The following is a 60,312-nucleotide window of genomic DNA, read 5'->3' as shown; positions in this document are numbered from 1 at the left end:
GAAACCTCAATTGATAACTAGACTCACACTGCACGAAGACGAGACACAAAAACCACAGGACAGCACACCGTCTCTTGACTAATTATCAAGTTACAAAATGGCAGAACTCACTACTCTAAAAACTAACGTCACTTCTCTCGTAATAAGTTTGTAAAGGAATCATCACAACAACGCATGCAAAGGTTCTCACAAAGAATTTTTTACAGTGTTTTTTTCCTTTCATTATTAGTATTGATTATCTTAAATCTAAGAGTCTGACCTTTTATCGCCTCATGCTACATAGATTCCTTTTTTTATCGTTTATTTATCGTATATGCATGTTTGTTTGTTGTGTTTTTTTTTCTTTCTTATATGTGCTGGTATCCTTTACACTGCATGCAAATGATGTACAGCCACAAACATGCATGTAAGTTTTCACATTCTGTGTTTCCGTGCGAGAGGGAACGGACTGCATTTCTGTGTATGACATCGCCAGTGACGTCACAATGGCATTACATAGAACACCGACACTATCTATTCGTTATATAGCAGCAAAGCTTCTTCTATAGCTTGTGATTAAATTGCAAAAGTAGAGCAATAACAAGCCAGATTAATATTCTGAGGTATTGTCTTTTTCTCTTTTTTTGCCAGTGGAAAATGGAAAGTCTCAGTAATTAATTATTGAATCATTCCTATTCCTGCTAAGAGCACATTGGAGTGAAACATCAGGGGGAAATATTATTTTGTGTCTTTTTTTGTGTTATTTTCTATCTCTATATATATATTAAGCGGCAAACGTCTCGTTTTGAGGCCGCGCATTTTGCTACCTTTGGTTCGAGATCCAGGGCAGGCATCATAGATTACGTCGTCAAGGGTTTTCCAGAGACAATTGCGCACTTTGCCCACTAGGGGGGGATTTAGCAGCAGACGGACACACAGAACGAATGAACAGAACGGACAGGCTGCCCCCCAAGCGAAAAACATTCTCGATTCTACTCGTTAAATCTCACATATAAAAATAATTTGAAAAAACTACAAAAAAATCAATCTCTTTTTTTCGTAATCTCCTTTTTTTTAAAAAAACAAAAACACAAACGTACCACAAAAAAACTCTGTTCCGAGCCTGAGATGTACAGGGAGGGAGAAAGAAGTGGTTTGGTGAAATAAACTGAGGCTTGTAGTGTTTCTGGCTGCTACAAAAGATAAAGATATATTTATATATTTATATTCATATATATTCTCTATATCCTGTATACGGTTATGTACTCTATACTGACAGCTTGGGGCCAAACTAAGCTTCTTTTTCTCTATTGTTTTTTAAACCCGCAGCAGATAAGTTGTTTCTGCTTGGTCTTTAGTTCCAGCGGAAGTGGATCTGACGTGGTCGGTCGGCACCCTCTTTGACCAGCGGCTTGTGAAACTCGCGGCCGGCGCGGGAGTGGATGTTCGCCCAGCAGAACTCACAGTAATACTGCAGGCAGGTCACGTTGGCGCAAAAAAATGGCGCAAACTTTCCACCACAGCGCGCTCCCTGGCATTCGTCACACAGCTGATCGTCTAGCACGTACGGCTTGACCTCCACCTGCAACACAAACACGGTTACACCACTTCTGACTCTACTTCTATTTAGAGCAGTGGTTCCCAAAGTGGGGAAGTAATCTGTGAGCAGTGCGGTGTGGTGTGTTTACCCGTTTGTCAATGTCTCCGTGCTGCAGCTGGACGAATCGGGCGCTGATGGCAGCGATGTAGCTCTGCTGATTGGAGAAGGCCACACGCCCCGCCCCCTTTGGGTACTTCAGCTCCGGGTCGGTGTCAATCCCGGCATAACACACTCCACCATACAAGCGGTCCATGATCATGGCCAGCTCCACTGCACAACAGTAAACAAAGAGCGCAAACATTTTAGTGCTTGATGGAAAACTAAAACAGGATGAGGTTTATAAAATTAAAGAAGTTATATTGTCATGTTGGGCAGCACGGGGGCTCAGTGGTTAGCACTGTCACCTCACAGCAAGAAGGTCACTGGTTTGACTCCTGGCTGGGTCAGATGGCATTTCTGTGTTTTAGTTTGCATGTTCTCCCCATGTTGGCGTGGGTTTCCTCTGGGTGCTCCGGTTTCCCCCACAGTCCAAACACATGCGGTACAGGTGAATTGGGTAAGCTAAATTGTCCGTAGTGTATGTCTGTGAATTAGTGTGTGTGGGTGTTTTCCAGTGATGGGTTGCAACTGGAAGGGCATCAGTGGCGTAAAACATATGCTGATTAAGTTTGCGGTTCATTCCGCTGTGGTGACCCCTGATTAATAAAGGGACTAAGCTGAAAAGAAAATGAATGAATGAATGATATATGCTAAGGTAAGCTAAAAGTGCTACCGCCAGACCTGGAGATTGCCTGAATGGAATAAAAAAATTAGAAAACGTGTCTTACCAGCTCTCAGTGGACGCGGGACTCCTCCTACAAAGATGGTCTTACGAGGGTCCAGCGGCTGCGATCCGTCCATCACGAAATCGCTGTCACTCAGGTTCCACGGGCGAATTTGGACCTGAAACCACACACAGATCCACAACATGACGCTTTGTCCACAGACATTTAGATGTGTGATATCTGGTTTAGGGCATCACGATGGCACAGTGGGTAGCACGATCGCCTCACAACAAGAAGGTCACTGGTTCAAGCCCTGAATGGGCCACTTGCCTATTTCTGTATGGAGTTTGCATGTTCTCCCCGTGTTGGCGTAGGTGTCCGGTTTGCCCACAATCCAAACACATGCGCTTTAAACTAAATTGGCCGTAGTGTATAAGTGTGAGGGCAAGAGTGTATGGGTGTAGCTGGAAGAGCATCCGCTGCATAAAACATATGCTGGATAAGTTGGCGGTTCATTCCGCTGTGGTGACCCCTAATTAATAAAGGGACTAAGCCGAAAAGAAAACGGATGAATGAATAAAATCTGGTTTAAATAAATAGAAGTCCTTAAAAGGACAGTACACGCCCAAAAAATTAAATTCTGTCATCATTTTCTCATCTGTATCCTCTCTCTTCCCACGTCATGACCTTGCCAAGTATGATGTGATCCTGGATTAACATCTATGTTGACCCTGGACCATCATTTTTGTTGGAAAATGTTATCCATATCTACTACCTATCCCTTAACCCAACTATAACTGTACATTATACCCAAAATCTGAGAGGATTAATAGTTGGATAACATTTACACAACATGTAGAAGTGCATAAACCTAACCGTGAGCCTAACATTAACATAAACGGTAAACATATCCCTTAATTCTGATTGGCTGATTGGAATGTTGTTCCCAGATCAACATAGATGTTAGTCCAGGAACACGTCCTACTTGGTGAAATCCGGTTGGTGTTCTCTCTTCTGTTGAACACAAATGAAGAAATACTTAAGAATGCTGTAAAAAAACCGCCGTTGACTACCATAGTATATTTTGTTCCTACTTTGAATGCCAAATTGCTGCTTTCTTCAACATTCTTCAAAACATCTTCTGTGCATTCAACAGAAGAAAGACATTTATAAAAGTGTTCAACCACTTGAGTGTGCTTAAATGAAAATCCCTGTTGAAGGTATAAGATGTGCATATACAGTATGTGTGTGTGTAGACTCACAGGCTTGTCTTTGATGGTGGGACTGGACACACACAGGTAGAGTTTGCCGTCCTCCTCCAGACAGGCTTCGATCAAGGCCTGAACTGAAGTCTCCTCTTGGAACAGAAGAAAAGCATAACCTACACACAAACACACACAATCAGTATACTCTATATTCAAAGGAGTTGTAAGGAATGTTGAATGCAGACAGGACTGCTCACCAAGGCTGCATTTATTTCATCAGAAATACAGCACAAATTGTAAAATTATGAAATGTTATTGCACTATAAAATAACTGTTCAAAAGTAGTTTATCATGTAATTTAATCATCTACTCCAGTGTTTTAAAAGATTACTCCAGCTTTCAGAGTCACATAATCCTTCAGAAATCACTTAAATATTAATTATTAATATTATTATTGTTATTAATATTATTATTATTATTGGTAATAGTAATAAAAGCAACAATGACTGGAGTAAAAATTTTATTTGGAACAACATACAATAAAAAAGCAGTTATTTAAAATGTTAATACATATTTAACAATTTATTTACCTTTAATAAATGCAGAAAAACTGAATAATTTATATATATATATATATATATATATATATATATATATATATATATATATATATATATATATATATATATAGGGCTTTACATTAACTTTTTTTAATCACCAGCCACAGTGGCTAGTTTTCCAACGTTACTAGCCACTCTGCATTTTCACTAGCCACAATTAGTTGTTGGGAAAATATTCTTATATGCATAAATATGACTTCGACATGCTAAAATTACTTGATTTAGTTTTTGTGTTATGTCCACATGCCTCCTCATTAATTTCGCGTTTTGTGTGTCGTGTACGAGCAAATGGGTCATGGTTTCATTCACATGACAGAACTCAAAATTAAGAATTTTCCTAATTTATCTCTGACCACACCAAACAAAAATTATTTCTTAGCCACAAATTTTAAATGTGTCAAACAAGCTAAATATTGCCGTATACCATACTTTTTATTTAACAAACTTCTTTTATAAAACCAAAGAAAAGCAATTGACTTTTAAAAATAATTATTGTCGTGTATCAAAAATATGCACAGTAATCTGACCTCGCTAAAGGTCTCTCAGATCAGTTAACTACACCTAAATGAAGGGGTAATCTCATATTAAAGCAATGTTGTTGTAAAAAATGATAATTAAACCATATAAACAAAAATAACCGTAAGCAAAAGAAAGCAGGTGAAAAACACACTGTGTGATAATGGAAGGATGATCACACGGTTAAGGCCAATTAATAATCTGTTCAAAGCGAAAGCAACCGGTGCTGCTTACAAAAAGACATATTTGCAGCTCTTGAAAGCAGCGAGACTGTGTGTGCATTAGCATTACTTTTTTGCCTGACTATTTGAAAGAGATCCGATCACAGTTGCGTTCCAGGCATGCGTGCTTCAAGGAAGGAAACAGTCGCACGAGTGATTATCCTCTCATTCGGTATTCATCTGCTTTCTTCTGCTCGTGCGAATGCAATTATTTATTTTTTTTGTTAGTCGTGCTGTTTCTCCATTCTAAGATCACATTTGCAGGCATATTGGGTCATTTTTATAGTCGAACCCTGCTTTTAAGAAAACCACAATTTAAAAATGATTTTCAACCAGCCAAAGTGGCTAGTGGGAGTGACTGTCTTACCCGTCAAAGCTAAAGTCTACCCGCGTTTGGTGGGTTGGCGGGTGTTAATGTAAAGCCCTGTATATTATATTATTAATTAATATTAAATAAATATATAATTAAAAAATAAAAATAAAAAAAAACCTGACCCCAAACTTTTGACTGGTAGTGTAAATGTAAATGACTCATCTCCGCACCAGTCCTGTATTTCTGTCACACTGAAAAAAGTGTTGCATGCAGAACTGTTGCAAGCTATTTATTTGTGTTGAATTTAAACAAACAAATTAAATTGAGTAATGTTGAACTTAATTTGTTTGTTTAAATTCAACACAATTAAATTGTTTACAGCCACTTAACGTAAAAAAAAATTAGTAAATCCAAGGAATCATCTTCGAATTATTTTTTTCAGTGCAGCTGTAAATGTGCTGTTTTTCTAGTCGTACCTTTAGGGGGGAAGTAAGACTTGCTCTCTGCTTTGTGAGGCCAATCAACCACCAAGTGCCCGAAGCGCCGAAAACTGCTTGTGATTTCATCTGTGTGAAAGAAAAGAGAGAGGGAAATCAGACAAAGAGCAGAGAAACACACAGCTTTATCATGCTGTACCATCACACTGTGTCCTAAATACACGTGACACGTGATAAAAGCTATCTTTTCCATCTTAAAGGGAGTTTTTGTGCTATTTGAGCATCAGCGATGCGTGACATTTCTATAATAGAAACAGTTTCTATCTGTTAAAACTACAGCATAAACTACAGTGACCATGATCACCTCATTATGGGATTTATTCAGTGCTAAAATCATAAAAACACTATTTTAAATGACATTTATTGCTATACTACTGAAAGCAAATAGTTCATCTCAGATCTGGAAAGCAAAAATAACTAGCAGATGGTTTAAAACTCTAACAGTAGCCTATTAATAATGTTAAAGAGGTTTAATATGTATTAATTAAATTAAAAGCCTGTTCCATTTCGTTGCTAGTGCAGTGGCTGGCATTGAAATGTTTCTGTCAGGTCAGTCAGCAGGTGAAAAACACACTTCTTCAGCTTCAGTTTGGCCCTGGTCACTAAGCAAAGCCAGGGTTGGGAGTAACCCATTACAAAAGTAATGATTACAATAGTATATCACTTTTTACTGTAATGCGGTAATTTAAAGTCAGCATGAACTGGTAGCTGCAGCCAATTTTTATTCATATCATGACACAATTTTAAGAGAAAATGAATATTAAATGAGCAAAAAGTGGGTGTGGCTTGTTTTTTTCTACTGCAAGCTGATTGGATGTGGTAACATAGGCATTTCATTCGGAAAGATGGGAATGAATGTACTAACATTGTGAGACATTCACGCTGCACACACCAGAGAAAAAATCTTTAGGTAAAATAGTGTCTTTTTACTGTTGCTGGAGGTATTTTAGAAAGCTTGTCAGTAAAAGATGGGTCTGGATGCAGACCTGGTGCAGTGCAATCTGAGCTGCATCCAATGCTTTTTTAATGGGCTCACCTAACCCTACCCATCACAGTAACGTCACTACCTCCATTTGATTGCATTGTGTCTGACATTGCATGGCTGAGTGATGCAATCTCAGCTTGCATCATAAAGGCTGCATCCAGATACTATTGGTAAAATCTCTGTCAATACCAGCAATGAGGAGGTAAGATGCTTCATATAATATAGATAAAAAAGGTCCTGTGAAGTGCTTTGAGATGTGCATTTTTATTCATAGTTTGACCTAATCTCAACTGAAACATGAAGAGAGGGCGGGGCATAGGGTAGCTCCTCCCCTTTAAACAGCCAATAGTGTTTTGTTTTTCTCACAGCTCTGCCAGTAAGAGTGGTTGAGCTCAAGCGCATCAAATTAAAAGGAAAAAGGAGGCGGGGCATGTTGGATACTAGAGAACATCTGATTGGTCAAAAGATTTGATGAGAAACTGAAGTATGAGGTGATGTCAAAAAATTTGTTGATACATTTAGGCAAGAGAAAGTGACAAACTGCATGCTTTGGGTGTTTATATCAGTTTTATATTGTCTAAATGCAAATGTTGTCACTGTTCTGAAGTATCTAACATCTATTTTTTATTTTTTATTTTACGATACCTGTATGGAATAAATACAAATACAGTGTATTTATTGTGTTTATAATGTATTTGAGAACACTTGTGGTGCTTTTGAGTTGGGATAGAGGTGGGGTTATGGACAGGTTTGGTGGTGTGGGTAGGTTTAAGGGTGGGTTAAAGTGTAAGGGATGGTCAACAGTGTATTTACAAATGTAATTACAAAAGTTAATTACAGATGTAACTACAGGTATTTAATCAAGCATAAGTACACAGTAAATACATGTTTTTACACAATAAGTACATTGTAACAAACTATTAATTCCTGTGTAAGAACATATTAGTTAAGGTCACTTAATATAAAGTCGGACCAGTTGAGTTCATTCATTCAATTTTCTTTTCAGCTTAGTCCCTTTATTAATCCGGCGTCACCACAGCTGAATGAACAACCAACTTATCCAGCATATATTTTATGCAGCAAATGCCCTTCCAGCTGCAACCCATCTCTGGGAAACATACATTCACACCCCACACCAGGGCCAGACAGAATCGGACGTTTTTTGCTATTTCTGTGCAGAATTTTGCTAAAAATCTGTGGATTTATGCAGAATGATTTTGGGTAGAATCATAACTAGACCTAAATATATGAAATAAAAAGTAACACTCTGCTGGTCCTAGGAGGGAATCACTGAGTTTGTCTCTGTGACAGGCTTAGTCCATATTTTACCCAATTTGGGTTTAAATTGTATATTATATTATTATTGTTATTATAATTATGTGTTATTATTGTTATTGTGTTATTGTGTAGGGCTACAGTTTCACCTATATAAAAAGCTATATTTTTGGGGTGTATAATTATAATGCAAGTTTGTTAATCATATATTAAGATGTATTTCAAATGATTAAAATCGATAAAAAAGGTCCCACTTTATATTAAGTGTCCTTAACTACTATGTACTTAAATCAAAAATTAAATACAATGTACTTACTGTGTTTATAATGTGTTTGAGAACACTTGTGGTGCTTTTGAGTTGGGATAGAGGTGGGGTTATGGACAGGTTTGGTGGTATGGGTAGGTTTAAGGGTGGGTTAAGGTGTAAGGGATGGTCAACAGTGTATTTACAAATGTAATTACAAAAGTTAATTACAGATGTAATTACATACATGTATTTAATCAAGCATAAGTACACAGTAAATACATGTATTTACACAATAAGTACATTGTAGCAAACTATTAACTCCTATGTAAGTACATATTAGTTAAGGCCACTTAATATAAAGTGGAACCAAAAAAGAAAAACATTTACATTCATAATTTCAATCCCAAGACTAGAAGTGGCATCAGAAACAAACCTTCGTCGATGTCAGGAGGCAGGCCGCCCACAAAAACTTTTCGGGAAAACCTCTCAATGCGCTCGCCGTTCTGGTGCGGGTAACATTGAGGCGAGCCCAACACACCCGGGACGCCCTGATTCCCATGACCATCATCCAGTAAACCGTCATCAATGGGAAAGAGTGAAGAGCGTCCTGCAGGAAAAAACAGACCACATCTGATCAGAGAACAACCCTACAGTGAATAGTCCCTAGAGTGTGTGTGTGTGTGAAGTTTCAGCTCAAATTCCCACACAGATGTGTCTTTAATAACTCTTAAAAGTTTTAAGCTTTAATCCTAATTGTGGTGTTTTGGTGAATGTCGCTTTAAATTCAAATGAGATTGTGCTTTTTTTAGAAGAGGGCGGAGCTACAAATGCCTGTGTGTCAGCATAGTGGCAGATTCAAAAACAACGAGGGAGAGATGGTCACTAGTGGGCGGGGCTTTTCCCCTTCTGATGACACATACAAAGGGAGAATGTCAATCAAAGTGTTTCTGCAGACTGTTTTCATCAAGTCTGATAATAAAAGGTAGAATAAATGAATTTTGACCATTATCAGCTGGTTATATTTACACACTGCTGACACACAACTGTGTTTAAACCCCTTATAAAAGTGATTTCTGCATAATAGGTCCCTGTTAAATACAATGCTTAAAATTGATCGTTCTGTGGAAATCAATTTAAAACAAATCCACTACTTGTACTTTATTCTTTATACTAAATATTTATTACATTTATTAGTATTTATTAATACTTGATTCTGATTGGTCGTCACAACATTCCTAGGTATGCTCATTTTGGGATAAAGTACATTCAGGAGGTTGTTATCGCAGAATAAACCCTGACAGGCAGCACAAAAGTGGAGCACAGTTGTTTAACTGAAGGGCTTGCTAATGGTCAATGAATACCCAAAGAGCAGCTTGCACACATATACACAGTACACAAACACACAGAATGTGACCATGCGAACACAGAGAGCTCAAAGATCCGTATTTTACCTCGTCGTCTGCCATAGCTCCTGGCTGCATGTGAATAAAAACAACACAGAACACTGTGAAACACGCGGCTCCAGGCCAATGTCATGATTATGTAAATACAGGCACGCGTTTAGTCACGAAACATTCACTACAGAAGACTTTTGTCTAAGCCAGTGGTTCTCAAAAATCTTTCATTAAGTACCACCTCAGAAAAAAATTGTCACTCCAAGTACCACCCAAATGAGCAGTATTGAAATACAGTAGTGTGGTAGGCCCAGTAAAGCAGCTATAACTCTGCACAGTAAAAAAAACGTGGCAGATTACCTCACAAATATAGGCTATATGTCATATATGGCACATTATATACATAATTTTTGATACATTTTGAAATATATGTAGCATGTACATGACATATTTCATTCCTCCGCGTACCACTAGAAGGAAGCCCGCGTACCACTAGTGGTACACGTACCACAGTTTGAGAACCACTGGTCTAAGCAGAGTCAGACCTTACTGTCCTAATGAAATCCTTCAACATCAAGGCATGATCATATTTTAATTTGGTAAAATAAGTGTAATCTAGAGGCCTTTGCCTTTCATATAAGCCACTTCTGATACCAAATGATCAACTAGAAGTCAACTTATTATTTGTTGTTCCTAAATTTTGTATAGCCGACAAGACTTTAGTCAGGTGCCGTCTTGGCACAAGTTCAAATACATGTGCTACAGGGGAAGTGAGTAAGCTAAATTGCCCGTAGTGTATGAGAGTGTGTGTGTGTGTGTGTGTGGATGAGTGTGTATGGATGTTTCCCAGTGATGCGTTGCAGTTGGAAGGGCATCAGCTGCGTAAAACATATGCTGGATAAGTTGGCGGTTCATTCCGCTGTGGCGACCCCATATTAAAAAAGAAACTAAGCTGAAAAGAAAACTGTATGAATGAATGAATGAATGTTATTATTCCCATGCAAACAACGATTTACAAAACTTAACGCGAGAATGTGAGCTCCTGTATGTAAACTCTAAATAAACATATTTAACTTCAATATTGACTGATTTAAAACGCTTTAAATCATCATATAAGCCATAATCAATAATAAATAAAGTCTAATTTATTCTGCCATATGTTCACTTTCAGGAAAGTTTCTACACACATCTGATAAGTCAGACCCTTGTTGACTATAAAGCCTGGTTTATACTTCTGCGTCAAGTGACCGGCGTAACCCACGGCGCAGGTAACGCGCGTAGCTGTGCATTTATACTTCTGCGCGCTGTCTCTGTTGGTCTGTATTAACACTTTCGAAACGCTAGTGGGCAGTGAGGTGTAAATGTTCCTCTGTGTCGAGTTTCTTCGCTGCTGTTTTGCTTTTCCTGAACACTTCCTGGAAGTACAAGTGGCTCACACTCGCTCCTTTTGAGGAAGGAACCGGCGGAAGAGCAACAACTTAAACTATGAAGTAAACACAGAACAAAACTTTCCATCAGGAGCTCCTTCACGGGACTCCACACTTGTAAACAATCGCTCCATTGGGCTGGCGTCCAGCTCGCGCCATTCGCGCGGCTCTCGGCCCCGCCCAGACTCGTCAGCACTACCAAGCCGACCAATTACAGAGCTTGCGCTACGCGTCATTGCGACGTGTAGTTACAATTTTTGAGAGGTGCACGTCAGCGACGCCGACAGCACCATAGCATACGCCGACGTTTGACGCAGAAGTATAAATCAGCCTTTATACATCGCCTCCCTTAACAGATTGGGGACACAAATTCTTAGATCATTCCTGAAATGTGTAACTTTTCTCTAAATATGACTCGATCAATTTGCTCATCCCCCGGTGATGGTAGGGTTTAGGGTGGCGGGGTTGTGTGCCATGCCTCAGTTTTAAAATCAGACATTTTCATACGACTGAACTCGTACAAATTCATATGAATTAGCCACTAAACTGACTAAATGTAAAATAGTTTGTTTCCTCGTGGGATCAGGCTGGCATTACCGATGCTGGCCTCAGCAAGCGAAATGAAGTCTTTCTGCTAAAATGACAGTTATTTTTAGAGTATAATCTAAGATGATCCCATTATCCAAAAAAAGAAAGCAACAGCTGTTGCAGAAATACGCCATCGCAAGAGAGCAAAAGCACAATCCTGCGCAGCTTTAGAGACTGTGACCTAAACTGAGCAATGCTGATCTCAATACAGCCAAACACAACAAGAAGAGCTCAGTCACACGGGCTAAAAACAGATGAAGCCCTACTGTCTAAACCAGAGGTCACCAAACATGTTCCTGGAGGGCCGGTGTCCTCCAGATTTTAGCTCCAACTCTAATCAAACCAACCCAAGCTTATTCTGGAAACGTAGCCCCACGGACGTTTCTGGATTTACGTGGCTGGAGGTATGTAAGGCCACGTTTAGTTTTTCTCGAGCGAACGATGCGGGGCGGTGTGGTACCGCTCCGCTCCTCCTTTTCGCGCTTGCCGGCCGACGGCTGACCTCCAGGTGGAGGGCTTTCCCAATGCAACCAGTTTGTCCGCTTAGCTCGCAGCGTTACGTCGGCGGAAGCTTAGGCCCAGAGAAAGAGGAGCCGGCCGCCGGGACGACCGGGATCGGTCCGGGGAAGAGCGGTTCCAGAAATCAGGTAAGATGAAAAACAGAATCCAAAAAGTAAGGGCGAGATCGCGGCAGGATCCGAAAACGCTATCGAAATCAAATACGAGGACTTTTGCTTTTTTATTCTGGACGGCTTTTGCAAACCGTCGCTTGGGTTTAGGGAAGGAGGAGGAGGGCGGCCAGGTTGGCCGATCGGCCGGCCACCTGGTCGATTGTTTGGTTGTTCAACCAGCCAGTCGGACGGAGGGTCGCTCCACAGCGGCCTCCAGCGGCTTTTCATGCGAGAACAGTGCGGGCGCGAACGGCGCTGGAAGGGCATGTACTGTGTAAAACACATGCTGGAATAGTTGACAGTTCATTCCACTGTGGCTATCCCTGATAAATCAGGGACTAAGCCGAAGGAAAATTAATGAATAAAAAATGTATTATACAATGAATATATAATCAAATAATAAAATAATAATAATAATTTAAAGAACAAAACCTGGAGAGATTCTCAACAAATTCTTTTAAGGATTCAACAAATCACTCATTTAAACTGGGAGTTTGCAGCTAAGTCCAGCATAATCAAACCTATGCTCTCGAGCCCACATTAGCTGGACATTTCTCAAGATGGCCTCTGCTAATGTGATCACATTACAGACAGAACGAAGGCACAAAACTGAAGCTGACTGCCATATTTACCATTGAGCATGAGTAGGCCGTCAGCGCCTGGGTGTGGGCATCCCACATGGCCTGAACATGAGAGAAGAAACAGAGAGAGAGAGATAGAGAGCAGGATCAAACTTACAGCCACAAACCTACAGATCAACCCGTGTAGGGAGCATCTTTAGACACCTAACGCAAGCAAAACCAGAATGAGCTCAGAGAGAAAATAACAGCAAACAACTTTACTTAAATGTACAATTCACAAAATTAACAAATTAATAAGCATCTTTTAGACCACTCACTGCTTATTAATAGTTAGTAAGGTAGTAGTTGGGTTAGATTAGGGCTGTAAAATAAGATCATACCTCATAAGCACTAGTAAACCCTACTGAAAAAAACAGCTTAAACCAGCCTAAGCTGGTTGGCTGGTTTTAGCTGGTCGACCAGGCTGGTTTTAGAGGAGTTTTGGCCATTTCCAGGCTGGTTTCCAGCCATTCAGGCTGGGAGTCCAACCAAAACCAGCTATGTTCAGCTTAAACCAGGCTGGTCAAGCTGGTTTTAACTGAATTTAGCTGGTCATTTTCCAGCCTGACCAGCTAAGACCAGGCTGGAAACCACCCTGGAAATGGCCAAAACCCCTCTAAAACCATGCTTGTCAATCAGCTAAAACCAGCCTAGGCTGGTTTAAGCTGGATTTTTCAGCAGGGAACAGTTATAATCGTAATAATAGGCAGGTAATACGCGTCTAATTAATGATGTGAATTGTTAGTTAAACTAAAGTGTTGCCAACTTTTGTATTTTTGGACACTTTACAGTAAAGTTTCATGTTTTTACTAACATGAACTAAGAATGAACAATACTGTAAAGCATGTATTAATCATAGTTTAACATTTACTAAAGTATTATTAAAATCCAAATGCATAGTTAATATACTGTGATTTAACATGAGATAACAACTTTATTCAGTCATTTATAACTAATGTTAAATAAATAGTGTATTTAATGTGCTATCCATTGTTTGTTCATGCTAGCAAACAAATATTGAACAGTGACCAACATATCATTAGCTTAGCAACATGCTAAACAACACACAATCAGAGTAAGCACCCAATGAAAAAGAGTATTTTACCTGCTGATTTGATGCTAACAATCAGCTGTTAAAGCATCATACACACAACTCAAGGTAGATGCATTTATGACAGTAGTTTAGAGGGTTAGTTTTATGAAGAGAGACAAACAAAACACACTCCTGTCCAGCTGATGGCGCTAATGCACAAAGAAGATTATGACAGATGACAGGATGTTACACAAAATGGTTAGTAAAGGCTTAAAAATAAATTATTTATCATATAAAAACGCAAATATTCACTAAAGGAGACATTAATTCACCCCTTGAGGTTACATGAGGCACTTTTTATTATAAGTAGATGCGCTTTTGGACTGTTGATTAAAATCAGCCAACATTGCTATTGCAGAGCTGCAAAAGCCCCAGATATATTTTAAAATACCTCTGACTAAATTAGAAAGACAGAAAAAATCATATAAACCTATAGTATGCCTCAAGAATGAGTAAATGATGGCATAATTTTTGTTTTTGTGTGAACTAACCTTTTAATAGTCTTTCTAGATCTCTGCAGAGAAGAAAAATCCAGCTTAAACCAGCCTAGGAAGGTTGGCTGGTTTTAGCTGGTCGACCAGCCTGGTTTTAGAGGGGTTTTGGTATCTTCCAGGCTGGTTTCCAGCCCTTTCCAGCCTGGTCTTAGCTGGTCAGGCTGGGAGATGACCAGCTAAAACCAGCTTGACCAGCCTAGCCAAGCTGGGACCCCAGCAAAAACAAGCTATGTCCAGTATAAACCAGGAGGGTCAAACTGGTTTTAGATGGTTTTAGCTGGTCATTTTCCAGCCTGACCAGCTAATACCAGAAATGACTGGAAACCAGCCTGGAAGTGGCCAAAATCCCTCTAAAACCAGACTGGTCGACCAGCTACCAGCCAACCATCCTAGGTTGGTTTAAGCTGGATTTTTCAGCACGGTGAGAAGTAAAATCCACATCACAGCTATAACAATAAAGTCACAGAAAGCTAAATCATTGCAATCACTTTTAAAAAGTATCATATTTTTAGCCAATAAATAATTAAAACACAATCAAACTCCTTCTGGCTTTCCAGTGTGCAAGCATTTAAAGGGACAGTTCACTCCAAAATGTCAAATCTGTCATCATTTACGCAAACCACTTTGAGTTTCTTTCTTCTGTGAACACAAAAAAAAAAGATATTTGGAAGAATGTTGGAAACCTGTAACCATTGACTTCCTTAGTAAGACAACAGATTCTATGGAAGTCAATGGCTGTCGGTTTTAAATATCCTCTTTTTTGTGTTTAGAAAGAAGATCACGTGTTTGTTTACAAATGTTTATATCTGTATTGTAGTTTCATCTTCATTGTGGTAAACATTACATCCATAATTTCATAACCTTCAGGATTTTGGCTTAAAAGTCAGCGGACAGCAATAAATCTCAACAGGGTTTAAAACACAGTACTTTTCTCTTGCAGGGAAAGTTGCTAGCAAAGATGAATTAGCGTTGCTGTGTTAGTAGGTCACCCTTAAGTTAGACCCCGATCACATGACTGACGCAAACATGATCTGAAGCTCTGTCACATGACGCTCCACATGTGCACTTAAGACAAGGAGGAATTCACTTTCAATCATGTCAGAAACATGAGGGGGGTGTTTAAGACGATCCAGAGGCCCAGGCGGTGTTGCAGACGTAAACACTGGGTTTACTTTGGTGTGATCTACACTCATGCTGCTGGTTTGGCCACTTGATAATTTTAGCTGTCTAACAGGAAAGGTGTTGAAGGAAATCTCTGGTGGTATCTTAACCAGGGTGACAATTATGCATCAAAAAATCAAATGGTTTTGGCCATTTCCAGGCTGGTTTCCAGCCATTTACAGCCTGGTTAAGCTGGTCAGGCTGAAAATGACCAGCTAAAACCAGCTTAACCAGCCTGGTTTAAGCTGGACATAGCTGGTTTTGGTTGGGCTCCCAGCCTGGCTAGGCTGGTCAAGCTGGTTTTAGCTGGTCATCTCCCAGCCTGACCAGTTAAGACCAGACTGGAAATGGCTGGAAACCAGCCTGGAAGTGGCCAAAACCCCTCTAAAACCAGGCTGGTCAACCAGCTAAAACCAGCCAACCAGCCTAGGCTGGTTTAAGCTGTTTTTTTTCCAGTAGGGGAATTATTATTATATTATTATTATTATTATTATTATTATTATTATTATTATTATTATTATTATTATTATTATTATTATTATTATTATTAATATTACAGCTCTAATTCCATACATTCAGATTTAAGTACAATGTAAAAACATCTATACACAAGCAGAACCGGATAAAAGTATTTTCTACAGGGCTTAATTGTTTGCAATATACAATATCTCTTTCTTTTTCAATTCTCGGTCACACATAAGGCCTGAACATGCTGTCCTCAGATTTATCCATAATCTAGTCCGCCAGATTTATTAGAAAACATCCAGGTACACAGACAACCAAGTAATTCTTCCAAGTACTCTTAACACACACACACACACACACACACCCATCTGTTGTCATATAATAATTATATGCTCCTAGAGACACTAGAATGTTCCACAGCGCTCTCGTTGTTCATCCACAGTGATTCAAGCTACTGTTTCCTCTCCTCTGCTTTTTCATCATGTATAAAACAGCTCATGGGATAAACCAATACTGTGCAGTGGTCTGGCTTCTCTGCCAGGTGTTTAATATTTCAGCAGCAGTGTGTTGTTGTCAGCGCTTCAGCTGGTGTCAGCACATTCCCTGATGCGGGCTAGCACTCGTGACGACCCATTACCCGAGCCATCGTTTACCAAGCAGGTTCTGAGGAGTGTTTCGCTCAGCACATCTCTCACATTCAATTAAGAGCACAACAGCATGCTAGAAACGCTAAACTGCATCAAGCTCACTGGTAGCTTAGCTACAACACAACTAACAAGGATATATAACATAAATGAGTGGTTTTGAATTGTTAAACTCTTAAAGAGCGCTCAACAATCTGTAAACAGGCTCATTTCACAGCTCACCTGCAGTTATACAGCTGAGTATTCTTCAGCCAATCTCCGTCTGACAGAAGCACTTTTAGCTTAGCTTAGCATAGATCATTGAGTTGAATTAGACTGATTTAGACCATTCATTCATTCATTTTCTCTTGGCTTAGTCCCTTTATTAATCCGAAGTCACCACAGCGGAATGAACCGCCAACCTATCCAGCAGGTTTTTACGCAGCGGATGCTCTTCCAACCGCAACCCATCCCTGGGAAACACACACTCATACACTACACCCTGCTGAAAAATCCAGCTTAAACCAGCCTAGGATGGTTGGCTGGTTTTAGCTGGTCGACCAGCCAGGTTTTAGAGGGGTTTTGGCCATTTCCAGGCTGGTTTCCAGCCATTTCCAGCCTGGTCTTAGCTGGTTAGGCTGGGAGATGACCAGCTAAAACCAGCTTGACCAGCCTAGCCAGGCTGAGAGCCCAGCCAAAACCAGCTATGTCCAGCATAAACCAGGCTGGTCAAGTTGGTTTTAGCTGATTTTAGCTGGTCATTTTCCAGCCTGACCAGCTAAGACCAGGATAAAAATGGCTGGAAACCAGCCTGGAAATGGTCAAAACCCCTCTAAAACCAGACTGCCCTACTGAAAAAAACAGCTTAAACCAGCCTAGGCTGGTTGGCTGGTTTTAGCTGGTCGACCAGGCTGGTTTTAGAGGGGTTTTGGCCACTTCCAGGCTGGTTTCCAGCCATTTCCAGCCTGGTCTTAGCTGGTCAGGCTGGGAGATGACCAGCCTAGCCAGGCTGGGAGCCCAGCCAAAACCAGCTATGTCCAGCTTAAACCAGGCTTGTCAAGCTGGTTATAGCTGGATTTAGCTGGTCATTTTCCAGCCTGACCAGCTAAGACCAGGCTGGAAATGGCTGGAAACCAGCCTGGAAGTGGCCAGAACCCCTCTAAAACCAGCCTGGTCGACCAGCTAAAACCAGCCAACCAGCCTAGGCTGGTTTAAGCTGGATTATTCAGCAGGGCGGACAATTTAGCCCACCCAATTCACCTGTACCGCATGTCTTTGGACTGTGGGGGAAACCGGAGCACCCGGAGGAAACCCACGCCAACACGAAGAGAGCATGCAAACTCCACACAGAAACATCAACTGAACCAACCGGGACTCGAACCAGTAACCTTCTTGCAGTGAGGCCACAATGCACACCTCTCAGCCACAGTACCGCAGGGAATAACTAATAACAAACTTATTAAAAATAAATAAGTGGTTCTGATGTTTGGCCCACCACTGATATAAACAGGGGTGTCGAATTCTTACACATGGCTCATTTAGCTGAGCCAATATTCAGACTGCATTAGTAATCATCCAGCGTTACCCCAGCATGGAGATTAAAGTAACCAGCATCAATGAGGATTTCATGTTGACTTTAAACAAGGACCTGCGTAAACTGCAGAGACCCTCATTCACAATCCTGTCCTTTATCTGACACACACACACACACACACACACACACACACACACACACACACACACACACACACACACACACACACACACACACACACACACACAGAGACAGAGTGTGTCCTGTGGTAAATATAACCAGACCCACACCCTCCTCTCTCCCTCTCTCTGGGTGTCTGCAGTGAGTGCCGCCCTGTGTGTCTGGTCCATCTGCTTCAGCAGGTTGAGCAAGAAACAGAGAGAGAGAGAGAGAGACCCACCCTGATCCTCTCCTCCCACACCGGAGACCAGGGGCCGGTTGCACCAGCAGTGCGCAAGTTAAAACGAAGCCTAGTTGGGACTTAAAGGGACTCTAACTTACACATTAGTGAATATTTTTGTGTTGCACCACTGAACTTAGTTTAAACGTAACGCTCCGCTCCAACTAAATTAATATTTACATCAGCCTCCCCCCTAAAGGTAGAAGAGATAACGGAGAGATTAGTTTACCTCGAGGAGTTCGGGATGATAATGAAGGATGATCTCCCTCTTCTCACAGCCTTACTTTCCACCCAAATCTCACATTTTATTTCGGTCTGTGAAAGAAGAGTTTCATTTTCTTTCCAGGAGTGTTTTGTGTAAGCCCCGCCCTCCCTAGTTACTGTTGCTACACCTGTCAAGCTTTCGTGCCTGGCATCCCTACAGAAAAATCCAGCCTAGGCTGGTTGGCTGGTTTTAGCTGGTCGACCAGGCTGGTTTTAGAGGGGTTTCCAGCCATTTCCAGCCTGGTCTTAGCTGGTCAGGCTGGAAAATGACCAGCTAAATCCAGCTAAAACCCATCTCTGGGAAACATCCACACACACATTGACACGCACCCACTCATACAATACGGACAATTTAGCCTACCCAATTCACCTGTACCGCATGTCTTTGGACTGTGGGGGAAACCAGAGCACTCGGAGGAAACCCACGCGAACGCAGGGAAAACATGCAAACTCCACACAGAAACGCCAACTGAGCCGAGGCTCAAACCAGCGACCTTCTTGCTGTGAGGCAACAGCACTACCTACTGCGCCACTGCCTCGCCTGGGAATTTACATAAGTACATTTAAATTAATAATATCAATAGCAAAAGCATATTGGGGTGGCCACAAGAGTGGCCGGAGTTTACCCAGGGCTGGCCGTGGGGGCGCCCCAGACAGTTTCTATTCTAGTTCGCAGTTAAGTGAAAGAAATAAACACACTGAAATGCAAATCAAAGTATAAAGAGCAGAAGCAAACAAATAGATTTTCCCTACCAGCAAATATTAATCAGACACCACATATAAAAGCAGACACTAACCCGGTATAACATCGTCAGCAATGACTAAATCTCCAAAAGACCACCGAAAACATCAGTGAATTGTAGCTCTGACATGGCCATGAGTGATATAAATGACTGAAAAACAGCTGCGGGTGAAGTATATTGATCGCAAGTGCTCAGATTGTGATCTCATCTCGGTTTTATTCTGTTGATTTGTAGTTTCAAATATTCGTAGCTTGAAACAGATGGAGATATGACTGCTATTAATATGACTACTATGGCGAGAGCTTAAATGAAGTAGTGCTCATAATTTCGAGCGGAAAAGAAGAAAAAGACCGATGGAAACAGAACCTGCTTTGTATATTTGTAGGGAACACAGTTTAGATCTGTTTAGGGTAAGAGATGTGTGAGTTATTGCAGTCTATCACTGAATTTGTCAGGAATATTAAAACAAAACTAACTTAACTCCGCTACTTTAGCACCCCTCACAGAGCTTGATATACGTTGGCGTTTCTCCTCATGGGTTTTCAGTTTTGAAAAGGGGAAACATTCCACCACCCTGTCCAAACTTTAAGGATACCGGGTATCAGATTTACACAATCAGTGGCGTAGCAGACGTCGTTGTCACGATTTTCAATAATTGTAAATCCGGCAACCGCAACAATCAAACTCTTGGGAACAACTGTGGTCGGAACCAAAGTTCACAGGTCTGTGTTGTCTGAACACCTCTCAAGCGGTGGACTACTTTATTCTGATTGCTTCCCGCCGAACCGCGACATAGCTCATACTATAAAGTTAACTTGATTTCAACTCTCCTCGACGCTCACACCAGAGAAGACGCGCCGCGCTGTTTCTCGCCGCCGATTCTCATAGAAAATGAATGACTTCTGGCTACTTTGACGCTCTCGCCGCTTTCGGTTTGTGATTGCTCCTCAGTTTGTGAAGGCTTCCCCGCGTTGTCGCTCCACCCCGCCTCCCTTCCCCGCTCCTCAATTTGTGATCGCTTCCCCGTGTTGTCTTCCTTCATCAGGGGGCCCCGTCAGTGATCCCTGCAGGGGGGCTCCGCATTTTGCGCTACACCACTGTACACAATCCATATGCACAACGCTTAGGTTTTTTCCCCACGCTCGCAAGCTTGACAGAGCCCCTGCGCGTAGCTACGGTAGCTCAGCCACGATTGGTGGGTGGCGGTTTTTGGGTGTGGCTTAGCGAAGGGTCAATTTTATCCATCAATTAAAACGAGAATCTCTTCATGAGTTCTTCTCGCTGCTCTTTTCTCGTTCATGTGTAGAATATACAAGAGGCAAGTTTAATGTTTTGATGACTTCCCATGTATTTTCTGTGCGTTCACGGCTCGCAATGCAAATGTGAGCGTCGTCTATTATAGTGACTGGAGAGATATAACAAATAAAACTTTCTCCAGAAGAAATAAATATTATAGGAAACACTGAAAAATTACTGAATCTGTTAAAAATCATTTGGAAAAGGAAAAACATTCACAGCAGTGTAAATAATTCTGACTTCAACTGCGTAGATATACAGCATATCCACTTAATGTACAAGAGGTGACCTCACCCTTCAGCGGGTCCTGCTCTGCTCTCATGATGTCAATCAGGGAGCTTTCCAGTGAGTGCATGTTCAAGCTGTCGTACATCCTGGAGCGATCCTGAAAAGCAGAGAGCAACACGTCAGCATGAAGCAGGTCGTTTGCGTGGGAATTATGGGATTACCGTGAAGAAAGCAAACTCTTCTGTGCATTGGGTACACTTTTTTTTTTGTTTTTTAAATGTGTTTTTAAATGTGCATTTAAAGGTGCATTTTAGTAGTACTGATTAAAGTAAATGATCTAAATGTGTTTATCTGTAGTTTTATATTCTGTGTAAGGCGTAAAGACTGAACAATTTTCATCTAATTAAATATTGTCAGGCCGACATTTCCCATAATTCTGATAAGTAGCCCAACTTCTGTCAACATATGTAGATTTGTACATCTGCACACCTCTGTTCACGTAGATGTGTGCATGTGCGCTAGGCATGGGACAATATCCATTTTCAAGGTATAGACCATTGCAATGTGGTCATATCATTGGCCCATGAACATTTCCTGCTTGTTATCAAACTGTAGCAACAGGCAATTCAATCATAGCTTCATGTTAAAACAGCAGCCATACCATTATTTATCAATATGTTGCTCTTTTTGGATTCTCGGTAGCTATAGAAATTTAAAATGTGAAACAGGAAATACGTGAGGACCATTGTTTTGTTTACATCCCTCAAAATGGTCTATACCGCGGTTGGGAAAGTCAAGGTTTTAAAACCGTCAAATATTTCTAAAATACTGTTATAAAATACCATGTATGGTTTTTTATTTACGTTTTTTTTTTTTTTGTTTGTTTTTTGTTTTTTTTTAGGACTTTTTAGCCTGGCATGTTTACTGTTAAAAATATTTTAAGTGTTTCTCAAAATAAAATACACTGTCAAAAGAAAAAAAGATTTTTGTTTTTTACCCATTTCAAAAAGAATACATTTTAGAAAATATGATGTACTATTAAAGACCTGGGTGTCATATTAGACAGCAATTTAACTTAAAAACCGCTTTCTTTCATCTGAAAAATGCTGCTAAGTTGCGAAGTATGCTATCCATCTCAGATGCATAAAAGCTAGTCCATGCTTTTATGACTTCTAGGCTGGATTACTGTAATCCTCTGTTTGCTGGCTGCCCAGCATCCTCTATTAACAAACTTCAGATAGTACTAAATGCAGCAGCCAGAGTTCTTACCAGGTCTAGAAAATATGATCATATCACCCCAATTTTATCCTCCTTACACTGGCTGCCTGTTAAGCTTTGTATTGAATTTAAAATATTGCTTCTTACCTATAACGCTTTAAATGATCAAGCTCCTGTTTATCTAACCAACCTTCTGCCTCACTACAATCCAGCCCGCTCTTTAAGATCTCAAAACTCAGGTAGTGCCTAGAAAAGCAAAGTCTACTAAAGGAGGTCGAGCCTTCTTATTTATGGCTCCTAAACTTTGGATCTGATAATGTCTGAGGCTCAGACACACTCTCAATTCAAAACTAGATTAAAAACCTTTATCTAAACTCTTTTTAGCAAAGCGTACACTCAGTGCATCACTTAGCGGTACGATACATAAATGTGCTCCTTGCAGGTTTTTGCATCTGGTTTACACACTATGAACAGCAGCTAAGCTAATTATTCTCTTTATTCTCTATTTCCACCTGGGGATACTCATCCCGAGACCCTCAGACTATGCGGCGCCACTGATTCAATTCAAGACCAGCGATGAGATGATCCCAAGATTTCCACAATCTTGGACCAGGCCGTATCCTAAGCAGCTGCTGTGGTGGTCATGGATGAGTAGAGAGCATGAGACTGATTCCTGTGACGCTCTAGGGACAGACGAGTCTCGCTGAGACCCCTGAGCTTATAAGATCCTCGAGCCCTGGGCTCCCTCCCGTTGCAAGGCGAGAGGGGAGTTTGAGCTCAGGTAGATCTCGATGACTCCCCCTCTTGCTTGTTGTAGCTAAGTGTCAGATAGGGATGCTAAGAAGGTGTACTCAGAGTTTAGCTAAAGTATTTGGATTAATTGTTTAGAGTGCTTGTTTTTGAACTGTGGGAGGAAACCGGAGGACCCGGGGAAAACCCACGCGACCACGGGGAGAACGAGCAAACTCCGCACAGAAATGCCGTCTGGTTTGGAAAGGAATTAAACTAGGGGCGTTCTTGCTGTGAGGCAACAGCGCTAATCGCTGCCCACCGTGACGCCCGCGGTTGGGTGGGGGGGTTTCTTCAAGATGAAGATATTGAGATGAGAAAAGTCTGGTTATTTATAGTGAGTTAAGGATCGTCTGATAGGATAATCAGTCATTAGCTAAAGTTGGAACAGCTGTGAACAATCATAAGCACGTGATCCTCTCGAAATTTGTTTATAAATAAACTTCACTTATATTTAGTTTAACAAGAAAACATCAGTAAATAGCGCAATTCTAAGTCGCAGTCATCCGCTGGTTAGTGCTGGTTGCGCTCTACTATTGGAGCTCCAGACAGGCATGTTTCAGGCCAGCTGCTCGGAGCAGGAATAGTGTGTGTTTGTGTCGCCTCTGAATCCCTGGAAAACTGTGTCAGGCTGAATTCTGGGTCAGGCTCTCAATCCAAAGGCTCTGGAATGTTGTTTGGAGAAACTGTCCCGAGTGGAAATAACCCGGCAGGTTTGTTGTGTTTAGTGAGTTTTGGACAGGAAGTTCAGCCAAACTAGCATTGCTGCACGGCTGGTTTAGTCTGAATGAAACTGTGTGAGGAGTGTGAGTGACGTTTGTTTTTGTTGTTCATCCGCGATACGAGAATATCCCTCGCCCCTCCCGCGGATGCTTAATGGGGCATCCCGTCTGCCCATCACAACACCTGCCCAACAACATGCCACGCATATCTGCCGCATTACTACCAGGAGCAATGTGGACATACACACAGACATCCGTTACTAGATCTGTGTGTGCGCTCATCAGGGGAAACACACCCCACATTCACCACCAACACACACACATACACAAATGTACAAACGTACACCCACTCACATGCACAAACACACACACAAACACTCATGCGCAAACTTACACACACGTAGCCATGAAGTAAGTACTGGGAACCTCATTTGACCTCACTTATTGTACTCTCCAAATTTACACTCAGCGGCCACTTTATTAGGTACACCTCTCCAACTGCTCGTTAATGCAAATTTCTAATCAGCCAATCACAAGGGAGCAACTCAATGCACTTTGGCATGTAGACAAGGTCAAGACGATCTGCTGCAGTTCGAACTGAGCATCAGAATGGGGAAGAAAGGTGATTTAAGTGACTTTGAACATGGCATGGTTGTTGATGCCAGACGGGCAGATCTGAGTATTTCAGAAAGCTGCTAGGATTTTCACGCACAACCATCTCTAGGGTTTACAGAGAAAATATTTAGTGAGCGGCAGTTCTGTGGGAGCAAATGCCTTGTTGATGCCAGAGGTCAGAGGAGAATGGCCAGACTGGTTATCTGAGGAATATTTCTAGTACCTTGTTGAATCTCTGCCATGAAGGACTAAGGCAGTTCTGAAAGCAAAAGGGGGTCTATTAAACCGGTACTAGTAATGAAGTGGTCGGTGAGTATAAGCCAGTTTTAAATTGCCGCTAACGTTTTTAGATCATGTCTATCATGATGCCGCCATCTGAAGTGTGAATCTCCATCAAGCACGCATGCATTAACCAGCAGCAGCTGCTCTGTGGCCGGATAATACCAGATTACTGCTGTCCCATCATCCACTTTCAGTCCAGCTTTACACTCACTCTAATGGAAAACACACACAAAACACTCCCGACATGCTGGAAACCAATGCATCTACATTTGACCTTTCCAAAGTCATTGCTTTTGATACACACTTGTGGGTTTTAATAAACTTTGGGTATGGAATACAAGGGGAAAGCATTCATGGTAATAGTATGTGCATAATGTTGTGTTAATATGTGAAATAACCTTTACTTTATTAGGGACTAATGATGAGTTAATGCATGTGCTAATCATGAATTAACATGCTTTTTCTGCTCAGACTTGACATTTTATCACGTCTAGTGCCGAAAACCTATAACAAACGTAAATTTTTCGCCACTTCTGGGGCTTGTGCAAAGTTTCATGAGTTTTCAGGAATGTTTAGACCCTCAAAATCATGATTTACTCCGGAGAAGAAGAAGAGGAAATGGCAATACTATCTGGATGCAGCCTTTATGATGCAAGCTGAGATTGCATCACTTAGCGATGCAATGTCAGACGCAATGCACTCAAATGGAGCGAGCGACGTCACTGTGACGGGTAGGGTTAGGGGTGGGGTTAGGTGAGCCCATTAAAAAGCATTGGATGCAGCCCAGATTGCACTGCACCAGGTCTGCATCCAGACCCCTCTCGGAGCATTGGAGCAAATCCAACTGGGCATACACATCGATCCGGTGCTGGGTCTCTAATAAAGTAAAGTACTGTGGTTAAAACTGTGGGCAATAGCGGGACAGAATAGTAAAAACAGCTGAATCCAGGGAAAAACGTCAGGGTTGACAGGTGACACAACCACACACAGGAGTGAGTGTTGATGGCGTCACACACAGATGCTTTGACCTGTCACATCCATCTGCCTCCCGCAGGTACGGCAGCTTTTAAAAACAGAGCTTATATCATTCCTGTGCTGTTTTCAGCATTCAGTCTCTTCACAGCGCAGCTCACACACACACACACACACACACACACACACACACACACACACACACACACACACACACAGAGCGGAGCTGCTAAATATAGATTCAGCAACACCGCCAGAAATAGAGCCTGAAAAGCAGCTCAGTCCTCCAGTCGAGAGCGTGAGGCCGATCAAACGCACACATTATCATGCATCCTTTTAAAACCATTCACTCCAACCTGCATGAAGATCACCTCCCCTTCCCTCTCTGCAGCCTCCATCTCTCATCTCTGAACCGGCTTCTGCCAGGCCGACATTTTCAGTATTTTGTGATTGTTTTTTTTATTTTTCCCCAGTTTTTTCTGCTTTTCAATTGCATTATGGGATCTTGATCATCGCTGGTTCGAGCCTCGGCTGAGTCAGTTGGCATTTCTGTGTGGAGTTTGCATGTTCTCCCCGGGTTTCCTCAATTGCATAGGCTAAACTGGCCGTAGTGTGTGTGAATGGAGGAGTTGCATAGATGTTTCCCAGTGATGGGTTGCGGCTGGAAGATCATGCGCAAGACATATGCTGGAGAAGTTGGCGGTTCATTCCGCAGTGGTGACCCCTGATAAGTAAAGGGACTAAGCTGAAAAGAAAATGAATGATTATCAGCTTATAGTGTCATTACTGTTGTATTCCTGCTCTTTGCTCTTCCCTCTGTCTCTGTGTGTTTCTGTTTCCAGCACATGACATGTGTGTGTGATCATGTGAGCGCGGAGATGAGGACAGGAATCTAAAGAATCCCGAAACGGCGCCCTGTTTATAGAAATGAACAATGCAGCAGATACTAGTGAAGCCCAGTCCTGATGATCTGAAATGTGTTCTGTGTGAGGGCGGGAATTGGTCGACCAAACATCAAACCGTGCCGTCGTCATCCGCTGTTCCTCGGTTTGTGTAGTAATAACAACTCAAGTAATAGACTTTTGTCTAGGAATAAATTCGGCAACTTATTCGTGCCTTAAAATTTTATATCAGGGGTTACCAATCTCGTTCCTGGAGGTCCGGTGTCCCTGCAGGGTTTAGCTCCAACTTGCCTCAACACACCTGCCTGGGTGTTTCAAGTATACCTAGTAAGACCTTGATTAGCTTGATCAGGTGTGTTTGATTAGGGTTGGAGCTAAAATCTGCAGGACACCGGCCCTCCAGGAACAAGTTTGGTGACCCCTGTTTTATATTAAACTGACCAGCTCTCATAATCCATGGTAAAACTGTCACGTTACACAGCATGGAGCTAATTCATTTGTAGTGACCAGCAAACTCAACTTTACTAGTCATAATACACTCACCGGCCACTTTATTAGGTACACCTTAATGGTACGAGGTTGGACCTCCTTTTGCCTTCAGAACTGTCTTAACCCTTCGTGGCAGAGATTCAACAAGCTACTGCAAATATTCCTCAGAGATTTTGCTCCATATTGACATGATAGCATCACACAGTTGCTGCAGATTTGTCGGCTGCACATCCATGATGCCAATCTCCCGTTCCACCACATCCCAAAGCTGCTCTATTGGATTGAGATCTGGTGGATGTGGAGGACATTTGAGTACAGTGAACTCATTGTCATGTTCAAGAAACCAGTCTGAGATGATTGAGCTTTATGACATGGTGCGTTATCCTGCTAAAAGTAGCCATCAGAAGATGGAGACACTGTGCTCATAAAGGGATGGACATGGTCAGCAGCAATACTCAGGCAGGCTGTGGCGTTGACACGATGCTCAATTGATACTAATAGACCCAAAGTGTGCCAAGAAAATATCCCCCAGGACGAAACCACCAAAACCACCCTGATGAGGTCACTGTGAGTCACTGCTGTCCTCAGGTGCTCTACAACATCTACAAACACCCTCCTGAGCAGCAGTGAGCACACACACACTTACACATGTGCTCAAGCACACACATATGCATATGCGTGCATGCACATACACACAAACGCATGCACACTTGCTCGTACACACACATTCACGCACACACAAACACACGTATAATCTCATAAACACACACAAATGCAAATGTAACCCACACACACATGCACACAAACACTCATACATACACACTAACACATACACACAAAGGTCTACACACACACAAACACACATTCACAGGCAAACTTACAGGCACGCACGTACACACACAGTCAGAATGTAGATCGCATCAAAGCAGCTTAGCATGATCTTCCATTAGGAATGTGAATATCTTCGATGAGGAAACGCTCACAGGTACCTGCAGGGGCAGCAGTGTGTTGCTGTTGTTGTCGGTGCGAAACATGTTCTCCTCGATCCAGGATTTGGGTCCCAGGGAGCCAGCGGAGCGCGGGAACTTGGGCGGAGCGATGACGTTACTGGAAAAAGGCTTCTTCATGGGTGAGATCTGGTTGATGGAGCCTGGCACCCCCATGCCACCCCCGCGCCGATGGTCTCTGCCCCAGGACATGCCTCCAGAGTTCCAGCCGCTGCCCTGATGGCTGCCCCACGGAGACTGCTTCATCATGGGCTGCGGACAGACGGGACGGTCAGTTAGATAGAGTCAAAAAAACCTCCAGTAACAGCAAAAAAAGTCGCTAGAGTTGTTGCTAGTCGCTTTTTTGAAATTTTGTCACTAGAAGGGTCTGAAAAGTCGCTAAATATAGTGACAAAGTCGCTAAATTGCCAACACTGAAACAAATACATCACAAACAGTTTTCATCTTTGTCATGTCAGCTTGACATTACCAAGACTACAAAACTCGTCATAAATCTGTCATAAACATGATTGGCATTATAATTATGTCATGAATAATTTCCTGATCACGTTTTCAGTGGAACAAACTCTATTTATCATTAAAACACCTCATTAAAAGTGTCATTACTCTGTCAAATTATTTTTAATAGTGTCTTTAATATTTATTCATTCATTCATTTTCTTTTCGGCTTGGTCTCTTTATTAATCCGTGGTCGCCACAGCGGAATGAACCGCCAACTTATCCAGCACATGTTTTACGCAGTGGATGTCCTTCCAGCTGCAACCCATCTCTGGCAAACATCCACACACACTCATACACACACACACACTACAGACAATTTAGCCTACCAGATTCATCTGTACCGCATGTCTTTGGACTGTGGGGGAAACCGGAGCACCCAGAGGAAACCCACGCGAACACGGAGAGAACATGCAAACTCCACTCAGGAATGCCAACTGACCCAGCCCAGGCTCGAACCAGCGACCTTCTTGCTATGAGGTGACAGCACTACCTACTGCGCCACCGCATCGCCCTGTCATTAATATTGAATGACATTTAATGAAAAACTCAGGTTGGAGCACAGTAGATGAGGTCAACAAAATATTACTGACGCGGTTGTAAAATTTATGACATGTTTGTAATGACTACATGATGATCATGTTTATGACAGATTTATGACAAGTTTTGCCTGACAGTGGAAATGGGCCACCTAATGGGCCAACTTTGACCCGCAGGCCCTCCTTTGGGCATCTCTGGTTTAGAACGCAGTCATATAATGGCTGAGTAGTACATTTAAATTCACATGCAGTACCTACTGAGCAGTAGGTGATTTCGGACACAGCCCAAGTCTGGCTTCCAGACAATAGCCAAACATGGGCAACATCTGGGCCAAGTTAATATCCAATAACTGGGCCTGAACTGGGCCAGATATGTCTGAAAGGTAATACACCGTGCCATGCGGGCCAAGCAAAAGCTGATTTGTGTGGGGCAGAGCTGGGTTACAGAAATGTACCTGTGTGGGTTGAGTATGAGTAAATGGTGATTTATTGAATTGTTCTGGAAGGGGTGAACTATCCTTTTAATGTGAATGAGAGTGTCTGGCGTAATCGCCCATGTGTGTGTGTGTGTGTGTGTGTAACTTTGAGCATGTCCGGGCTTTGCCTTGCTCTACAAGTAAGAAGATTTAAAGCTTTACATCTAACACTCCACATCTCATGGACACAGAGGCAACAACACACAAGAATATAAGCCAAACACACACACACACACACACACACACACACACACACACACACACACACACACACACACACAAATTGCTAAACAATGACAAACTAATTTTGATTATCGGTCATGCTGTCGTTGCATTGTGTGCAAAAATGAGCGTCACACCCATCTCCGTAATGTCTTTAAGTGTAATTGGGTAATGGCCTGACTGTGTGTGTGTCAGTGTGAGAGAGAGACTGTGTGCTCATACAATCTGGCTGAGTGTTTAAGGGATAGTGAGAGATAATTACCGCTGATGGCGTCTAGACTCTGGAAAGACTCTGTTTTCAAGAATAAACCACAAGCTAACACCTACACTGGAGGTTTAATGTATATACTGGGCAAACCTGTGGAGATATTTCGTCACCTTTTTTAAAACACAGAAAGCCAAGTGTAAAGATCCTGAATCAACTCACACAGGGCATTCGTCAAGTTGTCAGAGGTCAGCAAACACCACTGAATCTTGCTGACATAAACTGTCTCTCTTCACAGGTAACATCAGTGTGCGAAAGACCCTCATTCATTCATTCATTCATTCATTTTCTTTTCCGCTTATTCCTTTTATTAATTTGGGATCGCCACAGCGGAATGAACTGACAACTTATGCAGCACATGTTTAATGCAGCGAATGTTGGGACTTCTATATAGATAACGCAACCCGGGCTCATTGTGGAAACGTAGCCCCGCGGGCGTTTCTGCGGACCGCGATTTACGTCCCGGGAGTTACGTATTCGAGCGTTTTTTTGTTTTCGCAGATTCGCGAGAGGCCGCTGTGCTCGCTTTTTCGCGTCTCGGGCAAGCGCCTCTCGGGAGCCGTTCTCGCGCGAATAGCCGCCGGATCGAAAAAAAAAAAAAAAAAAAAAAAGCAAAAGCCCTCGTCTTCAATTTCGACCGCGTTTTCGGATCCCGCCACGTTCTCGCCCTTATTTTCCGGATTCCGTTTTTCGTCTTACCTGATTTCCGGAACCTGCCGTTCCCCGGACTCGATCCCGGTCATCGTCCACCGCGGCCGGCTCTGGCTCGTCCTCCTCCTCCGGGGCCTCCGCTCCGCCGACGCAACGCTGTGAGCTAGGCGGACAAACTGATTGCGTCAGGAAATCCCTCCACTCGGAGGCGAGCCGCCGGCCGGCAAGCGCGAAGAGGAGGGGCGGAGCGGCGCCACACCGACCCGCGGCGTTCGCTCGAAAAAAACCAAACGCGGCCTTTACGTACCTTCGGACACGTAAATCGCGGTCTCCAGAAACGTCCGCGGGGACGAGATAAGCTTGGGTTGAGATAACGCCTTCGCTAATTTTAGTGACCTCTCCAAAAAATTTCAATTGGTACATTCCAATCTATTTCGTTAACCCCCCAATTTCTGTTTAACGGAGAGCAGATTTCTTCAACACATTTCTAATCATAATAGTTTTAATAACTCATCTCTAATAACTGATTTATTTTATCTTTATCTACCATTATGACAGTAAATAATATTTGACACTTCTATACAGTGACTTTTAAAGATTTAACTAGGTTAATTAGGGTAACTAGGCAGGTTAGGGGAATTAGGCAAGTTATTGTATAACGATGGTTTGTTCTGTAGACTATCGAAATATATAAAGCTTAAAGGGGCTAATAATTTTGATCTATGGTTTTAAAAAAAATAAAAACTGCTTTTATTCTAGCCAAAATAAAACAAATAAGAAGGAAAAAATATTATCAGACATGCTGTTTTTAATTTTATAATTTTACAACTAATTTCAAGTTATTTCCCAGTGTTGGGTTGCAGCTGGAAGGGCATCCGCTGTGTAAAAAAACATGCTGGATAACTTGGCGGTTCATTCCGCTGTGGCGACCGCATATTAATAAAGGGACTAAGCCAAAAAGAAAGTGAATGAATGAATGTAAATTATTTTTAATTATTTCTGTGAGTCCTACCACTCCCTAGTGACTCCCTGAGTGTCCCGGACAGCATTTAAGAAATAAATAAATCAAAATTCAGCCGTAATTATGAAACATGATGGTGTGCGGCGCTGCAGATACTCTTCAATTCACACTTTTCAGTGCTGTGTCATCTAATGCTATGATCATTAGTGCTGCAATCAACTAAAGAGACGTCACACACACTCAAAAAAACTTTTTTGCTTGTTTAAATTACCTATTTAAAATGAGCTGAAACAACACAATTCTGGAGATTTTATTGGGACAACCTCATTTGGGGTTGCTACGTTCTGAACGGAGAATTTAATGTTGGTGTTTAGTAATATTTGCACATGATCTACAGCAGAAACAAGGAATGAATGTGTTTTTGTGTGGCTGTTTAAGGGCCCCCGCGGGCTCCTGAAGCATGAGGGCCGCTAATATCACTGAAGGGCCTCATGTGATGCTGCTGGCCATCTCAAGCCCAGGCTCATCTCAGTGAATCTGCTGTTTGGGCTCACAGATGTCTGTCAGCGCTCCGCAAAACTGATGTATTATTGGAGAAAGATCTCAAAACTGTAGTTTACAGATAAAGCTTCACTGCAATCATGCATTTTTCTAATGCTGGAATAAAATGAGGAATATACTATATTGGTTTATATAGGTTAATTTGTATTTTTGCAGTCATATATATATAGTTGAAGTCAGAATTATTAGCCCCCTGTTTATTTTTCCCTAATTTCTGTTTAATGGGGAGCAGATTTGATTAGAAACACATTTCTAATCATAAGTTTTAATAACTCATCTCTAATAACTGATTTATTTTATCTTTGCCATGATGACAGTAAATAATATTTGACTAGATATTTTTTCAAGACACTTCTGTACAGCTTAAAGTGACATTTAAAGGCTTCACTTGGTTAATCAGGGTAACTAGGCAGGTTAGGGGAATTAGGCAAGTTATTGTATATCAATGGTTTGTTCTGTGGACTATTGAAAATAAATGTGCTTAAAGGGGTTAATAATATTGTCCCAAAAATGGTGTTTAAAAAAATAAAAACTGCTTTTATTCTAGCCGAAATAAAACAATTAAGACTTTCCCCAGAAGATAAAATATTATCAGACATACTGTGAACATTTTCTTTCTCTGTTCAACATAATTTGGGAAATATAAAAAAAATAAATAAATAAAAGGGGGGCTAATAACTCTTCAACTGTATGTTTGACATACAGTTAAACATAAATAATGTTTAACAGAGCAAGGACATTTTCACAGTATGTCTTCTGGAGAAAGTCTTGTTTGTTTTATTTTGGCAAAAATAAAGCAGTTTTAAATTTTTTTTTAAACCATATTTAGGTCAGAATTATTAACCCTTTTAAGCTATATATTTTTTTCTATAGTCTACAGAACAAGCCAACATTATACAATAACTATATAATAACTATACAATATATATATATATATATATATATATATATATATATATATATATATATATATATATATATATATATATATATATATATATATATATATATATATATAATCAAATTGGAACAAAGCATAAATAAATTAATAACTGTATTTTAAAGATATAAATGCATTAGTTAATAATAAAAAAGATTAACATGAAATTACATTTTTGAACATATTAAATTGAGCATAATACATTAAATAAACAAATAAAACAAATAACAAAAATCTAACAAATATAAATACCTATAAAATAATATATTTTTTAAAGTATTAAAATTAATATATATATATATATATATATATATATATATATAGAGAGAGAGAGAGAGAGAGAGAGAGAGAGAGAGAGAGAGTTCAGATAACCTCTAAGTGTCGAAAATTTAAAAAAAATTCAGCCTTCTTTGTTAATTTATTTCATTTTAAAGATCATGAAAACAACTTATTTTTGTCATAAAAGGGAAATTACTGAACCTACATACAGGAACCTGATGAAAACGCTCATTTTAGAAGAGAATTTCAGACGGCATTTAGAGGTTCTTGCATCTGAACTCTTCATACAGTTGAAGTCAGAATTATTCGCCCCCCTGTTTATTTTTTCCCCAATTTCTGATTAACGGAGAGCAGATTTATTCAACACATTTCTAATCATAATAGTTTTAGTAACTCATTTCTAATCACTGATTTATTTTATCTTTGCCATGATGACAGTAAATAATATTGGACTAGATCTTCTTTAAGATACTAGCATTCAGTGACATTTAAAGGCTTCACTAGGTTAATTGGGTTAACTAGGCATGTTAGGGTAATTAGGCAAGTTATTGTATAATGATGGTTTGTTCTGTAGACTATTGAAAAAAAAAATTAGCTTAAAGGGGCTAATAATATTGACCTTAAAATGTTTTTTTTAAAAATAAAATAAATTTTTTTTTTTAAATTTAAGACTGCTTTTATTCTTGCCGAAATAAAACAAATAAGACTTTCTTCAGAAGAAACAATATTATCAGACATACTGTGAAAATTTCCGTGCTCTGTTCAACACCATTTGGGAAATATTTAAAAAAAAGGAAAACTAATTCTAAGGGTGCTAATAATTCTGACTTTAACTGTATGTGTGTGTGTGTGTGTGTGTGTGTGTGTGTGTGTGTATATACACACACACACACACACACACACATATATATAGGCCTATATCTATATTATAAGTGATTAAGGTAAACTTTAATTTGATCAAATTAAAAAACTCAGTAAAAAATGCTACAATAACAAATATGACAGGCGTAATCATGAAACTTAACTGAAAGTGATATATTTATATATATATATATATATATATATATATATAAAAACAACAGTGCAGTGTTTCGTTTCTGAATGAATTAAATGGTTTGAGGGATGATTCGTTTTTACTCCAGTGATTGATTTTGCGTGTCATTTTTGCAGGATCATCAGAAGTGCTGCTGCCCTTTTTCACTGTCCCTTTCCACATCATTTGGCCTTCATCATTTCCTGTCTTGTAGCAGTATTTTTACCTGTTTTTAAAATTTTAATAATTTTTGATGCATTAATTGTTGACTGGTTTTAATGATCAATTGTTTATTAGTGTTCTGTTGCTTTGTTATATTGAATTATTGCTACTGTTTTAGCATGGTTTACACAATAAACCTTTATTGTGAAGTTAAAGTTTCAGTTTCTTTATTTTTCTTGTATTTCTTGAACAGTTAAAATAACACTTGTGCAATTTTTGAACATTTTTACCCATTATAAAGTAGCACTATTAAATAAAATAAAATAACATTTAATAACTGTAAAATACTATACAGTAATAATGAAAGTAACGTTAAAATACCGTAGTTCTTCATGGTAAAAATGTACAATAAAATACTGTTTTCAGTTTTGCAGTATGTGTATCACTACTGTAATTGGTGTTACAGTAAAAATCAACAACAGTAAAATGATGTATTACATTTTACAGTAAATGTAACACTAATGTAATTAGTATTACAGTAATGTTACTGTTTTATGAAATACAGCAGCTACTGGATAATTGTTGCCAGTAACTTACTGTTAATTTAACAAGAAATCGTTTACAGTGTAAACATGTAAATAATATTATGATTATTTTTATAGTCTCTGGTATAATCGTAATATTTCAGACTTTTTCCCATAATATTTCTTCATGATAACTTGGGTTTTTCACAGCATAAACTGACTCTTCATAAAAGACAGTGTGTCACAGAGGAGTCCCACATAATGATGGGGGTCCACAACATAACTGAACCCCCTAAAGCTGCATAAATCCCTGTGAAGCATTTGAACATGTCAAACACACTCTCTCATGCTCACTAGTCAATCCTGCTCAGCAGTGTGCACTGCGTAGTATGCAGAAAGCTTGTGACGCACTGACAGGCCGCATTTGTATTCAGCGCACAGACGTCACAATGGCTTCACTGAGCGCTGCATTATGACGCAAGAGGTGACGATTCAGGGCCGCGATTGCGTCACAATGACAGCTCAACCGCAGCCTTCAATCACTGCTAATATTATTTATTTCTATCACTGTTAGCGTTGCTGAAGATGTTTTATTGCTGTGTTAGTGTACACGGCTGCTCACCTGGTGGTGGTTGTAGTTGTTCCTGTGCTGCAGAAAGGCGCCCTGCTGCTGCGGGGGAATCTGCGGGCTCACCGGGGACCGGCGGCTCTGCGGCTGCGGGGGGACGTTGATCTGCGGGGAGAACGGGCTGCTGAAGCCCTGCACAGGGCACGGGTTGGCCGAGAAGCTCTGGAAGAAGCCGGGGTTGATGGAGGAGGGGATGCCCGGGTAGTAGGTGTCCGGCTCGGTGGTGGCGGGGATTGGGTTTATTGCGTTCGCGGAATTGGAGACGGGCGGAGGAGGGGAGCTGGTCTGCACCGACCACGGCGTACCGAACGCGGGCAGGGTGGGGGAAGCCGAGCCGCCGCCGCCGCCCCCGGCGTTCTGCATCTCCGGGAACGCGCCCGCGAGCATGTTATTAGCGCCGGTGCCGTTGTTGATGTGGTGCGCGCTCGGGGACTCCATCTGGATGTTCACCTTGGACGATGGCGCATCGGTGTCCAGGCCCGTGCTGGACGAAGAGGAGGAGGAGGAGGAGGAGGAGTACGGCGGCTGCGGATCAGCCTGCTGATGTATGTTCCGGTCGTGCTGAAGGTCACCGGCTGTCTGCGCGTGACCAGCGGCGGAAAAACGGCTGCTCTGCTCGCTGCTGGACTGAGAGGCTGTCAACCCCGCAGGCTCATCCTGCATGTTGCGCTGATGTGACGGGAAGAGAGGGGACACCCGAGGCGAGCTGCTGGGGCGCACCGGGGACGCGCTGCGGTAGGGTGTGAACGCGTCTCCGCCGAAGAGCGCGGGTCCGCTGATGATGGCGGTGTTGGTGTTCGCTGTCTGCAACAAGCCGAAGCTGTAATCACCCATTTAATTGCGTCAAAGCTCTCGTACGTCCACCCAGGCCTGCTCGGGAACAATAAGAAAGACACTGAGTCCTAGAACTTCCCAAAGCCTGCTTGGAGCGAGAGAGGAGGAGCTTTCGGTCGAGTCGGTCGCCTTTTTGCACGCTATATAGATTGTTCGCGGATTTAATTGTCTGCGGCTTTTTTTTAGCCGATCTAGCCGTCCGTACGTGCGACCGACCGCGCATCCCCCTCCTCGCGTTACCGGCTGATCTGCTGCTGCGGCAGAGGATTAAAACTCCTGCATGCGCGTCACCGGCGCGTCATAATGCATGCGCGAGCCCGCCCCGTCCGCGCCGCAGAGAGAGCCGCAATGTGCGCGTCACTCATTCATTATTCAGGAGGTGCAGCAGCACCAGCGCAGGGCAGCAGACACACCGGTCCAAGCACGGCAGCTGCTGCCGGTCAACTGCTCCTCCAGCCGGCTCACCTTTAGCCTAAACAACCGGCCGAGCGCGTGGGCCTATAATGAACCAGTCATAAACTCTTCCTGTGCTTATAATAACCAGATACAATGATGAGTGCTACACACAGACCCGTGATAGCCTTTAGTGCATATCTAGTACACTACATAGTATGCTGTTTAATTTATACAGAGTGCTCCTAGTAGTAGTGTGCAGTATGTGTGGTATATTCCATCCACAGCCTACGTACTTACATTGTAGACATAGTATAGTTTAGTATGCATAGTATGTATTATAGTGCATACTATTTAGCATTTTTAATGCAGTAGAAATATAAATAGATTATGTATCGTAGCATTTACTGCAGTGAATAATGGTAAGCAATTATTATTTCAAATTCTTTTAGATCATGTAGATTTATTTTTCATTAACTCATAACTGCTTACTGTGCTTCCTAAACAGAAGAAATGCTGAACGTTCACATGTCGTGTTACATGCAGACCTGTGACAGCCTGTGATACAACATTTAGATAATTACAGTGCATATACTGTATAGCTTAGTGCACTAAGTAGTATGCTGTTTAATTTCTACTGCGTACTATCTTTTTATATTGTGTGCAGTATGTGTGGTATATTGCATAAGCAGCCCACGTACTTACATTCTAAATATCATAGTGTAGTATGCTACATAGTATGCATTTGTTTATTGAATCCTAGCAATGGCACTGGATACAAAAATAGTTAACTGTAGTGTATGCTTAAGTATATACTGCTGTGTATATAACACTGAAATGGAGAAAGGTGAATATACAATGAGCATCCTGACAGTATGGGATAATGCTGGATTCTAGTATTGCCACTGATTCAAAAAATAATAATTGAGTACATACTGTAGTGTGTAATTACATACTGATGTATATATATATATATATATATATATATATATATATATATATATATATATATATATATATATATATAAATATATATATATATATATATATATATATATATATATATATATATATATATATACACACACACACACACACACACACACACACACACACACACACACACACTAAAATGGAGAAAAGAGAATATGAGTAAACACAGAATATGCATCCTCAATACACAGTGATGCTAAATACTAGCACTGGAGCTGCTCTAAAAAAAAATAGGTTAGTACATACTGTAGTGTGTATTTAAGTACATACTTCTGTATATATACAGCAGAATAGATAAAAGTTAATATACTTTAAGTGAATGTGTAATATGCATCCTCAATGCGCAATGACTCTGGATTATAGCAATGGAGCTGGTTTAAAAAATATATAGTTTAGTACATACTGTAGTGTGTACTTAAGAACATACTGTACATCTGAATAGATATTATAATAGCGAAAAATGAATATAAGTAATTGTGTATTATGCATCCTCAGTAAACAATGATGCTGGATCCTAACAATGAAGCTGGTTTAAAAAAAATATATAGTTTAGTATATACTGTAGTGTATACTTTATTGCATACTGCTGTATGTACAGTATATGACAATAGAATGAAAAAAGTAAATATAAGTGAATATGTAATATGCATCCTCTGTGCGCAATGACGGTGGAACCTAGCAATGGTGCTGGTTTACCAATATATAGTTTAGAACATACTGTAGTCTGTACTTAAGTACTTACTGTCATGTGTATAGCATACTAGAATGGAGAAAAGTGAACATGAGTGAATACATAACATGCATCCTCAGTATGCAATGATGCTAAATACTAGAAATGGTGCTGGTTTAAAAAATATATAGTTTAGTACATACTGTAGTCTATACTTAAGTACATACTGCTATGCATAAAAGACACTAGTATGCAGATAAGTGAATATATGATCTGCACCCTCAGTGCACATTGACGCTGGATTATAGCAATGGTGCTGGTTTAAAAATATATAGTTTACTATATACTGTAGTGCATACTTAAGCACATACTGCTGTGCATATAAGACACTAGAATAGAGAAAAGTGAATGTAAGCAAATATGTAGTATGCACCCTCAGTACACAATGATGATGAAACCTAGCAATGGTGCTAGTTTAAAAATATATACTTCAGTACATACTGTAGTGTGTACTTAAGTACATGCTGCTGTAAATATGCACTAGAATGGAGAAAAGTGAATATGAGTGAATACATACTATGCATCCTCAGTACGCAATGAGGCTAAATACTAGCAATGGTGCTTGTTTAAAAAATATATAGTTTATTACATACTGTAGTCTATACTTAAGTACATACTGTTGTGTATATACAACACTAGTATGCAGATAAGTGATTATATGATCTGCATCCTCAGTGCACAATGACTCTAGATTATAGCAATGGTGCTGGTTTAAAAATATATAGTTTAGTATATACTGCAGTGCATACTTAAGTACATACTGCTGTGCATATAAGACACTAGAATAGAGAAAAGTGAATATAAGCAAATATGTAGTATGCATCCTCAGTACACAATGATGATGAAACCTAGCAATGGTGCTAGTTTAAAAAATATATAGTTCAGTACATACTGTAGTGTGTACTTATTAAAGTACATGCTGCTGTAAATATGCACTAGAATGGAGAAAAGTGAATATGAGTGAATACATACTATGCATCCTCAGTACGCAATGAGGCTAAATACTAGCAATGGTGCTTGTTTAAAAAACATATAGTTTATTACATACTGTAGTCTATACTTAAGTACATACTGTTGTGTATATACAACACTAGTATGCAGATAAGTGATTATATGATCTGCATCCTCAGTGCACAATGACTCTAGATTATAGCAATGGTGCTGGTTTAAAAATATATAGTTTAGTATATACTGCAGTGCAAACTTAAGTACATACTGCTGTGCATATAAGACACTACAATAGAGAAAAGTAAATTTAAGTAAATATGTAATATGCATCCTCAGTACACAATGATGATGAAACCTAGCAATGGTGCTGGTTAAAAACTATATAGTTCAGTACATACTGTAATGTGTACTTAAGTACATACTGCTGTAAATATGCACTAGAATGGAGAAAAGTGAATATGAGTGAATACATAACGTCCTCAGAACACAATGTTTCTTAATACTAAAAATAGTGCTGGCTTAAAAATATATAGTTTAATACATACTGTAGTCTATACTTAAGTACATACTGCTGTGTATATAAGGCACTAGTATGCAAATCAGTGAATATGTTATCTGCATCCTCAGTGCACAATGGCGCTGGATTATAGCAATGGTGCTGGTTTAAAAATATATAGTTTAGTATATACTGTAGTGTGTACTTAAGTGCATACTGCTGTAAACATGCACTAGAATGGGGAAAGTGAATATGAGTGAATACGTAACATGCATTCCCAGAACACGATGCTAAATACAGTACTAGCAATGGTGCTGGTTTAAAAATATATAGTTTAGTACATACTGTAGTCTACACTTAAGTACATACTGCTGTGCATATAAGACACTAGAATAAAGTATAAATACATAATCTGCAATCTCAGTGCACAAGGACGCTGGAGTATAGCAATGGTGATATTTCAAAGATATAGTTTAGTACATACTGTAGTGTGTACTTAAGTACATACTGCTGTGCATGTAAGACACTAGTATGCAGAAAAGTGAATGTGTGATCTGAATCCTCAGTGCGCAATGACGGCGGATTCTAAAAATAGCTCATTAAAATGCACCCGGGTGTCAAGGAGATTAGTATGCATGCTTAAACAGCATCCTCACGCTCCTAACGAGGAGATGTTATTCTGTCCCTCTGGTCTTTGTCCACCTTTTCAAGCATCTGATCCCATTTGACAGCTGGTCGTGTTTGTTCCTCCCACCTCAAAATGTGGCATTTGTTTTAAACACTGTGCATTCAGCCCCCTTGAGTGCACACACACACACACGCACACTGATCAATAATGAAGGCTTTTACAGCACGTCTGTGGAGGGCGCTTTTTGTCAATAGGCACAATTAATTATGCTTTTATTGCCATCAATCAAAGCACAATTCTCCTTTCCAAATCCCCATAAATGTCTTATTCCACCCCTGATTCAATCATGCAGATTAATCATATAATCATTGATCTAAGGCCATCACAGCTTCTCCTCAATGCAGAGACTTGTCTGACAGTTACAGATTAACCCACAGCTCACAATTGATCAATGCCTTAATTCTCACTTTCCCTATCTGCATGCGGAAAGCACAGCGTCGTTACTTTTCCTGAAGATTGCATGGAAGCAGAATGTGGTTTGGAGCTGGTATGTGCTTTAATCACATGTGCATCATTTGTAAAATGCATCATATCCCAGGTCTTTGAAGCGGCACACAATACTTGGGCCATATGCAAAATGTATTATTTGGCCTAGATGTTAATAATTGATATGTGGGCCAGATGTAAACTGTTGTATTTCGCCCAGATGTTAATAATTGATATGTGGGCCAGATGTAAAATGTAGTATTTGGCCCAGATGTTAATAAGTGATATGTGGGCCAGATGTAAAATGTAGTATTTGGCCCAGATGTTAATAATTGATATGTGGGCCAGATGTAAAATGTATTATTTGGCCCAGATGTTAATAATTGATATGTGGGCCAGATGTAAACTGTTGTATTTGGACCAGATGTTAATAATTGATATGTGGGCCAGATGTAAAATGTATTATTTGGACCAGATGTTAATAATTGATATGTGGGCCAGATGTTAATAATTAATATGTGGGCCATGTTAGTTTGGTCTATCTTGACCCACATTTAAAAGACATTTTTATTATTATTTTCAAATAAAGAAAATAATTCTACCAATCAAGTTGCTTTGAGAAAAAACACACCCATAGCATGCCCAAAGCGCAATGATTCATGGGTTTATCAATTTCATTGGAGTCATGACACACCAACATTTTTGGCTCAGTTATGGGTTATTAACTTGGCTGAGAATTGGCCCAGATATGGTCCATGTTTGGGCCGTGACTGGAATCCAAACTTGGTCCAGTCAATTAATGTAATTCACTGTAATTCATGTGGGCCAAGCAAAAGCTGATTGTGTGGGCCAGAGCTGGACCGGAGATATTTTGCTATGTGGGATGTGACACTGGACCACAACACATGTTGTGCATATATATTTATGGCCAAAATCTCTATTATGATCATTTTTATTTTATGCTTATTTTATGTCATTAGCATATTAAACAAAGGTCATGTTCAATGAAGATTTTTTTGGATATTTCATATTGTAAAAATATAAAAACTCAATCCTTGATTAATATTATACATTGGAAAGAGCTCGTCAATTTTAAAAGGTGATTTCCTCACTATTTATTTTATTAACCATCATATTTTCAAACAGAAAAATATTAATTCATTAATTTTGCTTTGGCTTATTCTTTTTATTCATCAGGGGTGGCCTTATCCAGCATATGTTTTACACAGCGGATGCCTTTCCAGCTGCCACCCAGTATTGGGGAAACACCCATACACACTCATATTCACACACACACACACACTCATACACTACGTCCATCAATTCCTCTATAGTGCATGTCTTTTGACTGTTGGGGAAACCGTGGCACCCACGCCAACACGGGGAAAACATGCAAACTCCACACAGAAATGCCAACTGACCCAGCCGGAACTCGAACCAGTGACCTTCTTGATATGAAGCAACAGTGCTAACCACTGAGCCACCATGCTGCCCACACAAGTGACTGTAAACGTTTAAGTATTTCTTTCTTCTCTTGAACAAAAAAAGATATACTGAAGAATGTTTACCAAATTAGCCACTGGCATGCACAAGAACAAAAAACAATGGTCAATGGCTGTTTTTCCCAGCATCCTTCAGTGTATTTCCATTTGTTTTCAACAGATTAAAGAAACTTAAGCAGATTTAGAAGTGGAGGATGAGGAAATCATGACAGAATTTACACATTTGGGTGAACTTTCCCTTTAGCATCAGACCTAGCATGCTGCTAATATAATCAGAATAGCGAGGAAAAAGCAGGACTAGCATACTCCATAAGATTGTACTTTTGGAAATGATTTTTTCTCACACATGCCCAAAATAGTGTATAGCAACAAAGATGGATGATTGAGTTAAAATGGGGACACAGATAAATTAGATACAGGATACAGAAGTCAGGGATGGGATTGTGGGAAACGAAGATATGGCAAGTCGGAGATACGGTGAGCAGACAACGGACGTAATCTAATTTGCTGATTACCACTGTATAGATTTCAACCTACAGTACCAGCTGGCCATCTAAATGTGTGTGTGTGTGTGTGTATGTGGTAGATAAGACAATTGCCAGACTACACCTACACTAGTAAACACTTATCTGGGTCTGTCAAGTCTCTGACAGGAAATGCTAGCAGAACTTTGACTAGCTAGCCATTTTATTGCTAACAGAATCCTCATCTCATCTGATCATTAATAAAGTTCTCTGAATGTTAGCTCAAAAACCTTTACACAGCGTTATGGGGAAGTAACATTTCCTAGACGTTTCTACTCATCTTTCCCACTTTCATTGACTCGTCTGATTATTTTGAATATTTTAAGGACATTAAACATTACAAATATGCATAAATTAATAGTGAAAATACTTCTTTCATTCATTTTCTTTTTGGCTTAGTCCCTTTATTAATCTGGGGGCGCCACAGTGGAATGAACCACCAACTCATCCAGCACATGTTTTTTTTTTTTACGTAGTGAATGCCCTTCTGGTGAGGCAGTGGCGCAACAGGTAGTGCTGTAGCCTCAAAGCAAGAAGGTCGCTGGGTCGCTGGTTCGAACCTCGGCTCAGTTGGCGTTTCTGTGTGGAGTTTGCATGTTCTCCCTGCCTTCGTGTGGGTTTCGTCCGGGTGCTCTGGTATCCCCCACAGTCCAAAGACATGCAGTACAGGTGAATTGGGTAGGCTAAATTGTCCATAGTGTGTGAATGTGTGTGTGGATGTTTCCCAGAGATGGATTGCGGCTGGAAGGGCATCCGCTGCGTAAAAACTTGCTGGATAAGTTGGTGGTTCATTCCGCTGTGGCGACCCCGGATTAATAAAGTGACTGAATGAATGAATGCCCTTCCAACTGCAACCCATCACTGGGAAACGTCCATACACACTGATACACACACATACACTACGGACAATTTAGCATACCCAATTCACCTAATAGCGCACGTGTTTGGACATATATTTAGGGGTGACTTGGTGGCGCAGTAGTTAGTGCTGTCACCTCACAGCAAAAAGATCGCTGGTTCGAATTTGACATGCGTTATTAGGTGAATTGGGTAAGCTAAAATTGTCCGTAGAGTATGTGTGTGAATGAGAGTGTATGCGTGTTCCCCAGTGATGGGTTGCAGCTGGAAGGGCATCCACTGTGTAAAACATATTCTGGATAAGTTGGCGGTTCATTCCGCTGTGATACCCCCAGATTAATAAAGGGACTAAGCCAAAAAGACAATGAATGAATGAATATATATATATATATATATATATATATATATATATATATATATATATATATATATATATATATATATATATATATATATATATAGTATCCACCCTTCCCCACCAAGGTAAAGTGCAGTCTGCCCTTGCAGTCAGTTCTGTGAATCTGCAAGCTGATCATGACTAAGTAACATTTCTGTCCTCATGCAAAACTCAACTGACTCCATAGATCCTGCTGAAGATGACTGATTAAAAACAGGAAATTTGGCCATCTGATAGCTGCAGAGATGACACAGCATATTCCCCTGAGGCAGCCTGGCACACACTCGTTTGTTTTTTTGTGAACTGTGGGAGCATTATATACTCTATTAAAATAGTTGGGTTAAAAATACCCCAACATATAACTCAACTATAGCTTATTATAGCACCTTCCCAACTATGGGTTATTTTATTCCAATGCATTGGGTTATTTTGATTAAATGTTATTTTTTCCATTCTAGTAATACCATAGCTCCTATTACTATGTACTAATATTAATTTTATAATTATGACTGTGTAAATAAATAACATAGAGTATTCAAAAATATTGAAAATACTTTTTTTTCTATTACATTTTAGTTCCAGACACTTTTGTTAAAATAAATCAAGAATCACAAACAATGAAGAAACAGAATAAAGTGCAGACAGTTATAAATGGTGCAAGCAGAAAATCCTGTGTTGACTGAGCAGAATATGAAGCTCTGTGTGCTGTAGAGGCTGTCCAGCAGCTGCAGCAGGCTTCACTCAGTGTCCACAATGTACAGTACATTTTAACCACACCCAAACACTTCTAAAACCAACACAATCTCACGGCAATTCGTAACTTTTTCATTTAGTGGCTAATTCGTATGAATTCGTACGATCTAATTCGTACATTTTAGTACGATTTGCTCATCCCCCAGTGACGATTGGGTTTAGCGGTGGGGTTAGGTGCCACGCCTTCTTTTTAAAATCACACAATTTCTTACGACTGAACTCGTACGAATTAGCCACTTAACTGCCAAAACGTAAAATACTTACGTTTTCTCGTGAGTCTTGGATGGTAAAACGGATACAAAAACACGACATGGAGAGGTAATTTGATAAAAAAAACAACAATATTATTGCATTATAGCTTAAATAAACTTTATAACACAAAAACAACATTACTAACTGTTTTGTGTCAGTTAAATCAGTTGACTGTTGAAATTCAAATTTTTAACCCAACTGGATGCATTATTAAATAAATAACCAAATAAAGGGTAAAAATCACCAGCTTGATCTTACGAGTAAACGTAAGTCTCTCGTTTTGTCAGTTTAGTGGCTAAAGTAGAGTTCAGTTGTATGAAAATGTACGATTTTAAAAAGGAGGCGTGGCACCTAACCCCACCCCTAACCCCAACCACTATTGGGTGATGAGCAAATTGTACGAATTAGATCGTATGAATTCACATGAATTAGCCACTAAATTAAAAAGTTACGAATTGCCGTGAGATTGCGTTGGTATTTTTCGTTTTGTCAGTTTACTGGTTAATTTGTATGAATTCATACGAGTTGAGTCGTATAAAAATGTACGATTTTAAAAAGGAGGCGTGGCACCCAACCCCGCCCCTAAACCAAACCGTCACTGTGTGATGAGCAAATTGTATGAATTAGATCGTATGAATTCATATGAATTAGCCACTAAATTAAAAAGTTACGAATTGCCGTGAGATTGCGTTGGTATTTTTCGTTTTGTCAGTTTACTGGTTAATTTGTATGAATTCATACGAGTTGAGTCGTATAAAAATGTACGATTTTAAAAAGGAGGCGTGGCACCCAACCCCGCCCCTAAACCAAACCGTCACTGTGTGATGAGCAAATTGTATGAATTAGATCGTATGAATTCATATGAATTAGCCACTAAATTAAAAAGTTACGAATTGCCGTGAGATTGCGTTGGTATTTTTCGTTTTGTCAGTTTACTGGTTAATTTGTATGAATTCATACGAGTTGAGTCGTATAAAAATGTACGATTTTAAAAAGGAGGCGTGGCACCCAACCCCGCCCCTAAACCAAACCGTCACTGTGTGATGAGCAAATTGTATGAATTAGATCGTATGAATTCATATGAATTAGCCACTAAATTAAAAAGTTACGAATTGCCGTGAGATTGCGTTGGTATTTTTCGTTTTGTCAGTTTACTGGTTAATTTGTATGAATTCATACGAGTTGAGTCGTATAAAAATGTACGATTTTAAAAAGGAGGCGTGGCACCCAACCCCGCCCCTAAACCAAACCGTCACTGTGTGATGAGCAAATTGTATGAATTAGATCGTATGAATTCATATGAATTAGCCACTAAATTAAAAAGTTACGAATTGCCGTGAGATTGCGTTGGTATTTTTCGTTTTGTCAGTTTACTGGTTAATTTGTATGAATTCATACGAGTTGAGTCGTATAAAAATGTACGATTTTAAAAAGGAGGCGTGGCACCCAACCCCGTCCCTAAACCAAACCATCACTGTGTGATGAGCAAATTGTATGAATTAGATCGTACGAATTCATACGAATTAGCCACTAAATCAAAAAGTTACGAATTGCCATGAGATTGCGTTGAAATAACCCAACAAAGCAACCAAATATTTAACTCAACTAGTTGAGTTATTAATAAATGATCTAATAAAGGTTAAAAATAACCCAACAAAGGGCCACATATGTTTAATTAAATAAACAACTCATTGTTTCCATTGTGGGTGTCGACTCACTCAAGAAGGTCGCTGGTTTGCTATAAGGTTGCGTTTGCTATATGCCCTTAATGTCATTGTATGCCATTGTATTGTTTACAATTTTATTACCTATGTATATTTTTAGACCATATTTTATGTACAATGGATATACAGTAAATTTTCTTTTTCTTAAAACTCTACTATTTTTTAAAATTTTTTTTATATTAATGTTAAGCACCTTGGGTCTGAGAGTAACGCAATTTGGATTCTCTATATGTCTTGTACATGTGGCTGAATTGACAATAAAGCTGACTTTGACTTTTTGGTTAGAGCCTCAGCTGGATCAGTTGGTGTTTCTGTATGGAGTTTGCATGTTCTCCCTGTGTTCGCGTGGGTTTCCTCTGGGTGCTCCGGTTTCCCCCACAGCATAAAGACATGTGGTACAGGTGAATTGGGTAGGCTAAATTGTTCATAGTGTATGTGTGTGGATGTTTCCCAGTGGTGGGTTGCAGCTGGAAGGCTATCTGTAGCGTAAAAACGTCCTGGATAAGTTGGCGGTTCATTCCGCTGTGGTGACCCCGGATTAATAAAGGGACTAAGCTGAAAAGAAAATGAATGAATGAATAAAGGTTTCCAATGTGTTTACAAACTGCATTTTCTATTGGTCTAACCCCACCCTACCCCTAAACAACCCTCACAGGGGACTGTGGACAGTTTTACTCTCTGACCAAAACTCATTCTCTGTCATTTACAAGCTTTCTAAGAAATTAGGACGTCAGCAACATCCTCATAATTCAGCACCTTCTTGTAATACCCGTGTCATGCCTATGTCATCATACAGATTTGTGATCTGACATATCACTAAAACACATACACACGCACACACTGCTCCGTCATCATCACTGTATCCTCCTGAGATCTCTCCTTTACGTCCCCCTTCCTCCTCAGCTGTCGGCCTCATAAACCGGTCCAGATGGAGCAGCTCCACCAGTGTAAGGGCAGGTGTGGCGGTCCGGCCCGGTGCTGCACCCTCATTGGCTATAATGAGAGTGTGTGTGATTTCTGGGTGGGGTTGAATGAGTGTGTCTGTGGCGGCGGGGGGAGGGAGCTTATAATAGGGCAAGCTGCCAGCTGCTGTCCCCTTCTCAATGTATAGCCTTCTTCAACGGGATGGGGGTTGAATCTCTGTGTGTGTGTGTGTGTGCATCTTGGTGTGTCAGCTGCCGCAAAACTGAACGTGACACCTCAATCTGATGATGAGCACATGCTATAGCCGCGTTCCAGAAACATACTCCATACTGTAGGCACCTACAGTTGAAGTCAGAGCTATTATCCTTCCTGAGTTATTAGCCTCCTGTATATTTTTCCCAAATTCTGTTTAACAGAGAGATTTTTTTAACACATTTCTGATCATAATAGTTTTATTAACTCATTTCTAATAACTGATTTATTTTTATCTTTGCCATGATGACGTGTGATATTAGACTAGGGCTCCATTTACACTAATGCGTTTTCATTTTAAAATGCATAAGTTTTGCTACGGTTACGCCATCCGTCCACACTACGCCAGAGTTCTCGAGAGTTCTTCTTCTTCAGATTGAAGAAGCAGAGTTCTTCAATCTGAAACGCTGCTGCTCCGTCTCAGTGTGGATGTGGGAAAACGGAGACATCTGAAAACGAAGGCGGGGCTGCTAAGATTCGCTACCTGATTGGAGCTTTTGTGTCATTGCGTATCCTTCCCTTATTGGTCAAGTTCCTATCACATGACTATTACACAGGGCTTTAAAGGGTCACGAAACACCAAAACACATTTTTTGAGCTGTTGACAGTGGTATATGTGTCCCACACTGCTAAAAACACTATTAGGACACCTATATTTCACTAAAAATTGTAAATTGGTTGTTTTTGCGTTATTTCAAGCAAATTCGTACTTCCGGTTTGAAACGAATTTTTGAAGCTGCGTCACGGTCATGACATAATAGCGTGTATTCCAGCGTTTAGACTGGACGCCTGTGCCAGAGTGAGTCTTATTACGTCTTACAGTGTGATGCATTAATGCATGAGTAAAGCTTGGTTCAAACCAATCAGCGTGCTCTATTGTGCAACTTCATTAATATTCATTACTGTGTTTACACGACATAGACGCCACGTTGTGTTGGCAAAACAAGCGTGAAGTGTTGCTTTTATAGTTTGCTGCCGTTAAGTTTCGTTTTCATTTTCTCTCTGTGAGAGCTCAGCTGGAGTCACGTGTGGATTAACAGTGTACGCGACGCTCGACAACAATAACTTACGTGTCTAAGGAGGATTATTGTTTACCTGAGAGCTGTTCTCATCTGCAAACGCTGAAATCCGGATTCGCTTGTAGTCTCCTCTTAATAAAGACGCGGCTCTAGTTGCTTGTGATTGTCCTGTCTCTACAGATTTGGTAAGTGAGCGACCAGTGCTCTTTGTTTATTCAGTTTGTTCGTATCGAACTAAGTTAACTATTGCACCGAGTGTAAACATGTTAGCACCACAACCAAACTTTAACATTGTGTAGGGTTTATAACCGCATTTAGTGACCGGAATAACACACGCGGCTTTCTGACACTACCTGCCGTGTGCATCTAAGTTTCCGGAAAATGCAGAGTGTTTTTTTCTCTCATTCGCCGTGCGATATCAAACATTGCATGAAAAATACACGCTTAGAGCAGATCCTCGAATCAAATATCACATTTGTCGCGAGGGGCATGAATGAATTCCCTGAATGAAAGAGCCAAACTGCAGTTAAAGTCCACCATTTAATATTTTGGCAAATAATTCGACTACAGATGTCCATGTAGGTTAAACACCATCACTTTCTCCTGTGTGTGTATTTTGACTCTGAAACTCGCGCGCGCCCAAATAGACACTCCCACACCCTCCCACTTTAGTTCCTCCGACACTCCCCCCTAAACAGAGCTGGACACGCCCACTTTTCTGACTTTTTCCAAAGTAGAGGTGTGAAAACACCTTGCTGAAACGAGGGGGTTTCATGGCCCTTTAACGCTACCGGAAGACAGCAGACCAGCCTTCACTGTAAACAACAACACGGGCACAGAAATGGGAGCGTTGTTTGCACTATTGTCTGTTTTAGGCGCCATTGTGCAGTTATTTATTTGGTACATTTAGTAACAACTCGACCTCGTCGTCTGTCCACAAAAATACCTCTCTTGCTTTCTTTGCCATCGCGTTCATTGTTCAACCGGCGTTTGTTGACTAACAATAACCAAATGCCGAGCGAGACGCATGCTTTCTGTTTATACTAGAACGCGCATGCCCAGAGTGCGCGAATGGTCATATGATATACGTTTTGGTGGCGTAGTGTGGATGGAGATGTGTTCACAGACGCTAGGTGAAACGCTAGTGTGGACGCAGATAGTTTTTAATCAAAAACACCATTTTAAAACTAAAACGCACTAGTGTAAACGGGGCCTACATGTTCTTCAAGACACTAGTATTCAGCTTAAAGTGACATTTAAAGCTTAACTAGGTTAATTAGGGTAAAGTTAGGGTAATTAGGCAAGTCATTGTATAACCGTGGTTTGTTCTGGAGACAATTCAAAACTAATATTGCTTAAAGGGCACCTATTTTACACCTTTTTAAAGATCTAATATTAATATTGTGGTTCTTCTGAGTGTACCAGTTTAGGTTCAGTTCAAAACACAATTCAGATTTGTTTATTATAATGTGTTAAGAGTGTCATGTCGTGTTGCTTCACATGAAAATTAGTTTCGACTTCCCGCCCAACTTAACAAGGGGGGCGGAGCCAAGAGCTCTCCCGCTTTGTGTATGGCATCAGACAGGCAGACAGTAGTGATGGGAAGTTCGGATCATTTTACTGACTCGGATCTTTGAGTCTCGTTCATCGAGATGAACGAATCTTTTTTCGAGTGATTTCGTTCAGTTTGGCAAAATATTATTAAAATGTTACGAATTGCTTCCAAAAACATCTCCAACTAGCCCAAAAGGTTGATCACATGACTAATAAGTCATGAATAGAATATTATAAGAAGGAGAAAATATTAATTCAATGTTTCCCTGCTCTTTTGTCTATGAAGGTATTGTTGTCTCTGTTCAGCTCACCTCTTCATGTCTTCAAATGTCAGTGATTTGGAGTTTGAAAACCCTAGTAAAATATTCAGAAATAAATGAGTGTTCTAGGGTGTGTCTGCATCAGTGTGTGTGTGTGTGTAAGGTGTGTGTAAGGTGTCTCTGCATGAATAAAGGTGTGTCTGTGTGTGTGTTCGTGTTTAACTCATGCTGTGACGGCCAAACATTTCCACAAGGACAGTAAAACTTGACATTTTGTTGACATTTAAGATCAATATTAGAGGACGTTTATCTGAAACTGACAAAATGGAGGATTTTATGAGGCTCAGGTTAAGAGTATAGATTCAATATATGTTTGTGTTTGTGTGTGTTGTAGTGGTGCAACACATCACAAACCTCATGGTTGTGGTCACATTATGGTTTTTTTTAGACCATTTATTTGGGTCAGCTAAAAAAGGGAGGAGACAAATGTCATTCGCTTTCCGTTTATTACAAAACCCGCACTGCAAGACACTTTTGGTTTGAACGAACAGAACTTAAATCCTTTATTTTATTGAAAATAAGATGAAGAAATAACCAGCTGAATAAAAATAAATGCAATATTCAGTATTGTGAGGAATTCACTGTTACTGCCACTGTTGCTGATGACGATAAATGTAGAAATCTAACATAATTTGTACAGCTCATATTTATTTTAGTCTCCTTTTCAATAAATGATTCAGTTATTCTGTCATAAATCTTCATGTTTCATTGCTAGATGATCATCTTTAATGAATTACACACACAAACAAGCAGACACACACATGCATATAGACACAATTGAAAACACAAACACACACACAGGCACACTTTCTCACACATATGCAAGTACACTCACTCACACTGTTTGTGTTTGTACATATGTGCGTGTGTTTGTGTGTGTGTTTATGTGCGTGTGTATGTGTGAGTGTCTCCCTCTCTGTGTGTGAGTGTCTGTGTTAATTACACCTCTGCCTGTGACCTCAGGGCTCCAGCTGGAGGTCAGAGGTCAGCGCTGACAGGTGTCTGTAGTCCAGCAGGTGCAGTGGAGGCAGGTAAATCAAATCAGAGGAAAGTAAACCAGCTCGTCTCTCTGCCTCTGAGACGTTGGAGAGAGGACGGAGCTCACCACATCTGCCTCATTTAACACCTGTTTCATCAACAATGGATGTCATTAGGTCAATCGCTCCTGGTTTGGTTTCCTTGAAGCTCGGCTGATATGAAATGAGCACACAAATCACTACAATCACTAAAACACAAAGTGAAGTTACTAACTAATTTCGAGAGGATCACATGCTTATGATTGATCACAGCCGGTCCCGCATTAATCAATTCATGATTCACCAATCAGACGGTTCCTAAGCCACTATAAATACCCTGAGTTCCATATCACAGCCATCTTCATTTTGAAGAATCCCCCCATCCACCCCTACTCCTCCTCCTTTCCTAGATGGGTGGCACGGTGGCTTAGTGGTTAGCACTGTTGCCTTACAGCAAAAATGCCACTGGTTCTAGTCCTTACCAAGCCAGCTGACGTTTTTGTGCGGAGTTTGCATGTTCTCCCAGCATTTGCATGGGCTTCCTCCGGGTGCTCCGGTTTCCCCCGCAGTCCAACGATATGTGGTACAGGTGAATTGGGTAGGCTAAATTGACTGTAGTGTATGTGTGTGAATGAAGGTGTTTCCCAGAAATGGGTTGCAGCTGGAAGGGCATCCGCTGCGTAATACATGTGCTGGATAAGTTGGCGGTTCATTCCGCTGGGGCGACCCCAGATCAATAACTAAGCCAAAAAGAAAATGAATGAATGAATGAATGTCTAAAATAAAAACAAAACAAAGGACAAACATGTATTTGGTGTTTAAGAGAATATTAATGAGTGTATAACACAGATCTCTTGGAGTTTAGCTTGTGGTTGTCGCAGGTTAATGTCTGTGTCTTCATTCAAAAACACTGGAGAGGAAATGAAGGTGTTTCTGTTGCTCAGTGTGTAACTACAGGCTCCGGCCTCTCTCAATAATGGATCGAGTAACTCAAGCTTCATACGCTCAATTATGCATTAACACAGATACACACACACACATGGAGACACACAAAGAGACTGATACACTAACAGTAGCGAGATGATTGCAGTGTTTATGCATTGCTGTGTGCATTAGTATTTGTATGTGTATGTGTGTGTGTGCATGCATATGTGTTTGCACATGTGGGTGTGTTTTTGTGTGTGTGTATGTGCATGTATGCGTGTGTGATGTGTGTGTATATGTGTGTGTTAGTTTTGCAAGCGTGTGTGTGTATTTGTGTGTGTGTGTGTGTGTGTTGTGTATATTTGTGTCTGAATGTGTGTGTGTGTGAGGGCTGATGTTTCAATTCAGGAATGTTCTGTCCTTCAACACAGTTTCAAATATTAATAACACACACACACACACACACACACACACACACACACACACACACACACACACACACTATGATCATTTTAGTGAATCAATTCCTTTATAGCGCATGTGGTTGGACTATGAGGGAAACCGGAGCACCCGGAGTAAACCCACACCAACACAGGGAGAACATGCAGACTCCACACAGAAATGCCAACTGACCCAACCAGGGCGCGGACCAGCGACCTTCTGCTGTGAGGCGATCCTGCTACCCACTGCACATCCATGGCACCTTATATTATTTTATATTATATTATTTTAATATTATATTATATTATTAATATATTATATTATATTATATTATTATTATATTATATCATATTATATTATATTATATTATATTATATTATATTATATTATATTATATTATATTATATTATATTATATTATATTATATTATATTATCTTAATTGTGCATTTATTAATAATTATATACAGTGGTGTATTTATGGAGCTTAAATTAAGAAAAAAAAAACAGAATCGATGGCGTTTGAGTGCAAGTCGATGGTTGCATTTCTCTGTGTTTTGTCTCCCTCTATTGGTGAAATCAGACAGCACAGTCGCTACATGTCTAATGTGTTTCTCTATCTGCGATCTGGCGGCCTCTAGTGGTGTTTGATATAACGGCAGATGGTCAGTACATTCGTTGATTTGACAATTAATTTGACACACAAGTAAGCAATTAATCACAAAATATTGATCTTAACTACTACTACAAATAATAATATGAGCATTAATCTGAGTAATAGTTTACTAGCTCTATAATGAAACCCAAAGCTTACAAAAAGAAATAAAAAAGGGCTTAAACAACTGCAAAATGTTTTATCCTTCACCTTCTTTTCTCATTTTTCCTATTTTATTCGCTGGGAGACTTTTAAATTCAATTTAAATTACATTTTTAATTTTCTTACAGTTTTTGCAACTTTTTTCCCCTCCTGCAGATACCTCCGTGTGTCTTTTCTCATACCTCTCTGCTTGTATTTGATCGTACTGTTGATGAATTTGGTCTAATCGAAGGTTACAAAAGGACATGTTTAAATATGATGCACAATAGACTGAATATTTGCTATTTAATACAGTAAATCCACCACACATCAAGATCATTCATTCATTGATTTTCCTCTGGCTCAGTCTCTATTTCAGAGGTCGCCACAGCAGAATGAATCGGCAACTATTCCGGCATATGTTATACACAGCAGATGCCCTTCCAGCCACAACCCAGTATTGGGAAACACCCATACATACTCATTCACACACACTACAGACTATTTTGTTTACCCAATTCACCTACAGCACACGTCTTTAGACTGAGCATCCGGAGGAAACCCACGCCAACACGGGGAGTACATGCAAACTCCACACAGAAATGCCAACTGATCCAGCCGAGACTCAAACCAGCGACCTTCTTGCTGTGAGGAGACAGCACTACCTACTGCACCACTGCCTCCCCCTTCATTTTAAGTTCATTTCTAAAAACAAAGGCAGGACAGTATTTCAGAAGGAAAGCATGTGACGCTAATTATTTTCTCTATTCCCTATTTCCACCTGAGGATACTCATCTCGAGGCCTCTAGAGATTATGCAGCGCCATTGATGCAATCCAAGACCTGTGAAGAAATGATGCCAAGGTATCTATAATCCTGGACCAGGCCGTATCCTGAGCTGCTGTGGCAGTCATGGAGGAGTGGAGAGCATGAGAATGATTCCTGAAAGACTCCAGGGACAGACGAATCATCGCATTGTTCAACCTGAACACCCTCCGGTGACCTACTCACAACATGCAGTTCTCCACGAAGCATGTGCAGTGTTCTCCAGCCTCCAGCGCCTAGACTGCAGCTCTGCACAGTTCAGCTTTAACCCTACTTCAACACACCTGATCAAACTATTCGAGTCGTTCAGGATTGTTTGAAACTTACAGCTAAGTGTCTTGGATAACTATTTATATTCTCGTTTCGTGCATAATGCCACGTTGAAAATGTGATGCGTGATGCTTTGTTTATGGATTTAACTGCGTTTGTTAGCTCGCGATCCACTGCGCACCATCAGCTGTTCCTAAAAACGTGCGACGGTCAAGGTTCAAAATAGTTCAGCGGAGCTATGAGTGCTTTAGGGCGGAGCTATCAGTGCTTTAGGGCGGAGCTTTCAGTGCTTTAGGGCCGAGCTTTGAGTGCTTTAGGGCGGAGCTATCAGTGCTTTGGGTAGGGATTATCGGTCCTATTAGTTCTTTAGGGCAGGGCTATCAGCCAATTAGTGTGGTGCTATCAGTCATTTAGGGTGGGTTATCAGTGATAGGGCGGGGTTATCTGTTCTTTAGGGTAAAGCTAAAAGTTCTTTCGGGTGGAGTTTTCAGTTATTTAGGGTGGATTGTCAGTCCTTTAGGGCAGAGCTATCAGTACTTTAGGGCAGGGCTAACAGCCATTTAGGGCAGAGCTATCAATACTTTAGGGCAGGGCTAACAGCCATTTAGGGCAGAGCTATCAGTGCTTTAGGGCTGGGTTATCAGTCGTAAAGGGTAAAGTGCTTTTGGGCGGCCTATTAGTCATTTAGAGCATGTTATCAGTCCTTTAAGGCAGAGCTATCGGTGCTTTAGGGTGGAGCTATCAGTGTTTTAGGGCGGAGCTTTAAGTGTTTTAGGGCTGAGCTATCAGTGCTTTAGGTAGTGGTTATCGGTCCTTTAGGGCGGAACTATCAGTGCTTTAGGGTGAGGGTATTAGTCCTTTAGGGCGGAGCTATCAGTTCTTTATGGCAGGGCTATCAGCCAATTAAGGTGGGGCTATCAGTCATTTAGGGTGGGTTATCAGTGATGGGGTGGGGTTATCAGTCCTTTAGGGTAGAGGTATCAGCGCTTTATGGTGGAGCTATCAGTGATGGCCTCGCTCTGCCCTAAATGACTGATAGTCCCGCCTAACGTGCGACGGTCAAGGTTCAAAATAGTTCAGCTTTTGCCGCTGTGTGGATTAATACTGACTGTGTGTCATGTTTAAGAATAGAGCAGTATGCTGGTGTTTAACTGCACTGCTTTAATGCACTCCTGCATTGGGCTCACACACACACCTGCCAACATTTGTCCCTGAAAATCCGGGAGACCGGGGGTATAGGTTCGGGGGTGAGGTGTCTGAATTACACTGTTGAGAACCGGGTACTTTGTGGACTGTGGTGTTAGCAACTACTAACGAAGCGTGTTTCAGGTGGCTGCTGCGATCAGATCCTATACCAATGTTGGCGCCCTGGGGGTTTCACAGACCGTACCAAATAGCTGGTGATGGGGTGGGACAGGAGATTTCCAGGATAAATAACAAAACGGGAGGGTGGTGGGAGATGGGTCTGAAATACGGGAGACTCCCGGGAAAAACAGGAGTGTTGGCAGGTATGCTCACACACTCTGCACTCTGACTACTGCAATATTGTTGATAAGCTGTGGTGGGCATTCCACCCTGTCTCACGATAAACAGTCAACCAATCGCAACTGACTGTCATTGGTCCAATCGGCGCAGATTAGATTCACGCTAAGGAGGGGTTTGCTAACAAATGAATCGCTTAACAAATCATATGGGAGTCGCTGGGATAATTAGGTAAATATAAATGCAGATTATAACACAATGAAAGGTGTTATACGCATATTAGACTGTTTTTGGAGACCCTTAAAACCAAAATAATGACCTTTTTACTGTATAATTGTTGCTCTTTACTATGTTTTTTGCTGTTTTCAGACATTTTATAAACTGTAAATGTTAGTTTTGCTATTATTGTGTATTTTGAAACCTAAAATAACACTTTTGTGGTTGAAAACACAAATCATTTGTGTTTAACTGAGCCTGCTTTTTTCTCATGGTTTTTTCTTCTTCACTTTGGTCAATTGGTGAAGTTTGTTCCTCGCCGCTGTCGCCACTGGCTTGCTTGGTTTGGGACTTGTGAAGCTGTGCATCGATGCATTTGCTCTTCAGTGTTTGGACTTTCAGCAGTGAAAATTAAACCACACTGAACTGAACTGAACTTCAACTCTGAAAACTGGACTGACACCGTTTCAATTTACTAGAACTTCTATATTAAGCTGCTTTGACACAATCTACATTGTTAAAGCGCTACAGAAATAAACATTTAATTAAATTAATTAATAATAACATGCTAGAATACATGAAAGTGAATCTGGCAGATGTTTAAATGTGTAATTGTTCCCATGGGCGCTGTTTCAGTTTGCTTACAGTCTGTAAGCTGTGTCACCGGCTGCATGAGAAGATGTTTATTCTTACCTGCAGATGTGCAGATGTGTGTGTTTAGCCGATGTTCATTTGATTGTAGTGTGTTAGGCCATCACACATACACAACGCAGAGACATTTTTCACACACACACACACACACACACATCTGTTTCTGGAGAAAAGAGAAACACACAGTGCTTTGAAATCAGACAAATAAACGTCAACCTGCTCCAAACGCCGGTGAACCTGCCGAGTCAGCATTTAGCATGAGTCTGAATAAAAGCAGATCTCCCAGTGATAATCCATTGAAAACTGTCCATTACTTATAGCTGCAGTCCGTAACTTTTGGAGGATAAAAACGACCTGAAATGATTTTTGAAACAACTCCATATGCAGCAAACATGCTGCCGCATTACTGTGGGCTGTCTCTGATCACATGGAACGCATATAGGGCGGGGCTAATAATCCTTTAGGGGCGAGGTTTTAGTCCTTTAGGGTGGAGTTATCAGTTCTTTAGGGCAGGGCTATCAGCCATTTAGGGTGCAGCTATCAGTGCTTCATGGCGAGGCTATGAGTGCTTTAGGGCGGAGCTATCAGTGCTTTAGGGCAAGGCTATAAGTTCTTTAGGGCGGAGCTATCAGTGCTTTAGGGCAAGGCTATAAGTTCTTTAGGGTGGAGCTATCAGTGCTTTAGGGCGAGGCTATAAGTGCTTTAGGGCGGAGCTATCAGTGCTTTAGGGCAAGGCTATGAGTGCTTTAGGGCGGAGCTATCAGTGCTTTAGGGTAGGGGTGTTTGGTCCTTTAGGGTGGCGCTATAAGTTCTTTAGGGTGGAGCTATCAGTGCTTTAGGGCGAGGCTATAAGTGCTTTAGGGCGGAGCTATCAGTGCTTTAGGGCAAGGCTATGAGTGCTTTAGGGCGGAGCTATCAGTGCTTTAGGGTAGGGGTGTTTGGTCCTTTAGGGTGGCGCTATCAGTTCTTTAGAGGAGGGCTATCAGCCAATTAGGGCGGGGCTATCAGTGATTTAAGGTGGGTTATCAGTGATAGGGCGGGGTTATCTGTTCTTTAGGGTAGAGCTATTAGTGCTTTAGGGCGGAGCTATCAGTCATTTAGGGTGGGTTGTCAGTCCTTTAGGGCAGAGCTATCAGTACTTTAGGGCAGGGCTAACAGCCATTTAGGGCGGAGCTATCAGTGCTTTAGGGCTGGGTTATCAGTCCTTTAGGGTAAAGCTATCAGTGCTTTTGGGCGGCCTATCAGTCATTTAGAGCTTGTTATCAGTCCTTTAAGGCAGAGCTATCAGTGCTTTAGGGCGGAGCTATGAGCACTTTAGGTTGTGGTTATCGGACCTTTAGGGCGGAAATATCAGTCCTTTAGGGTCGAGCTATCAGTGATTGCCCCGCTCCGCCCTAAATGACTGATAATCCCGCCCTAAATGACTGACAGCCCTACCCTAATGGACTGATAGGCTGAGACTGATAGCCTTACCATAAAGGACTGATACCCCTGCCGTAAATGAGTTATGGCCCCACCCTAAATGACTGATAGCCCCAAACTAAAGGACTGATAGCTCCAACCTAAAAGACTGATAGCCCACCCCCTAAAGAACTGATAGCCCCACCCCAAAGAACTGATAGTCCAGCCCTAAAACACTGATAGCCATGTCCTAAAAGCCTGATAGCCCCTCCCTAATGGACTTATAGCTCCATCCTAAGTGACTGATAGCCCCAGACTGATAGCCCCACCCTAAAGTACTGATAGCCCCACCCTAAAGGACTGATAGTCCCGCCCTAAAACACTGATAGCCATGTCCTAAAAGCCTGATAGCCCCTCCCTAATGGACTTATAGCTCCATCCTAAGTGACTGATAGCCCCAGACTGATAGCCCCACCCTAAAGTACTGATAGCCCCACCCTAAAGGACTGATAGTCCCGCCCTAAAGGACTGATAGCCAATTATGATATGGGGATGGTTAGGAGGTCATGATGAATAGTCAGTGGGCAAGTTTTTTGCCAGAATGTTGGGATTAAACCTACTGGGATTTTTATCAACCACAGAGAGTCAGGACCTCAGTTTAACGGCACTCACAAAGCAGTATACAGTCAAACACAGCAGATGCCCTTCCAGCTGCAACCTAGTATTGGGAAACACCCATACACTCTCA

At 40.8% G+C, this 60,312-nt stretch overlaps 1 protein-coding gene across 4 annotated transcripts; it reads right to left on the bottom strand.

The window, feature by feature from the left end:
* Positions 1-231: 231 nt before the first annotated feature.
* Positions 232-37,033, bottom strand: cpeb2 (cytoplasmic polyadenylation element binding protein 2). Of its 4 annotated transcripts, XM_002666399.8 has the most exons (11): positions 35,953-37,033; positions 28,202-28,471; positions 21,290-21,380; positions 12,935-12,985; positions 9,674-9,697; positions 8,656-8,829; positions 5,695-5,784; positions 3,606-3,724; positions 2,407-2,521; positions 1,668-1,849; positions 232-1,561 (listed from the first exon to the last, which is right to left on the bottom strand). In XM_002666399.8, exons 1-11 carry the CDS (start codon positions 36,790-36,792, stop codon positions 1,334-1,336), a joined length of 2,184 nt encoding a protein of 727 aa, XP_002666445.3. In that variant the 5' UTR covers positions 36,793-37,033; the 3' UTR covers positions 232-1,333. The 4 variants fall into 4 exon arrangements, with proteins under 4 accessions (XP_002666445.3, XP_021325544.2, XP_009294852.2 ...); XM_021469869.3 differs by lacking the exon at positions 9,674-9,697; XM_009296577.5 differs by lacking the exon at positions 12,935-12,985.
* Between the last annotated feature and the right edge of the window lie 23,279 nt (positions 37,034-60,312).

This window comes from Danio rerio, chromosome 23 (assembly GCF_049306965.1).
Source record: "Danio rerio strain Tuebingen ecotype United States chromosome 23, GRCz12tu, whole genome shotgun sequence".
NCBI lineage: Eukaryota > Metazoa > Chordata > Actinopteri > Cypriniformes > Danionidae > Danio > Danio rerio.
This window is presented reverse-complemented; position numbering and strand designations above follow the sequence as displayed.

Bases quoted from the DNA above. Each gene is read 5' to 3' on its own strand.
- cpeb2 (XM_002666399.8), bottom strand. From the start codon at position 36,792: ATGGGTGATTACAGCTTCGGCTTGTTGCAGACAGCGAACACCAACACC. The intron at 12,986-21,289 runs GTGAGGTCACCT...TCTCATGTTCAG, and splicing joins AGAGCAGGACCCGCTGAAGG to GCCATGTGGGATGCCCACAC. The intron at 1,562-1,667 runs GTAAACACACCA...TTTGTGTTGCAG, and splicing joins ACGGAGACATTGACAAACGG to GTGGAGGTCAAGCCGTACGT.